At 38.5% G+C, this 71177-nt stretch overlaps 4 protein-coding genes across 4 annotated transcripts in view; 2 read left to right on the top strand and 2 right to left on the bottom strand.

The window, feature by feature from the left end:
- CWH43 (cell wall biogenesis 43 C-terminal homolog) overlaps positions 1-10318 on the top strand; it is a 24151-nt gene extending 13833 nt beyond the window's left edge. Inside the window, exons 9-16 of the mRNA XM_065737030.1 lie at positions 1-78; positions 1321-1426; positions 2455-2590; positions 3955-4104; positions 6194-6338; positions 6952-7013; positions 8058-8213; positions 9726-10318. The exon at positions 1-78 is cut by the window's left edge and continues 2 nt beyond it. Of these exons, the coding sequence (XP_065593102.1) occupies positions 1-78; positions 1321-1426; positions 2455-2590; positions 3955-4104; positions 6194-6338; positions 6952-7013; positions 8058-8213; positions 9726-9816 (924 nt within the window). The 3' untranslated portion in view covers positions 9817-10318. The remainder of the gene's footprint in view (positions 79-1320; positions 1427-2454; positions 2591-3954; positions 4105-6193; positions 6339-6951; positions 7014-8057; positions 8214-9725) is intronic.
- A 4953-nt stretch (positions 10319-15271) lies between these two features.
- On the top strand, positions 15272-47673 carry DCUN1D4 (defective in cullin neddylation 1 domain containing 4). Its single transcript, XM_065737041.1, is given in 13 exon segments — positions 15272-15353; positions 15356-15394; positions 23070-23140; positions 23967-24006; positions 29991-30020; positions 31317-31431; positions 38763-38854; positions 41035-41105; positions 42679-42770; positions 43676-43784; positions 45939-46043; positions 46486-46588; positions 46698-47673. Coding segments are annotated over 13 exon segments (1005 nt in total). The 3' UTR covers positions 46754-47673.
- An 8174-nt stretch (positions 47674-55847) lies between these two features.
- On the bottom strand, positions 55848-63167 carry LRRC66 (leucine rich repeat containing 66). Its single transcript, XM_065737029.1, has 4 exons — positions 62610-63167; positions 61267-61436; positions 60025-60340; positions 55848-58778 (listed from the first exon to the last, which is right to left on the bottom strand). Exons 1-4 carry the CDS (start codon positions 63103-63105, stop codon positions 56113-56115), a joined length of 3648 nt encoding a protein of 1215 aa, XP_065593101.1. The 5' UTR covers positions 63106-63167; the 3' UTR covers positions 55848-56112.
- Positions 63168-65011: 1844 nt separating this feature from the next.
- SGCB (sarcoglycan beta) lies at positions 65012-70539 on the bottom strand. Its single transcript, XM_065737028.1, has 6 exons — positions 70460-70539; positions 68634-68843; positions 67594-67779; positions 67303-67494; positions 66476-66607; positions 65012-65677 (listed from the first exon to the last, which is right to left on the bottom strand). Exons 1-6 carry the CDS (start codon positions 70481-70483, stop codon positions 65474-65476), a joined length of 948 nt encoding a protein of 315 aa, XP_065593100.1. The 5' UTR covers positions 70484-70539; the 3' UTR covers positions 65012-65473.
- Positions 70540-71177: the final 638 nt, after the last annotated feature.

Here is a 71177-nt window from a genome sequence, read left to right as displayed (position 1 = left end):
TTGTGGCTGTTTGTTGGTGTTGGTTTGTTAGGATTGAGTCTACGTTATAAAACTTATGAGAAGAAGTTGGGCCAAGGGGTGAGTAGTGTGTATATGAAAATGGTAATTTTCAAATATGCAGTGAAATGTGCCTCTGATAACTTAGGTTTCTTCATTAATACTTAAGAATTCTTTATATCAGTTTCTGAGTATTCAGCAACAATAATTCAGAAGTGAATACACAAAAAGTTCACTTTGTAAATTCATGCTGAATGTGGGAAATGTCTAGGTCTTTGGAGGTTCATTGTGCTGCTATGAGGGATATAAAAATACTGTGAAAAGCTGAAAGATTCTTTCCTCAGACATTCAATTTGAATGTTACTTTTATAAATGAATTTATTGGAATTAACATCTAAGCTGGACTGGACAATGCCATTAGCAGTCTGATCTTGCAGCAGCGAAGTTGGCCCAAGTAACTTTGTGAGGACTCTTCCAGCTGAAGTTATTCTGTATTTCCATGTGTGTAATATTGAATCAAACCTCTATCTGGTTGACTTAGATTAGACAAAGGCTAATTAAGGCATCTGGTTAAAAATTGGAAGATTCCAGTTTCCTGTCTGTCAAAAAGAACAAAACAAAAGAGTATTGCAAATATGCCTTATGCTCACATAGTCTAGTATTCAGATTACTAACAAGTTGTCTGAAAGTGTTGATGTATTTGGTAACTTCAACTCAAAATTATAGCTGTTTTGATCAGACATAAATCTTAATTGACTACTATTATAAAATTAAACTTCTGATGCAAGTGAACTGCAATTATGACTTAGGCTTGTTTTCATTTGATGATATCCTGATGTAGCCATTTGAAACTTGCTCTTGACATGTTTTCCTGTTGGTGAATTTTATCTTAGAACAATGATGGTGCAAATGCAGGAAAAGATGCAGAAAATATGAGACTGAGTAGGAAAAAACTGAGTAGAAAAGTACATTTGTGCATATGTGGTTCACTTTCTTTATAGAACTCATTGAAAGTTGTAATAGAAAAAATAGGCAGTTGCTCTTAGATAAAATATCCTTTATCTTTTTCATGTTTCTATTTACTATTACCGTTCAAATTCATTTTAACTACAGTGATGTTTTGCCTCCAGATAATTGTACAGATTCTTCTCAAAAATATCTAAGGAATTTGTAATTCTGACAGCTTTATTAGGAAAACATATTGGTTAAATTATCACCTCTGGGCATCTTTCACAGCACTGTGTATCTGATATTGTTGAATGAAAAGGTATAGTATGTGGGAGTCAAATTGAACATGACTTTTATTTCAATCTTGTTTTTGAGGTTCCAAAAAGAGATTTCTCTGCTATGATCTGGCCTTTTAGGTTTGCATATGACAATGAAGGGTGGTGTAATTTGGAAGGATCTGCTACTTTACTAAATCAGACAGGTAACTTTTTCCCCCACTTCATTTATATTTGAGAGGCTTCATATGAAGAAAGAGAGAAGCAGGAACATCTGCTAGCTAACCAAGTTTTTCTTGCATTAACACAAGATCTATTGTATTTCTCTGTATTTGTGAGCTGTTCCAGTGTAATCACTTCAGTTAAAAATCCATTTGCTGTGGTAGTAATTTTTCCTTAGATATTAAAGGCGGTTTTGGTTGGATAAAACACTCTTTTTGTGATCATCTGTATCATTTTTTTTCTCTTATATTGCTGATAAGTCACTTATCTATAGAAAAAAGGCTTTGCATAAATGAAATAATAACTTTCCTTTGAGCTTTCCTAGCTGCTACTTCCCTTAGGAACCAGGTATCTCTTCCTGTCTGTGGTATCCAAAACTGCAGGAGGACCTGTTATGTGACAAAATTACACCTCAACATACAAACAGAGCAGGCCCGTGGTGCCCTGGAAAGAGCAGGTTTCTGTGGATAGTCTACAGTCCATTGGGGCTGGGAACCCTTCTGTCACTTTGATTGTTGGCAGATGTAACATTGTTGTAGGCTAATGAATTATTTGAGCAGCAGCCTGCATCCTCTTGCATAATCCCTTTTGGAAAGGAATAGGATTTGGTAGATGAGGTAAGTGCAGATGTAGTGTGTAGCACGTGTTCACTGAGTTGAAAGCAGTAGACTTGATGTCGTGCTGTTAATCTATGTACACACTGACACACTGATTGCCTTATGCTTTTGAAATGCATCATTACGTATGTGCAGGCCTGCTGTACAGTGCAGTCCAATGTGAGTCTGCTAATGTGTCAGGGAGGAGCTACAGCGTCTGGCTGTGAGTATGCCTCCATCAGAGGCTTTGTAGCCTGTGGTGACTGAAAGCTTGAAACATCAGTTTGTTGCCAGTGTAGGACTCCTGCAGGACTTGTGTCCGCCCCTGTATGATAAAAAATAAAATAACTATGTTCTGTAGTTACATAAATAATGGTTACAGATCACTGTTACTAATTCTTTCTTTCTCATTTTAGGTGCAGATTTTATCACTATTCTGGAGAGTGATGCCTCTAAACCATTCATTGGGAACAATGATCCAACAATGTGGCTAGGTGAAAGACTAGGATTTTACACAGATTTTGGTCCAAGTACGAGAGATCACACTTGGGGGTGAGTCATCTTTATATGCATGGGGACACTAAATAAGTGGAAATACTTCACTAAAACGCAGACAAAGAATAATTGAAACAATTATTGCAACAGTCACTTGCTGGAGCTTGACTTCAAGAGGGTGTGCTGGTTCCCTAGCATTACAGTCAATGCAGATGAAATTCTCTGTGCTAACAGCAACCCATTCTTGATGTCTGTGCCTGCAAGTTACTTCAGTATTGGCGATGCAGAGATTGGCCTCCTGCCCCTTAGTGTACAGATTTGGAAGTATGACATTGCAAATAATAAATCTGATTGGCCTTTGAAATTTGAAGTCAATGAGAGACTTAAAAATTTGATGGTAGTTGGAAAATGTAACTTTAATTAGAAATGATGATTTTATTAAATTCAAGTTGGGCTGTATAGTGGGAAATGAGCACATTGAGCTTATTTGACCAGAACTTTTTTTGTGTCTATTTTTATGTTAATACTTGACCCTATACAGTTGGATATCTTTAAACATCTTTGTAGTGTCTTATGATGTGAGCTTTTTTGTTAGTTTTTTGTTTATATGAGATTTACAGATCTATATGGCAGATGGAACTTCTAGTGATATTGCAGTGGTTATTTAAATCTCCTGGTATGTGCGGGGAATTCAGTAACTTTTTTTCTCTCAAAGGTTGTATCTTTAAATGATGCAAAATGGGGCAGACAAGTAACTCTTGAAATTTTCATCACCTGTTTTGAAAAACCTGATACAAAATGGCTTTTAAGGTTGATTCCAAACGGGCTGAAAGAATGAGAAATCTCCTGCTTTAAAGACAAATATGTCTGTTTCTGCCTTTATTAAAATGCTTTTAAATTACTAGTAGTATAAAACTGTTTTGCCTAGGAATGTAAATTTTGAAGAGCTTTGATGAATAATTCATCTGTCTATGTTATAAATACACTTATTAGAAGACCACCATTCTTATGTAGATGGATGTGTGTCCCTGGGTTGTTGCCAGTCCGGGCTTGAATATGTGTACCTCTGTGATACCAGAGCAACATTCCTTTCATCTCCATTCACAATTCACCCATAAAGATGTCTGGACTTACATATATATATTTTCTTCTTCTTTCTGCATTATTTATGACCTGCTCATACACCTTTGTTACCAATTGGATTGAGAATGAATTTAGTAATGTGTTTTTAGACTTGTACTTAAGTATTTTTCCTTTAAAAAATTACTTAAGTTTGGAAATATCCACTAGAAGTGGTTTAAATTCTTATCTGATAGCTTGAGTTAAGGGACCATTAGACTTCTGGTCACATTTTTCTGCTTTTTTCATGTTAATGATGCTTGCAAACTGGAAAATTTAACTCTTTCCCTCTTTTCATGCAGGATTATGGCATTGTCAAGGTATCCAATTGTAAAATCTACCCATCACCTTCTCCCTTCCCCAGAGGGAGAGATTGCACCTGCCATCTCGATGACTGTCAACTTCACAGGGAGACTGGTTGATTTTGTTGTTGCTCACTTTGGAAATGAAGAGTGTGTATTCTATTATTTTTTATTGTGTATATTCTGCAAATTTTAAACATAACTGCCATCAGTGAAATTTGGGGGTTTCTTTTATACTCTTTAAAAATCTTCTGCTGTGATATCGGAAATAGTGAGCCGTAGCTAGTAGTTAAAAAATGTTGAAGCATTTTTTTTTTAGGCACAAATTTTGCATGCAGAAGTTGTCTGGGCCTGATACCTAAACTAGTAGATGTATGACAAAAATACTGCTCTGTAAACCAGAACAGGTATTAGGGCATTGCAGTGCAGGAGAACATCCTTCTGACTTTCTGCATGTGGAGCAGATCCATTATATACTGCAACGAGTGCAGATAGCTACAGACAGATAACATTAACAGACAACAGAGGTTTGTTAAAATAGTAACAGTTCTCTAAGAAATGATAGTGTCAAAACAGGAACAAATATCCATTTGATATCTTTCTATATGAAACCTGATCTTTGGATTCTGAAATAAAGAATTATGTATGATTATATGTGATAAAGAAGACTTCCAATTCATTAAAGCAATGTCTGAGTTATTGAATGTGATGAATATTCATGAAAGGATATTTTTGTGATGCTCTATGTAGTTGTTTTTTCTATTTATTACAACATCTAAGATTGTTTCTGTTATTTTTATAGTATTTGTTTTAATTTATGAAGGCATAAATTTATGAATAGGATGCAGACTAGATGTCACAAAAAAGCTGCAAAGAGAGCAGTAGGAACTCTTTGTCCCATTCTGAGCTTCCTCCTTCCTTTCCCCATTGTAGAAGCTGTGCTGCAAGCATGTTTACAGATTTCCTTTTTACAAAGCATATATGTCAGAAGCCTGTCCTGATCTGAAGTCTAAAAAATTCCATTCTGTGTCTCACACAGATGACTGCCTCTCTGAGAAACTGAAAGTAGAAGAAAATAGCTCTGCATCTCTTCCTCACAGAGAGCTAAGATAAAGATGAAAATAGGAGGAGACACATGGGAAACAAGTAAAAATTAGATTGTGTTTTGAGATCGGTGATAATTAATGGCAGGCACAACTGCTTGTTTTTCAACTATTATTGCTGATTAGGATGGCATAAGATACTGAACAACTGGGGATTTTTAAAGACCATTTCTATAATGGTGTCCTTTAAAAGAACCCATCTTCTTGAGAGGTGTATTTCTAGAAGGAGTTGTTGAGTGAGCTGGCAACTTTTTATATATCTAGGTCAGGCTTCTATTTAAGTGGTCTTCATCTTCTCTCTGTCTGCTAATGCGTTCTCCCTAATGCATTTGCTCCAGTCAGGATTACTACTATTCAGAAAGCACAGCAGCATTTCAATTCCTATCTTATTTTGAGATTACAAATTCAAAAGTTACATTCTAATATCAACAGTATGTAGCCCAGTCTGCTTTAACTGTTTAAAGTGATTAATATGAAGAAGCAGTGAAAGAGAAGTGCCTTTGATATTACGACAAGGACAAGGGCTGCTTTCCAATGCAGTGTTTTACCAGACTGTACTTACACTATACTTCTGCTCATGTTGGAGCTGTTGTGTAAATCTGTTAGAAAGGTGGAGAATACTGGGCAAATGTTCTAAGTGCTAATGGGATGACATAGGTCTTAAGTTACATTTCATAAGCCATGTGACCCAGACTTTAAGACTGCTTTTTACTATGATTTGTCCATCGTAAAAGTGAAAACGTTTTGTTGTCATGTGAACTCCCTATTATGCACCAGACAATCTGTGGTAGCACATTTAAATTTCTAGTGCAAGCAGAGACAAAGCCTCAGATAACTAAAAGCAATTACACTCACATTGCCTAGTAATGAGATAAGTATTAAAACCAAAACTTATGGTTTAGAAAGAAGTTGTGCATATAATGATTGGGAAGAGAACCGTGATTATATTTACCACAACATGTGGCTTTTATTCAACATAGTGATCATTCTGAATTGGCATGACATCTGTAAACTTTCATATCCTCCTATATTGAGGAATAAAAAAGGCATCAGCCTCATTTCTGTTTTGCTATGATATAGAAGAAAGAATCTGAGCTAAAATAAATGTATATTAAATTATTTTCTATTTCATTCAGAGAGGACTTGGATAGGAAACTTCAGGCTATAGCTGTTTCAAAGTTGTTGAAGACTAGCTCTAAGCAAGTTGTGTTTTTGGGATATATCACTTCTGCTCCTGGATCCAGAGATTATACTGAACTGATAGAAAATGGAAATGTCCAGGTAATGTAAAAACAGTGCTTCCTTTAACAGTTAGAGTTTATATATATTTGAAATGTTGAATTCAAGATTGTAAATGAGTACCTTAGAAATAGACATACGGAGAGAGACATACATTTTCAGACTCTTCAGCTACCTAATGAAATGTATAGAGAAGATGGAATGAGAAGACAAGAGGCAGTGTACATTAGTTGCCACAAGGAAAATGTGAAATAATTAGTAGAAGAACAAAATTTATTGAGAGTTTTCAAAACCAAGAAGAGGAGCCCAGATTATTTGTGAAACCTCCATCCCTATAGATAATAGAAACGTGACTTCCAAATCACTGCACAACCTGCTCACAGTTACTTTGTGCATAGGATTGGGAGTGGGTGAGCTCCAAACACCTTTTCCAATATTAAATTATGTGATTATTTTATATTTGAGTTCTGTGATTTGTTTGTCAAAAAGTCTGATTTGTCATAAATGTTTGTGTTTTTTTTTCCTTCCTATCTTGCTACCATGTTTTAGGCAAAACATTTTTCTGCAGCAGGCTTATACACTGGTTACGTTGATTTTGTTACTGATTTGGAAAGCTTGCCCTCTTTGATTTTTTTTTCTTTTCTCTTATTAATAGGATATTGACAGTACAGATCGTGACAGGTGGTGTAGCTATATTATGTATCGTGGATTAATAAGGTATGTGAAAGAAGAGGTATGTTAAATCCAACTTATGACAATAAATTTTACACTTACTCTGTAGCTGTGTGAAATTCTTACATTTGTTAACAGACTTTATGAGGAGTTAAGTATGTAATGAAGTAATGTGAAATATCAATCTCAGAAAGAATTGGTGTATTTCTAAATATAATTAGCAAAGGCAATGTTAAGAGTTTCATCTCTCTATGTTAGGAACCATCAGACCTAATCTATTTTGTTAATGTAAGAATACTTTTTTCTACAACCCAAGCTCTGACTTTGCAGCTTCATTCTAAAATGTGAAGGCTAAGCCCTAATTTGTATGTGACACACAAGACACAAATTTTGAACTATGATTGTAGGGTTCAAGCAAAATGGTGCTCTAATCCAACCAAGATTTATGCTGGCTTTACTGGAAATTTTAAATGTGTAAAGCCCATATTGAATTCTTTCCTCTGCTTGGGACATACACACTCCATATTTTGTAATATCAAATTTCTTATAAATCATCCTCTTGCTGATGTTTGTACCAGAATGAAATGCAGCTTATTCCAAAGTTGGAATTATTCTTCAGTGGTAAGTAGACTTATTCAATAAAGAATAAAAATAAGTAGACTTGCTCAATAAACTGCCTTAGTAACTGTACTGAGTAAAAATACCCCCCTTCCCCCCCCCCCCATCTACAATCTCATTTTTCTACTTACTCATGCCACTGGTACTTGAGTTCTGTTCTTGAACTTCAGAATCTCTTCAGTGACATTGTTGAGCTTATACCAGTATGCATATGAAACTCTAATTTTAAACCCAAATTAAGTTACTGCAGCTGTAATTTATTTTTATTGTTAATCACTGAAGCTTTCTCAGTTTGTCTGCTTGTGACATTGAGTGTGATGCTCATGTCACAGAGCACTTTTTTTGATGGTGACATTCATAGAAATGTAAAATTGTCTTCCTTGGAGGAAAAAAAAAAAAAGACATAAATTAAGACTGTGATGAAGCTGCCTTGTGTTACTTCTTCAAGCTAACTCTTTTTGTATCTGATAGGTTGGGCTATGCCCGCATATCTCATGCTGGTTTAAGTGATTCAGAAGTCCAAATGGCCAAATTTAGAATCCCAGATGACTTGGATAACTATGTTGACAATGACAGAATTGTCATTGATCCCAGCCAAGTTCCTGAGGGCATCCATTTCAATCCCAGGTCAGTATACTTCATTAAAAAATTAAGACAATGCACATGATGTTTAGGAACAAGCTAGTTCTAAATGTGGTTGGTACCAAATCAAACAGAAGATTAGGGGGCGTTACCTTATGAATTCTGATTCCATTTTTTTCACTGACTTGGCAAGTGCCTTGGGAAAATTAGCCTGCTGTGTTGCACCATAAATTGAAGGTAATAGTTATTTCACCCAGATGATTAACCTCTTGAGATTATTTGGTAGGGAAGTTTGCCAAGTAATGTGGCAACTCATTTTATAGATGACAAATCTCTCATGTTTCTCAGCTCTCTGAGGATCAGGATCTTAATACGCTATTATATAGAACACAAAATGCAATATCTGTGTTTAATGCTCTTTGTATAGGTATTTTAAAATACATTATGTAAGTCAAGCGAATGCCAAGGACGATGTCTGATGCAGTTTGTTACGTGTGTCAGGAGACAAAAAGAACAAGGCTTTAACATGAGAAGTTATATCTTGATAGCTGTTGTTTTTTTTTTTTTTCTTATGGCATTGTATAATCAAGGGAAATAGGGAGAATGGTGTTTATTTTAGATTGAATATCTGTGGAGAATCATGAGGTTTGAGAAACGTGTTGCTACAGAGGAACAATTTCCAGCAATACTGGACTTACTAAGTTAACTTATTCCTAATTTACACAGTACAGAATACATGTGAATATATAATCTTATATGCACCTAACTGTTAAAGTTATTTTTTTGCTTACCTCTCAATTGCTGGCTTCCTGTCTAAGCAGAGATTTGCCTACATGAATCTTGCCTGGAGTTAGAATTACAATTTCAGATTTTTTGAAGTTGACTTCAGCTGATACTTTTATTTTATCTTGTTCCTTTATGTCTGCCTATAAGCAGGAGAAAAACAAGCAAACAAACAAAAAGGTAGCCTTTAGGAATAGGTTTAACTTTTTCCCATTAACTGTAATTCTTTTGAAGTGCAATGCCACTATTTCTGGTATTTACCTGCTGGTATTTTGTATAGGTGCTATATTTTACTTCTGCAAATCCATCTGTCTCGTAGGCAATAATCAATATCTCAAGGCTTAAAGAGAGCATGAAACAGTTTTGGCACAAATTTTGGAAGAAGATCTACAGGATTAACAGTAGAGCTTAGTATTTGCATACAGAGGGAGGTGAAATAAAATCCCAACGGAAGTCAGTGGAAAAAACAGGGCATAGGATTTTAATGGTTGAAACTATTTCTCACCTTTTTCAGCTGGATTTCTGTTTATAGAGTGCCAGTGGCATTAATCCAATCAGTGTACTTAAATGTCTCCTTCCTCAAAGACCTCTAAGTAGGTAGCTGACTTATGTTATGACTTATATTTAAGTTGGATAGAGGCCTGTTTCTGAAATCAACATCTAGAACATTAAGAAGAAATATTAACTATACTATATACTATAGAAGTATATGATTTGGTTGCATTAGTTAAATTTTGTTGTAATGATTTTGCCTTGTGGAATATTTTTTTTTAGGTTTGGATCTTATAAAGATGGACATAATTATGATGAGAGTATTCATCACTTTCATATGAGCACCCCTAAATATTTTAAACAAAGAAGTTAGAGTAAGAAAAGAATGTATCATGGGGACCAACAAAAAAGGTTTGTGTTTGAAACTGAACTGACAGCCAACATGAATGCATTAAGGATGAGGAGTTCCCATGCTGTATAACACTGAATGTCTGTGTAATAGTTGGTGACTCTGAGTTATCGTTGCTGTGAGAGGGAAGTTGTATACATTCTGATAAACTGCAATCCACTTGAGCCAGGTATCTGTTTTGTATGCATGAAAGCAAGAGCGGGAACTTGCTTTGGCAATAATTTACTCAATTTTATTAAAGCTATCTTATGCTGTTTCAAAATTTGATGGATCTATCCTTCAGTGTTCAGATATGACTCTTCTCTTGGTGTAGCTTCTTGGAACTATTGTAAGCTAGGAGCTGCAGCAAGCTTTCATGCTTTTTTGGTGACAAAGCAAAATAACGTTGTAGTAAAGGTAATCTATTGATACATGCTGCATTTTGTAGTTCTGTTGCTTTTACATTAAAAAACTCGGCCTTACTTTCTATTTTTTTTTTCCAAAATAGAAATGACTATTTTCAGTTAGGAGATATGCAAAAACTGTGTTTGAATTTGTGCACGTTTTTTTACTTCAGTCTTCTGCTATTCCACATAATATTCTTAAAGAAATGCTGTTTTAAGACAATTTGCAAATGACTGATACGGTATTGGTGAGAAGTGTGACTCTTACAGACTTTAACAAGGTATTAGATGCTGCAGTGTTTTTATAAAGTGCATAAAGTACCTCTGAATAGCTATTGTTATATGACACTTGTGTGAACACAGCATAGAATTTATTTTTAAAAAATCATGCTTACCATAACAGTTTCTGTGAATGTAGAAAGGTTGATTGTACTTTTTATTCCCTGTGCTTTCAGTAGCATTCTTCTGCAAATGCCAGCAGCCCAACTCTCTTCTCACAGAGTACATCAGATGCTGACAATGGCACCAACATTGCACAGTGGTGCAGTGTGCTCACTTCTCTGCAGCGTGCTCTGATGCTAGCTCTGACTCGCATCTAGCCACAGGTTTGCCTTTCCACAGCCTGTACAAAACATAACATTAACGTGCCACATTACTTATTTTCCACAGTCTGACTCTACAGTACCTTGTAACATGAGCAGTTTATTCATGTCAGATGAAGGAAAATGTTCATAAACATAAAAGCTTGAAACTTTTTTTCCTTTTAAGAGTTGAAAACAGGGCATTTTTCATGAAGTCAGATTCCAAAGCATGACTTGTGGTAACAGATCAGACCCTGTAATATGTCATATTACGTATGTAATATGTCATCCCTGTAATATTCAAAGTCTGTGTACATACTTGAATGGCTTTTCACAGTATTTAGAAATGTTCTCTCCGGTAGAAATCTTCAGATAGACATTCATAAAATCTCAACTTTAAATGGTCTGTTCCTTTGAGTAGCTTATGTAATGTTAGGGCTTTGTACCTCATAATGTCTACATATCATGATGCATGCAAATGTAATGCCATATCAATTATACTTCAACATTTAGATTATCTTCTCAAGGTGACTAAGAAAGACAATGACCATGAGCTGTATAGTGGTTTTACTCTGTGGTTAGAATGAGGAAGCTAAAGCTACATTTGATTTGTCCTTGAAACTTTGTGTTGTTCTAATTCCCTACATCTGATTAGTTTAGAAAAATGTGGAACACATTTCTTAGTTGCAATCAATGCTTCAAACTATGAAAGAAATGTGCTAGAACAGGTCCTGCTGCAGGGGCATGTGACTGATCTTGCTGTTTTCTAATCTCACTTTTCATCTCAGCTTTCATAAGGTAGTATGTTATGAAATAGAAAGTGTGTGGGTGTCTTCAACTGTACCTTCAGACATAGCATAAAAAGATCAAACGTAAAGTAATCATTTTTTTTTCTAAATATTTGAATTCTCCTGTCAGTAAAGGTCTAGCTTATGACTCTGATTTATTTCCAAATACAGTATTCTGTTATACTTCTAATTCCATCCTCCCTGACATTCTGCGCAGGTTAGTGTTTCTAGGGATATACAAGAAGAGATATTTCATCAGGAGCCTAACAATCTGTACCTCAGAATAAGAAAGAAGGTCTCTGTAACGTGTGAGAGAGAAAATTCTGAGTGTAAGTGTACTGGATTCTTCAGCAGGGTGTAGCTTCAAGATTCCTCTTACGTACATTTCCTCTTTGGGCCCTTGACTTGGATATTACTGCCTGCAGAGTAGTCTCAGCTTCAGAAGCAAAGATCGTGACAGAGCATCCTGAAACCTGGGAGCTGCAGCTCAGACCTCATGGGCTAAGAAGGATCTGAAATTGTTATTTCCTATTTTCAAATAGGGTGTTGCAGCTACAAGCTTACTAAACAAGGTTGGATGCACCCTTCAGTTTTCAGCTGGAATTCATGTGACTAAAACGTTTAAAGGAGTTTTGTGGTGCTTAGGTGGGCAGAATACAGGGGAGGGACATTTGTGGCAGGTGCTGGTTGATTTGACGTACCTCCAGGGTTCAGGCAGAAATTCAGAGCAGTTCTCTGAATCTAGGCTGCTTAAACATTCCTAATTAATTAGTTAAGCAGATTGTTTTAAGAATCTCAAACTGAAGTAGAAGGAAACTAGAAATCCAATTTAAGGATTTAAATATAAGGTACTGACAGCCCTGAAGAAATGAATACTATGTTTATTTGCATGGTGTAACAGAAGGGCCCTTAGGGTCAAAGTCGTACAACTGCAAAGTAAGAGTAGCAGGGAACACAGTATGATTTCACGGGACATGGCAATTAACGTGAGCTGAGTTACTTATGAGGAGTGATTTGGAAGTAGTTATATAATCTGCAGCTACTGCTTTCTGCCACCTGAGGTCCTCTTTTATTCCTGATCAGTAGTGTACTTCTGACAGAGTACATTATGTACAAGAATAACACACTGTTGAAATGCTTCATTGCATTTCTGAAAGTGAAAATTCTTTTCAGAAACATTTCCAGTAAAGCTGTTTGCATTAAGTTAGGTGTCAGTTACTTTTTCATATCTGCGAATGATTTAGAACTGTATTAACTGATAGTTAGGTTTCTTGGTTGACAATTTGTCTCTTTTCTTACAGTGCCCTGTAATGTGCTTTGTTGATACTTTATTTGCTTTGTTAATGTTTAGCAAGTTCAGCTTTGTTAATGTCTCTATTTTCAATACAGTTCTCTTCCCCTCTCTGACTTGAAAGGCACATACTGATCTGTGATCGTGGTACCTGAAATGAACCTTCAAGTTTATTTCAAAGCAAGGCAAGATGAACACACAGATACTTGGGAGATACAGTGACTTGAGCGGTTTTCAGTTTTATAACCCTTGACAAAGAAGAAAACGGAGTGACTTTTTTCTCTCTGCACTTTCATTACCCAGTATTTTTCACAATCTGTGGTGTTTTTCATGTGGTTACAATTTAAAACTGTAAACAGAACAAAAACAATGCAAACATAGAAGGGTAAACAACTGTCTTCCTTGGGGAAAAAATGTGCCCTTTCTCCTTGTGAAGGCATTTGAAAATGAATGCAGTTTTAAATTTGACCTAGCAGCATGTAAATTAGTAGATGCATTTCCTGCCCTTCTCCAGTTCTTGGTTAAATATTTCTCTTTTGTTTGTTGATGAGAACATTTGCATGCATGTATGGTGAGCAGTATCAAGATACTGAAGATACTGATCTGGTTGTGAAATCAAACCAAAACAACGAAGCAACCTTTGTATTTATTTTTTAGTTTTATTTTTTGTGGGGCAGGGGCAGTCTTGCTCTTTGATCTACCAGTTGCATGCTAACTGTCAAAGTGGTTGTACTGACACAAAAGATGTTGAGAGGGCTGGAATTAAGAGGAACTCCTTAAACTGCCTCTGTCCTTGGGAGAATGCTGGATGAACCATGGCATAACTGGCATGCTTTATGTAAAGCTAAGTATTTCTGTTTTGTAAACTCAGACTTAAAGAAGTGAGAGGGACTTGGAAATATTTTTGGGCTTGCTGATGTAATATCTCCCTGCCTGGAGGCTTGTACACCCTGTGGCAACAAAGAAGAGATTTGTAGTGAAGGTTTGAGTTTGGAGTGAAGGTGCATGGTCTTAATGGACCTGGTTGTTGTAGGACGAACCTTTTCTGGCTGCGGTGTACATTCCATTGTTTGGCAGGCAGAAACAGAAAACAATGTCTCTTTTGTTTCCCTATGGGATTTATTTGCAGATCTAGTTTTATGGATCAGAGATTATACGTGGACATTCAACTGCTGAAAAATATTTTGAACTTTTGTTTGTCACATTTACAGTATTGTTGTATAGCTCTGAATAGCAGTAGTGATGGAAACTATAGTCTAAGTAAAGATTTGTAAAGCCAAATATTACCTTAAATTTTAGAATAATATATGTGGGGAAAAAAATCTTTCTTAGGTCAAAATATCTTCAGATAAAACTGGACAGTTTTGTCTTTCTGCGTGAGAGATGCTTTTCTTTGCTAATCGATCAGTTTACAGCTGCATAAGAATTTGAGAGATTTGTGTGTGTGGATGAGAAGTTGTTTTATTCTGAACCAGTGGTGTATGTACTTCAATGCGAGAAGCAGGCACCTCTGAAGGAATTATTCCTCAGATCGAAATTGGAACAGATCAGCTGAATTACAGCTTGGTGTCCCTACTGGGTAATAGTGCTTTGGGACGACATACACAGATGTGAATGTCTGGTATATGGGGAGTAAGAGCTTACCCAAAAAGTGAAGAGTGGGAACCCAACCAGAACCATCCGACCCGCGGCGGCGGCGCTTCTCAGGCCGCGCGCCCACCGGGCTGCCCCTCGCGGCAGAGGCCCCGCCCATTCACTCTACTGATCCAATCATATCGCGCCGTGGGCGCGGCCCTTCTGTTCCGCAGCCAATCGGAGGCACGGCAGACACAAAGTGGAGGTCGTTGCACGCGCTTTCGAGACCCGGAAAGACTGGCAACAATGACGCCCAATCATAGCTGAGGAGGGCGGGGTTGGCTCGGCCCAGTGCCCAATGGGAGGGCGAGAGCGCACCAGGGAGGCGGGGTGGGGCGGGTAGAAGGAGAGTGACAGGAGCTTAACGCAATAGGAGAGCGGAACCGCGAGCAGCCCGAGCCAATGGGTGCTGCCGGTGGGCGGGGCGGGGGGCGGCCGTGCCTGGGCTCTGTGATTGGGAGAGGGGCATTGGGAGCCGGGCCGGGCAGGGCCGTGTGTGCGCCGCTCGAAAATGCACTCGGATGCCGCCGCTGTCAGTGAGTAGCGGCGGGCCGCGCTGCTCTGCCCGCTCTGTTGCGGCTCTGGGTCCCGCAGCCAGCCCCGATCCTCCGCGCTTCGCTGGGGCGGCGCGGGCGGCGAGCAGGCCGGGGGCGGCGGGCTGGGGGGCAGCCCTCGGAGGGCTCCGGGCGGGCAAGGAGGGGCGTGCGGCGGTGCGTGCGGCAGGAGCGGCGCTTGAAGGCTATGACGCAGTTTCCCCGGCCCGGCTGGGAGCGCGGCGGGCCGGGGTCTGCACGGAGCCCGAGGGGAACGGCGGCGCGGAGGGGTGAGGAGTAGGGGAGGCGGCGCCGCCGCCCCGCGGGAGAGGTGCGCGCGCGGCGGGGGACGGTTGGTTGAACGGTTCCTCCGAAGGGGAGGGGGGCGGGGGGCGGTGGACTCCAACTCCCGGCAGCCCTCGCGGCGCACAGCGCCCCGCCCCCAGCGGGTGTGATCGCAGCCCCGGAGCCCGGCGGAGCCCCCCGGGCACGGGCACGGCGCTGGGCTGCGGGAGGGGGCAGCGTGGGGCGTCGGGAGGGCCTCGTCTGCGGGATGCCGCTCCTGAGGTGCTCCCGGTGCTGTGAAGCCTCCCCGGGGATGGGGGCGGGTGTTGGGAGTCACGGCCCTGGGGCGATCCCCGCTACGGGGCTCCGCGAGCCGCGGCCCTGCGCGCTGGGAGAGGGCCGCGCTCCTGGGCAGTGCCGAGGGTGCCGGTCGTGATGAGGGGCAGTGCATCAGCAGGCCTGGGCTGCCCGAGCCCTCCGTGCTCCTAGGAGTGAGAAACTGGGCAGGGAGGGGCTGGCAGAGCCCGCACGGTAACGTTATGTAATGTCTTTAGCAGCCCTGATTTATTCTACCTTTATGTTTAGGGGTCATTACGTGGTGGCGGTGAAGGCTCCTACTGATGCAGAAACAGCTGCCTCGGGTTGGAAATCGGAGGATTATTTTTCTAGAAGGTGCCTTTTGTTTGGTCCCTTTGCAGTATCCTCCGTTTAAAGCCCAAGAGGTGCAGATCTGTGTTACGCACTTGGGGGCTGCAGCTGCAGAAACTCCAGCCCTCCCTCGTGGAGGGGATCAGAGGTGGTGCAGTGATTTTTTTTTAATGCTAATTTCTCTGCACAGAGCACGTAGAGTACTGCTCCTCATCCTTCAGCTATTGCTGTCTTCTTCAAAATGTCTCTCGCAATGATTCCGTCTTCCACTACAGTATACATCAAGACCTTGAAGTGCCTATATGTGTATATGTGGTATTTTCAATAGGAATGTTTTCCTAAATTAACTTGCATCATTACCTGTAGATCCGTAGCCTTTGAGTTTTCTTTTTTCTTTTTCCCCTGTGGAAATGCTTGAAACAAGAGTTGACATTTCTTTTTGATCCTCTTTGTTCACTTAACACATTTTTGCTCATTTTTTCTAAGGATGATTTTTTTCCATGTTATATGAGAAACACAACTTTCCATTTCTCCTCTTTAAAAGTTTCTTGCACCTCCAATAGGTGTGATCAAAAATGTGTTCTATTTGCAAAGCAGTAAGCTGAATGAGGCAAGAAAAGAGTCTTCTCTCACTCTTTCTCTTTTTCTTTAGGCCCTGAGACTGCTGCAGCTCATGGCTGAGGCTTGCCACTTCCACGGCTCTGCTGGTGCAGGGCTTTATAGGAGCACTCTCTAATCCATCAGTCAAATGTATCTGGGTTAGCTCTTGCCAATTCCTTGAATTGGTTCAACTGACATGGTAGGTTTTTGCCTGCAGTGGATTAGGGAGTGTGCCCACGACCTGTGCTGCTGGCAGAGCTGGGGGAACTGTAGCTTTTGGCAGAGAGGAGGAAGCAAGCAGCTGGTGCAGCAGTGCTTGTGCCTGGTGTAGCTGTTTGTAGGCTGCTGCGGTTCCGTCATGATGTACTGATCCGTGTCATGCTGGACACCCTGGCAGTGCATGCCAGGGTTGCATTTCTGCTGAATTAGCTGGAGCACAAGGCGCAAAGTTTTTATTAGCTTTATACCCTTTGTAGGATAGCAAACGATACCTAATCTGGCATGAAGTTAGGAGCGGTGCTGGCAAATGGTGCTGTGGCCATAGCATCCGATGACACAAAGTTAACTCATTGATGTATTTTGGAATGAATTTGATGGTAGAGTAAGAGTGAATTTGTATAGGCTAGTTTTGTATTAAAGACCTTGTAGCTGCTTTTCCCCTGTTCCACTTGTGATGTCAGGAGCATGAGACTATCAAAATATTGTTTGATTTTATAACGATGCTGTAGAAATATGTTTAAAAAAGATGTAATTATCCACCACTTTATTCATTCTTTTCCATCTGCGCCTGGTCATTCTGGTTCTATGATATCCTGACAAGAATCTCCTCTAGGAATGCTTATCAGGCACATTTAATGGGCATACAAGCTGTGGTATTTGCAGCGACAGAAACAGATGTATCACACCATAAATGCACACAGTGTTAGGTCTTTGGCTAAAAACCAAAACAAAATATGAGCCAGCATGCAAGGTTTATTTTAAAGTGTATGTGATAGTGCAGCTCTGATTTGCTCCAGTTCAATTTAAGATAGATGGACATTTACACTAAAGGAACAGCTATGCAACATGTCTGCTGCTTAAATTGCTCTGAAATTCTCAATGAACTTTAAACCCCAGTAGCTCTTTCTGTAAACAAGCCTTCAGGTCAGGGTGCTTATTACATACCTGCGTAAAGGAAGGATTGGCTCCTGTGAAAGAAAGATTAGTGCTTTTCCCTTTTCCTATCTGCATAGTGCGCAGTCGTTTTAAAATACTTTGCTACAAGTCGTGTGAGTGACTGCTGATGTAATACCAAACGTTGTGGTGAAGGTTTGCATTAAAATGATATCCTTTTAACTTAAGCATACTTCAGTGTGGTGTCATTTCAGCCATTAAGGTTTTATGTTAATAACTTGAACCACTGTTTTGCTTCAGGATGTTTTAGGGTGTAGCATTTGGAAGATGCGTGCAAGCTTTCACACGTGTATTTGTGCTGTGCTGGCGTCAGCAGTGGCGCCGGATCAGGGCTGAGCTGTGCGTGTGCCCGCAGGGGGCACGTCCTGCGGTGTGCTGTCAGTAATGGCAGCTCCTGCTGCTCCTCCAGACACGAGGGCTCAGCCTGCTCCTTTTCCATTTCATTGGTTGCCCTGGCACCCCAGGCTGGGATTCACTTCTGCTCTCTTTGCTTTCTGAATCATGCTCTGTATTGAACTCTGTGAAATCGAGCAAGTCCCTGCGTGGGAATAAAGTGGAGTGTTTCTTCCTGGCTGAGACTTTGTGACCAGGCTGTAGGGATCTGTAACATTGCTAATTCTCTCTCTTTCTGATCGATTAAGAGCTGTGAAACAGAAGTGTAACAATCTTGCAAAGGTCTAAGAAGAAAAACTGTAGTGTAACACTCACATGAAAGTTGTAGAACAAACACCTGTTGTGCCCAAGCCCCGTGGAGGAGCCCGGAGTTGGTTGACACAGGTGCTGAAGGTGACTTCATTCTCCCTTGGACAGGAATGCCGTGTGAGCTCCTGGCTGCTCCATGTGCTTCCTGTACTTCACTTGGAGGTCTCTGTTCTTAGGTGTTTTGTTTTCCTGTAAATGAGGACAAAACTGATGCACATTTTTCGTTTGTTTTCTACGCTCAAATGTAGAAATTCTACTTTCTGAAGTACAGAAGGCTTCCACCAAGCATTGGCTTCAGATCTGAACATCTGAATTTATTGATCAGTATAAATTGTTGTGCCATTAGGATAATTCTGTAAACAAGCCAGGGGGAAACACGTCATGTAGTTCATAATGATAACATGATTCTTTTATTGGATAACTAAGGTTTTTTATAAAATCAGTTAGGGAGACGGTACTTTGGAGTAATATTTCTCCTATTGCTACAAGCTTTCTCCAGTTCTGTTGTTTGAAGCCAGGGACTGTATTAAATAAATGACTGAAACATTCTATTCTAATTTTCAGAGCACGAATCTGCCCGGTGTGTTTCTATCTAATTGTTTGCTGAGAAGCTTTTAGCAAATGCCATCATTTATACTGTTAGATAAATCTTAGCACTCATAAAAATTACTGACTCCTTCCAGACTTAAGTTCTTATTGCAGAGTTGCATTTGTAGCATTTGTGTCACGTCTGTGTAGTGTAATATTTTTAGATAAACTGTTACTGTTAGAATTTAGACCTACTGCTACTAGGGATTTTCTATTTGCTGAGATAATCTAGAAGCTTTTAATGGAAGCTCGGGTCTAATCTAGTGCTGGGGCAGGTTTGGTGGTAGGTGATAATGCACCCAATGGCTGTGGTTTGTCAGAGCTTTAACGTGAGCATTTTAATAGCAGGAAATAAGCTAGAGGTCTCAGGCAGGTATGTGCCATGTGTGGGCAGGCATATAGTTGGAAATAATCTTTTTTAGGTATTCATTTGTGGTCTGATTTGAATAGTTTGGCAGCACTATTGTTTCCTGTAATAAAAATTACAGTTGTCTTTCTTTTTTTTCTCAAAATGTGACTTAGCAGCTTTGAATTTGACATTTCAGATAGAAAGCGTTCAGCTTCTGTTCGCCTCTGTCATTTGATTATGTTTAAAATATGTATTGAGGGTTTTATTTTGGAGGAGTAGGGGGGAGGTGATATAAACCCTATTGGGTTTCATTGTATTTTGTAGCTTTGTCTCAGTGAAGGGTATTAGAACTACTTTTATCAGTGTCTTAAGAAAACAAGCCCAACCAGTTGCTCACTCCTTTGCCACTCCATAACTGTCAGGTCTGTGGTGTAAATATTAATACTAAAGTATTTTAAAGGTTGTTTTTAATCTTTTTGCTTTCTACTATTAGTTTGTATGTGACTGGGACTAATTAAGTAACCCAGACATTAACACTTGTTTTTGATGCTGAACTGTGAACGAGGGTGAAGTTCCATTTCATGAGGCTGGTTCTGGCATTTTGTTCCTTTCTGGCTGGATTTGCAAGTAGTTTACCCAGATTTTTTTTTCCTTAGCTTTGTGTTGTGGATTATTTCAAACTATTTAATAGCGTTTGGGATTTCCATTGCTAAAGATAGACTAGCATCTGCAAGAAAAACAGTTGTATATAATTGCGTTGGTTAATTTGTTTGCTGCATTCTCTTTACGGTTTGTAACATAGCATGCTTTTTCTTCAGTATTTCTGAAGCAAGCAGCTTTCTTCCTCTTGATCCCAGGTTAATATTTTTTCCTTTTCTGTGGTAATTAACCAGAATAGAGCCATAGAAGGTTGGAATTATTAAGATTGGAAAATAGCAGTAAGATCATCCAGTCCACCCCATGCCCACTAACCACATCCCTCAGCGCCGCATCCACGTGGTTCTTGAGTGCCTGTAGGCAGTGACTGCATCGTCTCCTTGGGCAGCAGCTTCCAATGCCTCATCACTCTTGCTGGAAAAAATGTTTCCTCATATCCAACCTGAACCTCTCCTGCCACAACTGAAGGCCATTCATTACATCTCCTCAGTTCCAGGCCGATTGATCTGCATTTCCTGTGTTCAGATGACAAATGGCTTCACCTAGGCTGCCTTCTTTCACTTGGAACCCACTCCTGCTGCTGTTGTGTGCAGAGCTCCTGGAGGTGCCCCAGGCTGGGGCATTGCAGTGGCTGGCAGTGACTGGCTCAGCAGTGATTGGTGTTGACTGCACCTTGACCTGCTGGTTTTCCAGCAGAAGTTTTACAAGAGAGTGGGAGAGAGTATATTTCAGGTTCTTTTGATTGAAAAAACATTTTAAAAGTATGTGTTTTCAGTGATGTGGAATACTTTGTGTGCATGTTGCTTATGGTGTGGATGCAGCAAACGCTGTGACCAAGTTTGAAAGGCAGCTTGAGCTGTAATTAAATGTTCCAGTTTTTTTGTCTGTCACTCATGTTTGCTTCGCTAACAGTAGCTGACAAATCAGCTTATTTTTGGTTTTGGATAACATCCCCACTTTGCAAGCATCTCCTCCACAGGTTTTATCTAGAAGCCTTAGTGTTCATATGAATATACCAGTCTGAGTGCAGTCAAGCTGTATGCATTGTTGGGTAAGAGCAGTAAAACCTACTGATGCAGTTTGTCCAAGTCAGTCATAATTATGTAAGGTTTTCTGAAGTAACAGCTTAAAGTTGTAAAGCTGTTACCAGTGGATGTGTGAAACATCCTGGTGTGAATGCTGTGTGTTGAAGTGCCTGGGAATGCTTTATTTCCAAGGCAATGCCTAGTTCTGGAATATATATTTTTTTCTATTGTTATTAAAAATACTATCTAAAGTTACTGCTTAATTTAGAAGAAAATATTTCCTTAGTGTTAGCCACTTAATATCTCCCGATATAACTGGTTTCTCTAAAGACCTTCGTTCTTTGTAGGTAGGCTGTGCAACAGGAGAAACTGTAATGTTTGTGCTCTGAAGAGCTCGGTGTGGGCTGGCAGTTAGCAAAGACACCTTTCATCATTTTATTCTTGCTCTTCTCGGAATAACTCTGCCCCTCTTTGCACCCTCACCTTGGTAGTAAGAAGCAACAGACTGTTTCTGTCTTGATATAGATAAATGTATCTGAAGTTTCAAATACCATCTCTGGGACATCTGACCTACAAAAAACATGTTGCTGTGATGGGGAATGGGGGAGAATAGATTAAGAAATACAGTTCTTAATGAAATGAGATTGTGCAGGTAAGGCAATAAATAAAACCTGTGATTCTTAAAGGTATCTCTTCAAATTTTTATAATTCACCATGTTGAGAGAATTATATACTGATGTGCACAACAAGCGTGCTGCTTCATTTTATAATTTTCTCTGTCCTGAGGATCTGATATTTAATGCAAATTGCTTGCCCTTAGATTCTGGGTCATCTTTGGTGTCTTTTGAGAGCGTTTTTCTGAAATGAAATGTGGGAATTACATTTTTGTCCTTATATTTTCTAGGAGTAAGTGGAGTGAGCCACATTTGCTGGCAGAAGTGCTTCAGCCATTATCCCATAGCAGTGACACCGGGCATGCAGAGTTGCATTCTACTTGTAGTGTTTTGCTCACCATATGGGATGTGTCTCTGTGTTGTCAGTGTGCTCTTCTGCCCAAGTTCCAGTGGGACTGCCAGTTTGCTTTTGGTTTAAATGGAAGTATTTTATAGTGGTTCAGTGTCTTTGTCTCTCATCTGAGCTAAGCCCATCTTCTCAGTTTCTTGCTGGATTGCATGCACTCTGACTGGATCAAAGTAGATCTTTTTTTTGTAAATTACTTCTCTAGTTTTGTTCAGGACTTGTTTCTAGCAAAAATAGGTGATTTAAAAGAACAGAGGAAAAACTAGCTTGTCTCTTTTTGTCAGCTGATGCAAACTCAAGTGTTTTATTTGTGAGGCATGGAAGCAAAGTCAGTATTTGTGTTAGGGCTTCTTTCATTAAGTGTCAGAGTTCTTCATTTTGGGTTCTGTTGGCTTTGATTGTTAACTGCTGTATGGTGACTTGGTTCATTACACAGAAGTCGTTTCAGCTGTGAGTGTTCCAGTAATTTAGTTTTGCCAGGAAACGAGTATAAAGACAAGTACTTTTGTATTATCTTCTAAAAAGCAGTGTTTTCAGTAGTCATTTTAGAAAGTTACATGATAATTAAATTGTTTTTGCAGTAGATGGAAGAAGAATTCTGAGCAACATGGAAACAATATAATATATATATATATATATAATATATTCCTCATCTTAAGGACAAAAGTTGTAAATGATTTAAGCTCGTCATATTTAATAGAATTTTGTATTTAGGTGTAGCTCCGTTTTGCTGGATATGATCTGTGCCTTAAGAACAACACATATGTAGGATTTCTTCTGCAGATTTGACTTAATATTTTCCATTATGTGTTGAAAATGTTGGTTCTGGAAAAGAGTTAAGTTGGCTTTTGTTTTATAGTCTTGTCGTGGTTTGATTGAATTACCAGAATTTACGAAGATCGTTTGCTACAGCTGGAAACCAAGCAGTTTAAAACTTTTTTTTTTTCCTCCCCCTCTAGATTTTCAACTGAATTCTCACCTATCAACACTGGCAAATATTCACAAGATTTACCACACCCTCAATAGGCTGGTAATGACTTGCCATTTTCTCTTGGTGAAATTGCTAGGGCGATAGGTCGCAATGCTTTTGTGGTTGAAATCCTTTAGTAATGACACTTCTAAGAACTATCACTGCCCATTTGGCTGAGATGCTGTGCTTTTTGAATCTGACAATTGCAATAAGCAGTATTAGTAAATGCAGCTGAAAGCTTATACACCAAGGTTCAGAGTGGAGTATTAGCCATGTTCAGTGCAACACTGGATTTGGAGTTTTTTCCCCAAGCAATATTTCCTAGATGATCAGATAATGGTAATCCTTATTACACTCATAGCTTCCATTTGTACAGTGCAAATTTGGTGGAAAAGACACTTCCTTTAAAAAAAATTAAAAAAAAAAAGGATAATTTGTTTCCAAGATTCCAGTTGTGTTTTAACTGGTTTTCTCAGGTTTAACTGGTTTTCTGTGTTTTTAGCCATAAACAAAGCCACTACTGTGGGTAAGGCTAAATTCAGTTTTTTCTAAATGTGGCATTTATTCATGGAGTTCTTTAAAAAAGCCATGCAAGATTGCCCATTCAGTGGATAGTACTCTTCAGGTGTTGTTTGTTTTTGAGTGCAAAAAAGTTTTTAAAAATATTTTTCAAATTACTTGCAGAGTATCCTTGAACTTTGTAGATATATTCGCAAGTGTAATTGTTTTGGTAAATACAAACCCAAAACAAAAAGCCACTGCAGTTTTAGCTAAATGCTCCTTAAATAATGAAGATTAATATTAATATTGAATAAAGGTTAAAAACATTACTGAACAGTGGAAATTATGATCTTATTTAACTGTGTTCATTCCTATTCTCTTGCAGAATCTGACAGAGGACGTTGGCCAGGACGATCACCAGACAGGTATTTAATAAGGATGCAGTAGAAATAGATCACAACAATTTAATCTTGCTTCGTGAAATAAGTCTAGCATTAGAGATTTTAGGATGCTGAGGGAGTTTTAGAAAGCAACTACAGGATTTTTTTTTTTTACTATAAGATTTCCTCAAAATAAGTGTTTGTGCTTTTAATCTCCCCAGTTGTGAACTGACATAGGTTTCAGCAGTATGCCATTTTACTGTTTCTTTGTGTAAGTTCTTTAAGAAGACCTTACTGCAAATTCCTCTCACTCCTTGGACTCAACCCATCAGGCTAGCAGAATATCCGTGTTCTTACAGTGTTTTGACTCTTGAAATCGCATTAGTGAGAACAGAGCAGAAGCAAGGCCTCTCATGGCTTTTGTGTTGCCTGTGACCGAGTTTAAATGCTGTGCTCCAAACAACCCAGTTCATTTTTATTTCTTTTTAGCAGTTTTGTTGGATGGAACTTGTTCCTATTTCTTGTGTAGATTTTCAGTAAATATCTAAGGTCTATTTAGTAGTTTCCAGTCTGTTTTCTGCTCTGTGAAATGTGTTTCTGGGGCCATCATCTCAGGTGCCTGGTACTAGCTTGCTGCCAATCCTTGATTCACTTGCATTTGTGCTTTGCGGCTTGATATCTTTTAACATGTGCTACTTCCTTTTGCCCTTGTTCCTTAAAGCTGACGTTTTGCTTGATTCCTTTTTCTTCATTCCTTTCTGTGTTTCAAGCATGATACTTAAGAAGAAAGGAAAGTAGCTTGTTGGCTTCAAGCCCTGATGTTCAGCAGAACCGTTTTTCAAAACTGGCCATGTCTGTCCTCCCATGTCTCAAAGTTGTTCTCTCTCCTGAGGTGCTAGCTATGTGTGCTGGTGTTACCCTGAGTGCTGAAGAAAGTGGGGAGAGATCCTCCTGGAGATCCACTCCTCCTAGAGATTTCTAGGACAGGCTAGTACAGCTATCACTGTCTTGACTTAGTGCAATGAGAAGAGATGAATAGGGCTGAATTGCCTGGGATCTGACATTGACTTGCATGCCCTCCTCTGTACTGGCTGTGTTTTGTAGTTGCACTGTCTTACCCTGCCAGAAGGCTTCTATCAAATGTTTTCTGTCAGTGTGCTTGGTGATTTCGTACCTGAAGTTAGCTCATCATGTAAAATCTCTTCAGAAAAGGTTGTCGGAAGCTGGTAGTTCTGACAGACCTGTTACTGTCCATTTGTAAGAACTCTTCTGTCTCCTAATGGAGACTTGGAATTTTCCCCTTTGTGATATAGGTTCTTGAACTAAACCTGGATACATCCTTATTTCTCACATGAAAATGCGTTCTATAGTCTTTTCTAACGTTTGATTGCAAAACTGTTCTGAAGCATGAAGTATTGGTTTTGAGGCAGTCAAGTTCTGTTACTAATCAATAAGAGTAAGTAGGTCTGCTTAAGGTATTTGGAATTTCTTCTGTCTTGCTTAGCACTACCATTGTAAAAGGTCAGTGTAAGAAGTAAGCCTTAGCACTCCTGTTATCACACTGGGAAGATGTTTGAATATGTTGTTGATTTTAATGAACTGCTTAAATCTGACACTTGTTGTTATTGCCTACTTTGTGTTTGTTTGAATTAAGCTATTTTAAAAGCTTAAGCATACTCACTGAATGAGTTTGGACACCAAATCCCAGTGAAGAATGTATTTTTTTTTAAATAGCTGTGAAAGATCCTTTCAAACCAGGAGAGAGTATGAAATAACTGAAATCAGAAGTTGCTACTTGCAAGTTCTTGTCTTCAGATTTCATTCTAGTGTTTTTTATGCTTCTGCCCTGTTTTATATCTCTTTGCAGGAAAAGATGAAGCCCCAATGTTTGCATAACTTGCAGCCTTGAGTTCAGTAGAAAAGTGTATGTGGCCTTTCACGTGTGAGGACAAGTAGATGTGCAGGGGGCTATTTTGGTTGTTGTGAATACGGTGCAGTGATGTCTCATGTGCCCGCTTTTTAGGGGACTTGACACTTGTGAAACATCTTACAGGAGAGTCTTATGTAAGTCTGGAAAAAAAAATAACAACCACCCAACTTTTCCAAATCATTTGCTTTTGTTGTACCTAAATTTTCATAATTCCTATTCTCCAGTGTTACTGACAGTGTAGTAAGAAGTGTCAGGACCTATTCATTTTGTTAGGCAGCTTATAGAACTTAGATCCTGTGGATGTGAGATTCTACATCTAGAATATATTTCCTGTGGATATGAGATTCTACATCTAGAACATATTTGACAATCTTGTTAATAAGTCTGTTGCAAAGGTTTCCTTGGGTGTTATCAGACCCATCTAGAGACTTTTTTTTTTTTTTTGAGATGTTTTTCACACTTTGAGCCTTCTGGAGAAAATCTTATACTTAGGGGTTACTGTTATTTTTCTGATGTGTATCCTGGTTTTGTTGTTACAGTGGAGTCATTTTGAGGGTGACTTGTAAATATATTTGAGCTAAACATATCAGCTAAATTGAGCTGAGATTTCTGAAAGCTGCTTAGAAAAATGGACTATTTCAATTTTAGGTTACCCTTTATTTATAATGAACTTTTAATGCTTAGTGTATTGTTTCAAAGCAAGTATTTCTGAGTTAACAATAAATTCACTGGACATCTAAATCATTTTAGACAAATTCTGTATTTTCTAAGTATTACTGTTTATTTTATGGAACCACAAATTAAATATCTAAGAGCTAGAATCTGGGTTTTTCAGATTTTCTTCGGTGATTTGGGAATTAGCATGGAAATTATTTCAAAATATATCGCATTATAATTACAGTCTCACGAAATGTGTTAGCATTCAGTGTGTTTGTATGTATCTGAAAAGTAAGGTAGTCAGTAAATGTGTCACAGGGCTTTAACTTATCATCTGTCTCTAAGGGTAAGAATCACAGACTGTCAGATTCATTAATCCATTTGTTCTTTTTTTTTCCCCTCCTTTGTGTATGCATTAGCTTGGAAACTTCCCTCCTGAATTTGATATGTCATTTTCCTCATGCCTGTAAATCTAGCAGCTTGTCAATAGCTTGCATCCTGCTTTGGTTATTAAATTGTGACCTCTTTACTTATCCAGACTAAAATGTCTGTACAAGTACGTATCTTCTTGTCTCCTGACTGTTTTAGCACAAGGAGGTAATGACTTCAGAAAAAAAAAAAAGAGGCTTCATTGCTTTTCTTGAAGCTTGGAAGGGGGTGGAGGGAAAATTATTTTGCTTCTACTCTTTTCTTGTTGTTTTAGAGAAGAAAAACTCTTGCAAGTCCAAAGCAGTTCTGTAGTGTGAAGTTCAACATAGAGGAGGTGATTTTTTTCCTATATACCTGGTTTTACAAGAAGATAGCAATTTGTTTGGTGTTTTGATGAGTACCTTAGTTTTTTTTCTCATTTCACATCTGAAAAAATAACTGTGTTTGTGATGGTCTTGTTGCATCATTAAGTGAGTCGCTTTATCTTTTCCAGTTACTTCATCATTCCCAGTTTGTAATTATTTTTCTTTTGAAACATCCATCTACTTAAACATCAGAAGAGCAGAAGTTGTTCACGGTTGTTACCTAGAGAGTAGGTGAAATGATGTGTCTGTAAATCTCTTCTGTGGGGACACAGCTTGCAGAATTCTTTTTAATTGACCACTGTTCTTTCCTTTTTGTTTGTTCTGTTTTTTTTTTTTCTGATGTTTTTCTGCTATTCTAGGAGTGTCTCCCCCTTGAGGTGCTTATCTTACATATTGTTTTGTATTTCTTGGGGTGAGTTTTAGCTCTTGAGTTGATACATCTCTGGTAACTTTGTCTCCTGCACATTTGGAAGTACCGAATAGAATGTTTGGCAAACAACATTTATACTCGGCAGGCTTTTGGCTGGTGGTGGCCTATTCAGCAGCCATTTGGAGGCTCTACCTTGCAAATGCTAGCTTCAAGTGTCAAAAAAACAGTGAGAACTAGGAGGGTTCTGCCAATCTTGAGTTGAGACCCAGGAGTAAGAAACTTTGAAGATAATCACATCAGAGAAACTGCACTTGGTAAGTAAAGTTCCTGTCAAACTTTGCATGAAGTCAGAGAGAGCTGCATGTGCGTTTGCAGATGATTGGACCTGTGAGAACTAAAATTAGTTGGAAAAACCTAGACATCAGTAAGGTCTGTGTGGAAAAGGTTAATATTAATGCTACTTAGTGAGCTACGCTCTAAGAAATATAAGAAATTGAAATAATTTAAATAAAGCAGTATTTGGATAGTTTTTAACTTTAGATGGATGTGATAGAAATATCCTACTTTTTTAACTTTAAGAAACTACAAGGAAGTTATAACTACCCTTCAAATTCAGTGTACTAATTCTCATGACAGAAGTAAATATTTTTTCAAGTATTGTTTTTTCAGTGTGTTTTTTGTAGTTTCTAGATCATTCAACAATTAAAACATAGGGAAGATTTAGTCCAAAACTAAGTTATTATGATGATAAATCTCTGAAAGCAAGTAGAATTTATTTGTCTACCTTGTGTCTTTGTGTGTGGGTTGAGCATATGCATTTAATAGCCATTTACCAGTTTCTGGGCTCTCTTCTCTTTCCTTTTCTGTCAGTTTGATAACTGCAACTAGATACATTCAAACCAAGAAAAGGGTGTAAGTTTTTTGTAAGCGTCATTGGAGAAATTGGGGTGTGATGAATTCTATTATCATTATAAGACTTCAAACAGGAATTCTTGGATTCAATTTTTTGGTTTGTCTGGGGTTGCAGAGCTGATAAAATGATTTTCCCATTCTATAACTTTTATTTATTTTCATCTTCTGCTATGCATCTCTCTTCACAGAAGCCTTGCATATTTCTTTTCCCAGTAAAATAGCAAGCATTAACAAGAGTAAACTGGGCAAATTCGAGGGGTTTTGGTTTGGTAGTTTTGGTTATGTTTTACAAGCATCCAATGTCTGTGGCATCATAAACAGATTTCTAAATAGGCATACCAAAAAAAAAAAAAAAAAAAGAAGAAAAAAGGAATGAAATAGTTCTCAAAGGAATGAGGTGACTGTGGGTTGTATTCTGGTGCTCAAGTACATACATATTTTCTAAAATAATCTATTTGTTAGCACAGGCTTTGATTTATTAGGTTTGTGTCTGACTTTGTTCATAGTTCTGGATGTGTTGGCTGTCTTTAGCCATCTATTAGGTTTTCTTGTCATCTTAAGTGTTCTTAGTTTGTGTAGGTTTTCAAATCCCAGAACACTCTTCAGAAACTTGATTTAAAAATCCATTAAGCATCATACTTAGAGTAATTTATGGAAATAAAATTTTGTGGTACCATTAAACTGCAGGTATAACAAGATGGAACTAATGCTCTCATAAGACAAGGTTCATTAGTTTCTTTAATCTGGATAGTAAAATGCTTTGGGTGTACTATGAAATTTTGGTGGTCTCTGGCTTATCTGTTTCAACTATACTTATTTTTGACAATATGATTATGATTATTGTTAATATCCTTTCATTATATATTCAGGATAATGCTTCTAGAAGTAGATTCTTCTGACACAGCTGTTACATTTTGATATGATAGAAATTTAAGTACAGTGGATTTCTTTTTAATAACTAGTTTAATTATATCATAAATGCATGGTACTCTTAAAGCTTTCTTTCTAAAAGATAGTGTAGGTATATCCATGCTTTCCTGAGAGGGGAGCTTTGCAGACAAAAGAGAAGGAAGGGGAAAAAAGTATAGGAAGAATATATAAAATGGAAAGAGTATTTCTTGAACTAGAGAGATAAATTTTCTTCTTAACAAAAATGAGTATAAAGGTAAGACCAAAGAAGGCATGCTAAGTTTGTTGGTTGAAACCAAATTTGTTATTGTTGATAACTGATATGACCATATTGCCTACTGTCAGAAAAATCCTTACTTTTGTATGTCTAATAGTTTCAGTGCATGTTTAAAATAAAGTTCATATAGCAAAGCCTATGAGGCTGTAAGGTTCCTTACATGTGTTTCTCCTATAACAGGAGAGAGGCTTTCAAAGATACGAAGAATAGGTAAGCATAAGATTGACATTAGTATTTGTTGGGAATTGGGCCTCTGATTTCAGTCTGGTGTCAAATGGTAGTGCAAATTTCATTGCTTACTTCTGTACTGTGACTTAAAGTAAAAGATTTTGTGAGTGAGATAAAGCAGAGCTAAACTTGGATGCTGTTGAAGCTAAGAGGAGGTAGCTTAGGCACGCTGTAATTCTTCATATTTTCTTGCAAGTTTCTTTGGCATAGCTTTCTGTCCAGATTTTTATACCTCACCTCTCCCTTCCTTTCCTTCTAAAATTTCTCTGCATAACATTTAAAGCTTTGATAGCTCTTTGAGCTGCTCCTACACATACCTTTTTCTGGTGTCCATGTGGTCTTCAGTATATGAAAGCAGGTCAGAATTTTGCCTGACTTGTAAGCCTATTGTTTTCATGAGAACAAAGATAATTAAACAACTTGCTGTGCTGACATGCAGAAAGGTTTGTGTGGGGATTGTTTTTTCTTTTTTCTTCTTCCCTCCATTTAATTACATGGCAAAAGGAATAAGTAGGAATACGCAGCCAGCAGCAGTTTTTTAAATTGTCCATTTCCTACTTGCAGAACTTCACTCTTTAATAACTGCCTGACCAAAATGATAGTAACTTATTTTTTTTCCCTAACGGTTGTTAAGCATTTCTTAAAAAAAAAAAAAAAGAAAAAAGAAAAAGAAAAAAAAAGCAACCTCTAGATAAACAACAACAACAAAACATCAAAAAAACAACCACTCAAACACCAGTCAACCAAACAATAACCTAAAAAAAAAAATTGCCCAAAATAATTCCCTCCCTCCCCTTCCCATAACAAATCAGAGTGGGAAAAAACCCTCCTTTCAGTATCACAACAGAAGTGTGATTTAAGAATAAAAAGGTTCTGTTTTCTAGACCTATGCTGCTCTAATCTTTGTGTTGCATCTGTATTTCAAAAAGTAATGAACAACTCTCAGAAGTTCTGATCTGAATTAATTACTATAAAAATCAGACTGAAGACTTAGATGCTTCTTCAGAATAGTCTTAGTTCTTGCCTTTTGTTAGACAGAGGTAGCACTGGTATAACTGTATATTTTGGCATAGTATTATTGACTTTAACTGAAATCTGGTCAGAGGAACACCATGGAAAACAGATTTTGCTCTGGAAAGGGGGCCTTTTCTTTTCTAATTATAAGTTCACTAACTTCCTCCCTTCCCTTTCCTTTGTAACATGCCTATTAGTGGACACAGTTTGACTGGTCTGCAATAGTTTCATCTCTTGTACTGGTGTTTTTAATTCCCTCTGTAGGAAGTCTCCGGTCTTGCAGTTCATCAGACTGCTTTAGTAAAGTGATGCCTCCAAGGAAAAAGAGGAGACCTGCAGCAGGAGATGATTTATCTGCTAAGAAAAGTAGACATGATGGGTATGTCATCTTACCATGAGCTAAGACTGATGGAATATCTAAAGATGAATAGCTGATTTGATCATGTTTTTAAATACTAATCAAAATTGTATTCAGATTTGATTGGTTTCTAGATGTGGAACCGTTGCCTGTAATTGACGTGAGCATGTAGTTTCAGTTTCCTTCTCACCTTTTCCTAGCCTTAAACCAGGCTTGTAGGGAACTTCTGTTCTTGTTTGCCAGATGTAAAAAATAGATGTACCTGCTTGTTCAGATACTTCTAAGAGATATAGTAATGTATCAAAAAAGTGAATGTAGTTGTAGGCTATTTGCAACCACAGTCTTACCTGAAATTCTGTTAATCTTTCCCTGTCATGTTGGTGGTTTTATGCTGAAAAAGTTGCATGTTGCTCAGGCAAGTTTATAGGTAGTGGTGGAGCACTGGCTGAGGCAGTGCTGCTCAGCTTCCCTCTGAGCAATGGAAGTGCAAGTGGGTTATAACAGTGTTGGAAGATCATTGTGCTTTTTTGGCACAGGTGCTGCATAGCTGACTGTTCTGGAAATGCTAGATTTTCTGTGTATGTTCAGTCAGCCTCAGTCCTTCAGCATCCTATGAGTGCGTTCATTATATGCAAAGTGGTCATTACTTAACGTGAAATAAAATCAACTTGTGGGAAACTGCATGGTACGTGCTACCACATGCTTGGAGGAAGGCTGTAGCATACTTATATGGTATCTTGAGGTTGGAAATTGATGTATACAAGCAGAAAATTTGGCTGCTTCTGCATCTGCTGGTAGAATGTGAGCTCTATTACATTAATGTATTACGAGTGACTCAGAAATCTCAAGCTTCTGTAACATGTATCTTCAGAAAGGTAAAAAGATGCATTTGTCCTGTCAGCCTGAAATGAGGCTGCATACTTTCCTTTTTATTCACTAGCATGACTAATAAAAATGCTAGCAGCCAAATTAAGACTCTAGTTATGCCTCTGTAACTCCATTGTGCTTAATAGGGTTGCACAACTGTAGCTGCCCTGGAATTTATTAAGTGATCTGCTGAGGCAGAAGAAAGGTCTAAATTCCCCTTCATTGCTTTCAGTATGTAAAACTAGCAAGAGCAAAAAAGCACTACATGTTCTTAATATTTTTTGTGATTTTTGAGAAATATTAAAGTGAAAATAGGATTAAATGTTCCTAGAATCTAAGTAGAGATGTTTACAAATTGTAAATCTACCTCTGTTTGGCAAGACCCTGACAGCAAGACAGTACAAGCCAAAACCCCTAGGAAGTAAGGTTGTCTGTAGCAGGAGATACTAATCTGTGTAGTTCATACAAGAAAATGATGAAAAGCTGATTTCTTACTCTGTTAGTAGTGGGTGTAATCACTAGGAACTTTTTGAAAGGATAGTTTGAATGCTTTTTCTATCTGCCTTTCAGTTTGTACCAAATGGATCTAGTCTTCGTTCTACTGCTGTCTAAAGTTTACTTCAGGGGAAAACCTCTGCCTGCTTTTAGAAGTGGGGGTGAAACCAGATCTGTCAGCTGTGGGCCAGAGGGGAATATCCTTCTCTGATGTGGTTCCAATTTTTGTTTTCCTTCTTCTAAGTTTTTAGGGCTTCCTCAGCTTCCCTTTGTTTCCTTATTTTTGCTTTGATCTTCAAGAAAATGGCATGTATTTCACCAGACCTGGTAATATGAATTCATTTGCTGAATATTCAGCTCTATTTTAGAGCTGTATTTTCTTTCGAGTATTTCTTGGAATGAGTTAGACAAAGAGCAAATCATCTCATACTTCTATCCAAAAAGCAGAGAGCTCCTGCTTTTTTTTTATTTTTTATTTTTCCCCAAGGTTAGACATTTCAGTGTGTTAGGCAGAAACCAATATGAAATTAGGAGTCTCTGCAGCAGTATGCTCTTGAAAGCCTAGTTGTCTCCAGAGCTATTGCTTCTGACATTGTATGAATGCTTTATACAATAAAAATGCTGCAGGTAGTTCAATGCCAGTATAAATAATAAGGGGCTTCTAGATCTACTTCTTTACTATTGCTCTCATTTTAGATGCAGATTTGCTTGAAACTTCATACTGGTAACTCAGGGGACATTAGCCTGTGTGGAATCTGTACTGTTAAGTAAAAAAGGGTAGTCAGAATTGTCTTGAACATCTACTTTTCATGAAAAACAAAATGTATTATCTCCAAGAAAGATGATATTTCCTACCAGAGAGAGGATTTGTCACTTTAAATGTTTTTGAAACGGTCTAAGTTTTGTATGTTGTAGGGGAATGTTAACAACTTCAGTAATTGTTCAGTGTGAAAATGTTGGAGTACCATAGGGACCACCGATGGAGTGTCGTTGCTAAGGGTGTCAGTGCAGCAGAAACCAAATGCTGATTACTTCTCCCGTTTTTTTTCTACACACACAAACACACAAATATAACCCTTGCATGGATAGTTTAGTTGGGTGATCTTTTCAGTCTTCACTTTTTGTGCTCCTATATTTTCTTCAGTTACAGAAATAGTAATACTTCTGAGATGCATGTTCTTTGCATGTTATTGCAGCAGGGCTCTGTACTGAAAAAAAAGATTTCAAAAGACACTCACCTTCATAAATCCTAAACAAATATGGTACCAGGAAACTTGTAATACCCTTTACCCTTGGTTTCAGGCTGTTATGAATGCAGTCTCATTTTGGGATAATTAGAAGGACGATGCTGCCTTTTGAAGAAAAGTATTTATAGGATCAAATCTAGATGTGATTGCAGTTATTTGGAGAACTGATCTCATATGGAGACTAACTATGGAAAACAAAGATTCTTGTTTTTTTTAGCATTCCATCCTTCTGCAATAAGAGCTTGAATTCTGTTAATTAGTATTCATAATTTCACCTTGAAACATGAATGGGATGTTTTAGTGGAAGGAGTTTTTTTTTACTGAAAGATGAACTGTGAAAATAATTCAGTGTGTTCATCTCTGGATCACAGTAAAATTTATCCCATCTTAGAGAATGGTGTTGGAAAGCGGTCAGTTCAGTGCACAGCTATCAGAACGTAGTGACTTGAAGATGTTTTATTTCCTTCTCTGTTTGGCAGACTTGACCATATTGTACTTGGAATACTCACACTCTAGGTTATTCTCAATTTGGATTTATAAGTATGTGTTCTGTATGCTGCTCTTCCACCCTAATGTTAAGGGTCTTAGGAAGGGTAAAGCAAGTTTCATGTGAAGACGGTTGCTAGGAAGGAGTAGAGTCCCTACTGTATATCTGTGTATCTGTTATGCAATCTCTAACCAAAGACTGTTCCTTAGGGAAAAACTTAGCTATGTAGCATAATGTCTTTTCTTCTGATAGACTCATTTAAAAAATATTTCTACTCTTCGCTCCAGTATCATGCTGAAGGAAAAACAAACAAACAAACAACACTGACTGTAAACGTATATTTGGACCTTAAAGTGTTGAAAACTGGGGAAATATATCTGTTCCCTGAATGGTATGTTAGATTAATAGATCTAATACACGGATGTATTTGTTGACTACAATAAGGAAATTACGATACGAAAAACAGATGTACTCTGAACTGCAAGCTCTATTCTCTGTAGTGAAAATAATATTTTAAAACACAGTCACTGCTGTACTACTAATGTGAGAAAGTAAGACAGGAGGGTTCTAACTCTGGAAGTTTTCAGAATCATTAGTATTGATAGGCTTCTTTGTTCTACTGTTATTTAGCAACTGGTTTGGTTCTACTGCAGACAGGCAGCCTGTGTTACCAATTGTCATAGGGAGGAATATGACACATTGATAGGAAAGAATGACCTGTCAAGTTAATTTGTCCTGACTGTTGCTCTAGGCAGTCTTTGTCATACTTTGTTAATAATATAACTTTTTTTTTTTTTACATATGAAGCAATTGCTAAAAATTTAAGCGTGAGTGAATATGTGTGTGTTCTTTCACTTCTGATGTGTGACTGAAATTTTATAGGTTGTGGTCTTAGGGACCATCAGTGCATTAGCAAATTGCTAGTCGTATTGTAGTTGGCATAGTTGTCATATCTATTTGAAGGTGCTGATACTTGGCATTGAGAAAGCTGTGAGCCATTGAGGACTTGACTAAACCTAAGATCCATTTGATAGATGTTTGGTTCTCAAAGAGTACTCAGATATCTAACCTGTACACTCTGGCAGTTTGTATTCATCTCCGTAGCAAAGGACAATAACCTTAGCACAAAGACAAAGCACATAATCTTATAGCATGTGCAGAGAAATTCTGAGGACAGGAGAAATGTACTGTGATGCAAAATCGGTGGCAGACTTTTCTGGTGATTTGTGGTTTTCCTCTCTGCATGTGATTCTTGGAGCAATCAAATCTGTATTGATGATAGAACACGCAGTCTCTGGAACCACCCTTGCCCAGTGCTTCCAGGTTAAGCTTGCAGTGACATTGAACAGAGCTGTCCTGGGCTTAGATCTCAGATGCTTACCCAGTTACTAGTTTGTAACTTGCTCTCATCTCACTTTCCAGTACACTCAAGGGATTAGGAGTCCCTAATAATTTATGAGTCTCTAATAGAAATAGCTGGTTTGTCTAGGTTGGGAGGGGATACTCATTTGCTATTTACAGTAGGTGGTGGTGTGAGGATGAGCTTCATCTCTGTAAATGAGAGATAACTAATACCAGGTTTGCTTTGGTATGCTTGCTTCTGTCATTTTCCTTCTCAGATGATCCTTGCCTTGCAAAATATGTGCTCTGCTGTTACTTCCTTTAATTTGAGAGAATTACACATGCAGTTCATCCAGCCATCTTTGTTGCATGGTTTTAGCGTAGAGCACAGATTAGGGTAACCAAGATGATATCTTATTTTTGAATTTTATGAGGTAGTTTATTAGCATCATAGCTTGAAAGATTTGTGATGAGTTCTGTTTTCTGATAAGTCAGACTCCACTGGTCAGATACTGAGTTACCTGGCCACATGTTGGGCATGTGAACAATTGTCATTCTTTCCTCCATTTCTTAAACAGTGACTTTAGTGTTAAGCACAGAAAACTCACATCAGTTCTATGAAAACTTGATATGCATAGATACAATGAATGGATAAAAAGGGGTTCTTTTTTTAATGTTCTAATTTTCTAATCCTCTTATGCATACTGTTCCTCTTACTCTGCCTGTCATCTCTGTTGTCTTGGTTCAGGTTTCAGCAGTTAATTCTGCCAATTGAAAGGGCAGGAATACTCTTTCTGTAGTACAGGAGCTCTGTTAGTGCGTACATTTCTTGAGGGTTCCCTCCCAATCCTGCTGTTCGTATACTGGCAGCCACTATGTAGACAACTTAAATGAGCAAGCAGGGGAGGCACTTTCTTATCAGCCTTAGTCCTGTGGTGTGTGTCATTCTGTCTTAGGGAGCTACACCAGCTTTCCATGTTCAAGCTCCTGCTACTATCAGTTTTCAAGTTTATATTTCAGTTGGAAAAAAAAAATATTTCAGAGGAAAAAAAAAGGGGGGGGTACAATATTGGATAATTAAACTTCTGTCAGTGTGGCAGAATGCCTTCCTTTGTCTCTGTGCTTTCTTTTTCTGCTTCCTCTTAATTCAGAATATCCTGAAATGTTGGGTGAGTCATTCCTAATCATAGTTAATTCTGCAGCTATGAGAATGCTTTTTTCAGAACACTTAAAAAAAAAAAAAAAGTAGGTGGGGAGAGTTCAAGGTAGGACATTGCTCCAGCTCTGTCTTTATGTCTTTCTCTAACTTAGTACCTTCTGGCTAGGGTTGATTCCTTATTGGGCAGCAAAGTCAGTCCGTTCCTTTGCAACTGCAATGAAACTTAGATAATTCAAATAGGAAAAGGTGTTTTAAAAATGAAGAGTAAACCGAGTCCTGAGTATATGAATATCTGTTTTTGAGACGTATGGCTCATTTGTCTGCTGAGTTTCTGTTTCTTGAAGGTCAGCATGTTTCAATACAATGTGATCTTTTCTTTCAATCTTGACATTTCTAAAGATCTTTTTATATTTGTCTTCCAATTAGCAGCTTATTTTCCTGTGACCATTATTACTTTTCTACTGGTTAGTTGCTTTAAAAAGATGATGACAGTTCTTTGTGATACTGGCAGTGCAATGTCTACCTTTTACTAGATAGCTACAAACTAGGTGCAAGATGTTGGTAACAGAAAGTGATTGTACTTCAGTCTTATAAGTAGAGAGATCTTTTACATGTCTAGCCAGAAGGACAAAATGGTGATGAAATCAACTCCCATTTTTTGAGTTGTTTCAGAATGATCATGGAATAAGCAACTTGGTTGTCTGCCCCCAGCAAGGTTTGACACTTTGAGAGGAAAGGCTGTATGCTTGGAACATTTGCAGAACTGTTCTTGGTTAGCTTCTCTCGTCTTTGCTCCTGAGCTCTTTTCCCTCTTTTAGCCAAAGCTATTGTAGAAATGGATGAGACTATGTGCAGCATTGAACAACTACTTGCACTGCTGAGTCTCTTCTCTTTAACAAGCTGCCACAAGCGGTGTTTTCTGATTCAGGAAAGTACAAAGAGGATGGAGTCACTTCTGTCACACATAGTATATTTTGTGTGTTTCAGTTGCTAAATTCAGGAGTCTGGTACTTCAGTGTTATTTCTTGAAAGCAGTTAAAATTCTTTAGGCTTGTCTGTCTGAGGAGAATTTTACTTTGCTGGTCATTTCTGTGAAGAAAGGAGTGCTATTGATTTAACTTTTCAGATAAATGTTGATATAACCTGTGATAAATGGGGTTCTTTGAACTATTGTCAATGAGGACCTATAACCTCCTCTCTCTTTTTTGTTTGTTTTATTCCTTTAGAATAATGTTAGAATGGATCATGCCTATTTTGCTCTTTATGCCTTTTATAGAATTATTGAAGAGGCAAAATGTACGTTCAATTCTCCTTAGTTAATAAATAATGCATGAAGTCTGCGTGTACCTACAAGTAGGACTAGTGCTGGTAATAACATGGAATTACTGTGGATTTAGACCCACAACCAAGTTGCAACTCATCAGTAGATTACAGTAGCTGGTAATATGCACAAGTCTTATTTGGACTTGCACAAGGGACTTTGGGGTTGAATCTGAACCAGGCTCTCTCTGTTGTTAAGATGGTTCATGCTTATGGATAAGGTATGGTGGATCAGTTAAACTGTGACAGACTGAGTAAACACAGTAGATTTAGTGATTCTTACTCTGCTAAGCAGTTTGCTAAATGACTCCATACAAGGTCAAAATGTTGAGTAAATTCATTAGTGAAAGTAAATATATTGCTGCTTACAGTGTTGACTAAAATGTTGCTTTAAAAAATTGATGTACTAATCGTTTGTTTTCTTTTTTTTTTTAAGTATGTATAGAAAATATGATTCGACTAGAATAAAAGCAGAAGAAGAAGTCTTTTCAAGTAAGAGATGCTTAGAGTGGTTCTATGAATATGCAGGTAAGTGTGAAATGTAAGTTTCTTCTCAATAACGATTTAGCCTATGTGTTAAGTGAGCTGAGTGAATGAACATACTTGACTGTTCTAATTTACTTTTAAAACTGTACTTCTGTCACAAAATGTTGCCTGTCTGATCCTGTAAGTTATGCCATCTGCCATGTTAGCACTGAGTAGTGCAGAACTGCTCCGATGGAACTATGTTTGTAACGTAAAAGTAACTAACTAAATAGAAAGGTAACGGAGGTAGTAAAATTAACTGCTGATGCTAAATCAAGTAGTTCTAGTCTCTAGCACAAAAACAAATAAACACAAGTGTCCCACAACAGTCTTGGCTTTGAATCGTTTTCCATTAGAAGGTACAAAGAGGGTCAACTGAGTTACTTGTTACTCCTTTAATGTATGAGAACTTCCTTCAGGTATTCCAGGATTATTGATTGTGATCAATGGTCACAACAGATCATCCATTAACAGTGAGTGAAGTTGTTGGCCATTGTTTGTTTTCACTTTTTTTTACACGTGCTTTTCTGAGGGGAGAACTTCAAGGGGAAAAAATCTTTTGGCTGCAAAGAGGACCGAAAGGAAATAAAATAGGTCTTTGACAAAGGAAACAAGGTCATCTTGCAGTCTTCTGATGTTTTGGATAAGATTGCTCATGGTTTGTTCTGTTTTGTCTATCCTTATGTGTAATGAAGAATGACTTAATTTGATGTAATAAAATATTTTTTTCTTCTATTAAAATTACATATGCTAAATTACGTAGTTTGAGATTTCACGTGTCTGTGGCACTGTGAAAGGAGACTCAGAAAAATTGAAGCCAAATGATACCTGTTAGATTCTGCGCTTTTCCAATCAGCTTGAATTATTTATTTTTTTACTCTAGCAACAGGGATAACTCATTTTTATCATGACTTTGGTGGAGAGAAGGGATGAAAGGAAGGATGTGTATGAAAGATCATTTGGTTTTCCATTGACTGCATACACCAACATATAACAGAAAAGTGGAGAGTATGATTTTTGTTTATTGTATTGAATAGCAATGTAAAAAATGAAACTTTTTTTGAATAATAATATCTTTTGTACTCTTGCTTTAAAGTCTTCTCCTTTATGTATGCAGACAGTTAGCACTGGATTTGTTATTCTTTTTTTTCCTAGTGTCTTCATTACAGAATTAAATTTATTTTAAAGGCTCTTGATTACAGTCGAAAGAATGAATGAGAGGATATCGTAGGAAGATGGGAAAATATTTAATTAAACCTTGTTATTTCTAGAATAGTAGGTTACCTAATAACAAAACTTAGGATTATTTTCCCTTTAATACCTCTTGCACTCTATATATAGAATAGAAATACGGATGTCAACCTCTAATGCTTTTTTCCCCCAAATCAGCCCTTCTTAATGTGAATGAAATAATTCTAAAAAAAAAAAATCCAAATACTTAGGCATTAATTGTACTGTGCTCTTTTTTTAGTACACTATAAATTTTTTCAACAACATAGCGTAGATGCTGCAAACATATTGATTGAACAGCATCCCAAAAGTAGAGTATTTTAATAATATCTGTTTTTGAACCTTTTTTCATTTTAAGTCAGCAAAGATACAGCTATGTGTAATTTGTATTTTCATTCCCCCTGCAGTTACTGAAATTCTCATAATGTGCAGCTGTGGAATTATTGCCATATGAATAAACAGAAACAAAATTCAGGGTCTTTTTTACTGTTAACATTTTGTAGAGTTAGCATATGAATGAAACAATAAAGAATAAGGTTTTGGGAATGAGAGTCTCTTGTATCATACACATCTAGACACCATGATTTTACATGCTACAATGTTATGATAACAGTAAAGGTTCAGTAAACAAAAACAGTAAAGCATATTATTAAAGATTTTGTTCATGTACTCTTCCAAGATTGTCTTGGTAACTGGGTGGAATAAAAGATGGCTCTTGATGGTAAGAGTGAAGATTTGTTCTCTAGTTTTTCTGTCCTTGTTTCCAAAGGTGAGATAAAGATACAAGTGTATCCACATCCGATTGTAAGCAGGGAGATATTTTTGCATGCCAAAGTAAACCAAACTAAAGTGTATGGAAGTTCAGATTGTACTCTGTGATTAAATTTCTCATATGCTCTAAAGATCAGTCTGTTGTGATTTTCAGAGATATGTGAAGTGCATTTTCTTTGCAGGCACTGACGACATTGTAGGTCCAGAAGGTATGGAGAAATTTTGTGAAGACATTGGAGTTGAACCAGAAAACGTAAGTTCGAGCTCTGTTCAGAAGGTGCCAAGTGTGTTATGATGTTGATGAACCTGTCTAACTTCTCCTAATTTTCCATGAAGAATTAAATCAAATAGAAACATTGGAAGAAAAAAGAATATAAACCAGAGAGATTTAAATTCGCATTTGGAACCAACTTGCCTTTGTTCTCAAACTAGAGCTGTTAACTTGAGTAAGAATTTAATTTGTCTTCACCATGCCTTCCCCTTCTTTTTTCCCCCCACTCCCTTCCTGACAAAGGAATGAAATAAAAAGTTGAGAAAGAGGTGATGACATCTTTTCTGAAACTGCACTGGGGATTTAACACAACTGCCAGCTAATGGGAGAAAGGGATTTCAAGTATTGTGAGCATTATTAGCATTCCCATTATGCTGTTTCAAAACTCAAGTAAAGTGAACTTATATTTTAATATTTATGTATTTATGTTTATATTTATATATATATGAAGGAGAGAGAAAATTTTAGGAAACAAATAACTATGCCTTTTACTACCTTTTTCCTGGTGACAATACATGCTAATACATTCTTTTAAAATGTACGTTCAAGTCCCATATTTGCAAGATTTGTAAATCATCATCTCTCACTGGTTAAAATGACAATTGTTTTTGAAAGATTTGCTGGTAATATAAGATGTGATTTGCTACCTTTGGAATTTATTGTTATAAGCCCTTGAGATAGAGACATTTTAGGTTTGTAAGTAGGTATTCTGATTTTGCATTAACAATATAGAGCAGCACTAATATTAACCACAGTTGCAAATTTAAATTGCTTGATGACTCTTTTTCCTTCTAGTCTGCAGAGGTGTTTGCCTGCCACTTTTTCCATGCATATGTCAGAATTAGTATCTTGAGTATCCTGAATATGATAGTAATCTTCTGATACCACTTTTCCAAATTCTTTATTGCTTCAGTGTTCCATGTGAGATATTAAAAGGAGTCTGTCTCCTTTGGGGCAAAATTGAAGCACTTACCAGTCCACAGGCTGATTCATATGTGCTAATGTTAGTTCACCCAGTGTACGTAGCACCTACTTGATTTATACCCTATGTTCAGACTTGCAGAATTAGATGGTGTTGACAGTACCTTGTGGTAGCTGGATTCTTTAGGGATCATTATCACATTTAGGACAATTGGATTGCATAACGGATTGCAGTGGATGCTCATCTGGATGAATTTAACATATGTAACTTGTCTCAAATTAGTGCTTAAATTTAATGATTTGGGAAAGCTTTTCTGTAGCCTGTGCTGGCTCATCTTCCTCATGGTTGCAGTATGCACCAGCTTAGTACTGTGACGCTGTGTTCTCCCTTGATGTAAGGTGGCTAACCTAACAGATACTGACTTTCTATCTTTGTGCTGCTATGTTATGGTTTGAGTTATGTGCAAGTCTGTTGTATTTAGATTTAATTTTTAAAGCAGCTGCTCAGTAGCAAAGTTCTGAATGTTTTGTTTATTTGAATAAAGTATTTGTAGCCTACTAAACAGCAACTGAAAAATATGCAGATGTTTTTGTTGCTTCTCTTCAGCCTTCACTTTTTTTTCCACTGAAACAGGTAGTAATGCTTGTATTAGCATGGAAGTTGGATGCACAAAACATGGGCTACTTTACATTACAAGAATGGTTAAAAGGAATGACATCACTACAGTAAGTGCTTTGAAAAAATTCTGAAGATTTTTTAATAAGTAAATGCAGGTTGTTGTTGAAAAAATGCACTTTTATGTTTTAAATCATAACTTAGAGTGCTCTAATGTAAAGCAGAAGCAATATGGTTTTTTTTTTTTTTGCTGCTTCTGGTGATACGATTCATTCAAAGCCAACTTGAAACTTGGCTGCTGCTTGTTGAATACTTCTAAAATGTCTGTAGTCTCAGGAAAACAAAAATGTAATGAGGCACATTGTTTCTGTCTACAAGGACATTTGTCTTCGTCACTGGGTAGGCCTTATTTATTTACCCTTCTGAGCTTTACTGTCATTGTATAAGTGTTAAATATTGGCATGTTGTTAAGCATTTTAAACTGAATATGCTCTAACAATCTGAACTTTTTTTGTGACTGCATTTTCATGTTCCTTCTAAGGGTTGCTTTCCCAGTTGAGCTCTTATCTTTATGGCGTAATTAACATAGAAGTAGTTGAATAACCACATGTCAGAGAGTTGGGGGGAAGAACTATGTTTTGTCTTTTCTTTATGAAGCAGGATCACCAGAACTTTAGGTAGTTCTATAGCTTTGCTGAAGCTATGCAAGTATTGTTTCCCTTCAGTGGTTTGTTGGTTGTTTTCCTTTTGTAGACAAATTTGTAGTTTAATCTCATGGGGAGTGCATTTTCTACAGCTTCAGACAATTTTTTTATCACAGTACAAGCATAAGGCTTTGCTATTTTATCTAAAAGTGTTTTGTTCTGTGGGTTAAATTGAGGCTTCTTACACGGGCAAACTTAAGCCTTTGTGTTTTGTACAGTGATGGGAATACAGTTAGACATTCTTTTTCTAAGAACACCAGACATCTGTATAAGAATGTAGACTATGAATTTGCTCTTTGCTTTTCTCATAGATGTGATACTACGGAAAAATTGAGAAATTCTCTGGATTGCTTGAGATCTTTATTAAATGAGCCTACCAATTTTAAACTAATTTATAGATATGCATTTGACTTCGCACGAGTGAGTACTGCAGAATGCCAACATATAAAACTAAACTTTACTTTCAGTGGTAATACTTAAGTATGTTTCACTTAAGATGTCACTCAAGATTCCTTCTAGCAAGCGTTCATGTTATTATCACTCCTATTTTTTTTTCTTACTGCTTGTGTTATATAAGCATAAACATATTTAAAACAGGAAAACATTTCAGCCTTTTCTGTGAGTGGTAAAAATCGTAAAATTGATAAGAGGTGATTATAATATAAATATTGATTTTAAAAAAGTCTTGAAAGATCATCAGTTATGTTTTCATTTATGAAACGATATGAAACAATATCCTGTTATCAGCAGAGGGAAGAGTAAAAGCAAGAGAGATGTGTGGATGGCCATAAATGTTCATTAAGCGAAGGAGTAGAAATAAAAGAAAAAGGAGAAAATAAGTGTTGCAAAGGCAATTGCTCACTGTCTTCCACAGGCAGACCTAGCCAGTTCTGGAGCAAAAGATAACTAACTTCCCTGAATCTGCTCTCTCCCTGTTGTTGCTGAGGATGATGCTGTATGGCATGGAGTGTCTTCTTGATTGGTTTGGGTCATCTGCTTGGTTGTGTCTGCCCTCCCAAACTCTGGCTCATCTTCTGTCTATTCACTGGGTGGGCAGAGAGAGAAACAGCAAGGGACTTTATTGTGCAAACACACTTTAGCAATGGCTAAAACGTTGCTGTATTACCAGCTTCGTTTTGGCCGAAGGTGTAGAACACTTCACCAGACAAGTTGCTGTGAAGAAAATAATTCTGTCCTAGCCAGACCTGAGTACGCTGTGTGAAGACTTGTTCCATTGCTGAAAATAAAATACAGAGGTTAGAAATACTTAACATTGCCAAAGAAGTTCAAGATACTGGTGAAATATTTTGAATTGATTAAAAAAATGTTTTACTAATTGCAAGTCCGTGCCAGCTGGTGGCCTACCAAAAATAAGTGATTGGCCATCAAATAAATAAGAGGTCAATGGGTGGAGTACTTTCAAGAGGTACAAATGGATCTGACCAACAGTGCTCTCAAGAAAGGGTTCTAATGCAAACAGTCAGATGTTCTGACATCTGTTGAAAGAAACAAGAAATCACAAAACTGTAGATTTGCAAGTTGATATGATTGCAACTTGCAAATCAAATCAACAGAATTGCTGATACTATATTATATTAATAGAATTATTGAACTTTTAATAGTATCATGCTAAAAGAGGTGTACTGGAAAGTGGCATCAATAACAATAGAAATAAATACTAATGAAGTGTCATATCTAATTATGCAGCAGGTGAATATGGTTTTTTTAATATCAGAATGATGTAAGTTATTGATAGAAAAAATTTAATGGGAGCAATTTTGTTTTGACCTGGAAATCTATTGATTTTCATTTTAAGGTGATGTTTTCAGGGAAGTACTCAATGGCAAAAATATTACATGTGTAGGTGTGTTACTTTTGGGATGTACTGAAGTCATATTAGCAAGTTCATTAAAACTTCCCTACTAATCAGATGGAATGAATCTGCTAGATGCAGGGTGATGATGCTTTTTCTTTAAAAGACAAGGTAACACAGGCAACAATATACAGCAAAAAATTACACGCAGGCTTGGAGGGCAGAGAATTAACTGATGCTAAGTTGACATAAAACTGGGGCACTTCTACGAGAAGTCTCCATTTGCTGTATGTTAGAGTGTCATGTAACCTGTACTTGTTTGATAATTCATTTCATCTGAATTTAATGTGATCAGTAGAATAACAGAACAAGGAATCTCCTCTGATCACTTTCATATAGTCATTGTTAAATGTCAGAAGATAACTAAGCAGCTATCAGTTCATGGGGTTGTAAGAAAACCTCAGGAAATACACGCAGTGATGCTACTTTAAGACATGGCCATGCAGATGCATGCATGCAAGCATGGGTACAGCTGTTGTTTTCTAAGGTTTGAAAGTCACAAACAGGAATACATACCAGCTCAGCTGTCAGACTTTCTCAGGTAACTGTCACTGCTATGGGAAGCATCCTCTAGAGCAAGACTTAGCTGCGAGGAAGGAACTTTTAGTAGCAGGTTGAGTTTTAACAAGAAGAGTTAGATCTTCCTGAAATTAACATTTTGTATGTTTTGTTCCCTTTTGACATTTTTCCATTTCATGCAGGAAAAGGACCAGCGCAGCCTGGACATAAATACTGCCAAGTGTATGTTGGGCCTTCTTTTAGGAAAGACATGGTCTCTTTTTCCAGTATTTCATCAGTTTCTAGAGGTAAGGAGGTTGAAATAGAATTACTTGGTCTCTGCTGTCTGACACTATTTTACTCAGATACAGAATTGAGAGATTTTTTTTCTGAAATAAATTATACTAACACCCCCAAAATAGCATTTATAACTGGTTATTATTCCTTTCTTGTTTCTCAGATCCCTATGCTGTTGATTTTTATTTGATGCAAGACAGAGTATAAGATGTCTTTGATTTACTTTTCCACTTCTGTTCTTATTGATGCATGTTTGTTCATGTAAAGATGGCTTAATGTGAAACATAAATTATTCAATACTAATTTGATTGTTTAGTGGCTTCTTTAAATTCTGTTTAGTTTTAGATTGGATGCAAATAATTATAATTCATTTCAAGGCTTAGATTTCTGCATGAATACCTGAATTTGAAGGAGAAGAATGTTTCAGTAACTTCTGTTTCTTGCCTTAAGCAGCAATCAAAATACAAAGTTATCAATAAGGACCAATGGTGTAATGTTCTTGAATTCAGCAGAACAATCAACCTTGACCTCAGTAATTATGATGAAGATGGAGCCTGTAAGTACTACCATATAATGGTGTTTTAAAATAATTTATTTCTCTGAGTGTAATCACTTGGTATCCTTTTATGAAATTTTGTAAAATACAGTATTTGATCTCTCTACAGGGCCAGTATTGTTGGATGAGTTTGTGGAATGGTATAAAGGAAAACAAATGACGTAGAAGTTCAACTATGCACAGCCACTCAAGAGTCACTGTTACCACAGTTATGTCAACCATTAGCCATAAACTGCTATTTGTATCAAAGTGCATGCTGCTTTTCTTGCACTGCATCCCTTTTGCAGGGAACTTTTGGTGTTTGCCATTTAACAAACTAGCTATGCTTGCTGTGTAGCACTGTTCTCTTTGAAGGCTGCTTTGCATTTTGTATTTACACTACAAATTGGTAAACTTGCCAGCGTCTTCACTGTGATTATGTGTATATTGCTGTTGAAATTTTGTATATGTGTATAAAAAAACAAAGCTTCAACTAGGGATTATTTCTGCAGAAATGTATTGTTAAAATAATTTTGTGGCTTATTTCTAGTCATCACTTACATGTTTGTTGAAACTTTAGCTAATTTGCTTTTCTTTTGGTCTCAAATGTAGCATTTCAGAAAATGAACAGACTGCTTGGACATAGTTATGGTGAAGAACTATTGTCAGTGTTAATGTTACTATTTGAGATGCCAATTTCTGAGGGGAGAGACGACATGTGGTGACTTTCTTAATGGGAATTCACCAAACTTGACCTATTGCTTAACAGAAGTGAAGCATTGATGTCTTAAAAACAGCAACAAAATCATATATAAATATTGAAACACTGTAGTAGTTGTACATGCTGCAGGTTATTTCCATTTGAAGAAAAAGTACTGACTTTTTAATGTTAAAACTGCAGTAGTCGTTACAGGTACAATTGAACAAATTAAAGTACCTTTTAAAAATGGGTTTTAGACTTTTGTAAATTGCCTTTGGCATACTCCTTTTAATTTTTGTTGGACCCGGGAGTGTTTGGATTTTGTTGCAATACGGTTAAACTTAAAGTTCTTGCTAAAAATAGTGGTCTGGGGAATAAAATCTACTCACCTCTAGCGCATAGGTAATAGAGATTTCCTTTTTTTTGTTTTGTGATGTCGGTCTTTCTCACGGTCTCTAGCTTTGTTTCTGAGTAATCAAACATATTGTCAGAATGTTGCTTTTTCTTTCATGCTGGGGATTGGAATTCCCTAGCAGAATGTCCATTGCAGGCAATGGGCATGTTAAAGACCAGTATTAAATGACAGTACTTTATATTAGGGACCGCTTCCTATTTCACTAATTTCTTTACCTGTGTAGCACAGTTCTAGTGATTACTTTGGGAAAAACAAGTGAGTGAGTGGGGTGATGCTTAATTTTTGTATTTTTGTTGCGTTGTCTTTGCCTTACTCTTCTTTATTAAAAAAAAAAATAAAATGTTAGCATTGACTTTTATGAATAGGTTCTTGAAGGATCCGGTGCTATTAAACTTCATTTCCTAAGGATTTAATAAAATGTTCCATGCTAATTCATGGAACATTTTAACAAAAAAAAAAAAAACAAAAAGGGCCAGCGGACATTTCAAAACAAAGAATAGCATTACTTTTCTGTAGAAGTATTTGATGAGGTATTGGCAGTTGAGATATGTTTCCAGAATGCAGTCCAGGGGATGTGAGGGGGAGGGTGCGTTTTAGGTTGAATGTGAAATTTTCAGCTTTCCCATTCTGATATCACTGAAGGCAGGAACAACTGTCACTAACTCGACTACTTTCAGGATTAAGCCTAGTTCTGCTGAAGCATATTGGTTCACTGCCCTGGACTGGGAGATTGTACCTGTTGGTATGGGTGGTCTAATTGTGTTCAAATCTGTGTTTTGTTGGTGGTTTCTGTTTGTCAGACTAAGCTGCCAAAGACAAAAATTGTGTTTGTGTATATTTGTATATACATAAATCTACAATATGTATGCATATACAAAACCCAGAATTTCATGAAGCTAAGAAGAAAGTGCTGCCGTTTCCCATGAAATAGTCACCTTTGGATTTCCATGACACTAAATAAATAAATAGCATTCTTTAAAGTTAGTAACGTTAAAACATACTTAGACATTGCTTATTAATGTCTTAATAATTCATATAACTTTAATTCCATGTTTGATGCCAGTTTGCACAAGAAATTAATTCAGTGAAGTGTGGTATTTAATGTTTACAATAAGCCTCTTACACGTTTTATTAAGACTTCTGATGTAAATGTGTATATTACCGTAGTATGACTATAAGTAAATATCAGTGGAACTGCTGATTTAGTTCTTAAAGAATGATCTTGGAAGCAATATAACTTGTAACATCAGGCTACATTGTGTTTGCTAAAATCTTAAGTGAAATACTGTAATTTTTTTAAATGTTAAGCTAGTTACTAATGCTAGAATTTAGCACTGCTAAATACAAGGCTTGCATTAGAAGTTTTGTATGTCACAAAAAATTGGCTTCCAATAATGGAAGCAGGAGCCAAAGACACTTTCAATCTATTACTGCTACAGGTGTAATTTTGACATGACAGGGTCAGCAGAAATCTATTCAGCTTAACTGGGTGCTCTTTTTCAAGGTTTTCCCAATGTTTTGCAGAATGTAATGTTTGTAAGCAGAGGAAAGAGAGAAAAAGAAACCCCAAAGTATTCATGCTTTGAGTAAACTTTTAATTTTCTTTTATTTGGATAAAAGGGATTGGGAATGATGGAAAGGAAGAATGTGTTTGCAAACAGATTAGATACTGCTCATTTTATCTTCCACTCATGACCTATCTGTGTTCTTTGACTGGTTTATAATGAGCATAAATAAGATAAACCACAAATGCAAACTGCAGTTAGTTGGCAACTTTACTGAAATGTACAGGAACAGATGTGAACTAAAAAAAAAACCCTTATGGCATAATAACCATTCCTATTATCCATCCTTCAATTTTTGCTGTATTTTCTGTCCCACAGAGAAGCCTAACACTGTGAGGCCTTGTATTTTGAAGGAGTTCCCTCTCATTTTTAAATAATTGTAGATCCTTAACTAAGTCTGTATGAACTTAACTAAGCTGCTCAATGTACCTTGTCTTTAGTACAAGTTTTGATGTTTGCTTTTTCTGTTCGTTATATATTATGTTATTGATGTACATCCTGCCTCCCTTCCCCCCACACACACACACTCACTTGAATAGTAGTATACAGAATATCCTGACTTCCTGAACACTGGGAGATGTTTCTGGAAGAAGTGTTTGCAGGTCTTGTGCTTATCCTTTTGATGTAAATATAACTGCACTTGTCGCAGAAACGTGATGATTTATGTGCAGTTTTTGCCTGGTATTTGGATAATGTAAAATGGAGAGACATCCAATTAAAGGAAACTAGAGACTAAGACAGTAGTTGATAGGGAACAAACATTTTAGAGCTCTTTACTATCCAAATAGCTGTAGAGAGTATTAGTAACAAATAGTTTACAGATTATATTTGTATATGTTTAATTGTACAGCAAAAATATTGTACCTTAAAATATTAATTTGAATCCTTATTGATCTTTTTGTTTTTGTTTTGAAGAATGACAAGTAGGAGAGGATGGAATTTCTCAGAATGGTTTATATATTTGAGCTTTCAGTTAAAACTTGTTAATGGCTGTCTTTAAGCTAAAACAAGTATTTGACTCTCCTTTATGTGGCCTTTTCTGACATATGTCCCATTTTATCACGATATAAATACACTTTATTTTAACACAAATAATGTTTGAACGATCAAAATTGAGTTTGTCTTATTGCTACTTGGTTAATATTCCTGAATTACCTTTTCTGGAGGGAAAAGTGATGGAGTTATTTGATTTCTGTTGACCCTTGGTCACAAGTCTAACGTTACAGTTGTTAAACACTCTTGAAATTCGTATAGACAGCTTTAAAGGTTACCATGTGCCCTGCTTTTTAATTAAAAGTGCTAAAATACCTCTTTATAAGCCTTATATTTTACCCTTTCTAATTGCTATGTAAGTGTAAAGAACCCATTCACCAACTAAATAGGTCATTGTAACTGAGACCAAAACGTGTTTTATTTTTTTCCCCGCTATATATACGTGTGTGTGTGTGTTTGTATGTGTGTTGTCACCAAGTAGCTCCTAATGAAGCTGCTGTTGGAACAGCGGTTAACCTGTAACTGTGAATGCTTTTTGTCTTAGTTATTTGGGTATTACATGCATAAGGTGTGCTAAACTCCTGTGACTTACAGCCTGGTGGAAATGCTATTATACCACCTAACATGAGTTCGTCTGGTTAATTTTTAGGTCTTTTGCTGGTGTTGATGTAAAATGGCATCCCACAAATAAAGAGTATTTGTGTTGGTTTCAGAAACTGACTTAAGATTTTTCTGTGGTTCATGCTTCAGAAATTCTCTATTTTGAGTATACTTGTCCTCTGCTGGCAACCTGTGTCATCTAGCAGAGAACTTCTTTGGGCTCCAAAAGTCTGTTGAAGGAGAGTATATACAACCTTCTGATTCTTATTCACAATGTTACAGCAAATTAATACTTAAAACATTTGGAAACAAGATACGTTTCAAATGGGGTGAGTGGATGTAAAACAGATGTTATGCATTTTTTTTTTTAAACAGGAAGCATTGCTGCTGAAATTGTCTTTTTATAGGATGAGATTTTAAAGAAGAAGCATCTTTGTTACCTGATTAACTTGGTGTAGGCTTTTGACGCTGTCTTCCCTTTAGATCCTGTTAGAGAAACTGACAAAATACTGTCTGGGTGCCCATGTGAGATGATGTGGTGGGTTAGAAACTAGCTGAAAGCTGCGCTAAGAGGATTGTGATCAGAGGCACAAAGTTGATTTAGAGGCCTGTAACTAGCACAGTACCCCAGGTCTGGGCTGGGATTCAGTCCTGTTGAGTATCCTCATTAGTGACCTGGATGATGGGAGACAGCATACACTCTGATACACCAGAGTCTTGTGCTGTCATCAGAAGGGACGTGGACAGGCTGGAGAAAAATGGGCTGGTGTAAAGTGCATTAAGTTCAATGAAGGGAGTTGCAAAGTCCCATGCCTGGGAGGAATAATCCCAAGTGCCATACAAGGACTGGGCTGGCTGGGAATCACCTCTGTGGAAAGGAATTCGAGAATCCTTGGGGGACAGCAGGTTGAACCATGTCAGCGATGTGTTGTTGTGGTAGAAAGTATATAGTGTTTGGGCTGCATCAGGAGGAATGTCATCACTGTCAGCACTGGTGAGGCCTCACCTGGAGTGCTGTGTCCATGTCTGGGCTCCTCAGTACCAGAGAGACACGGACATCCTAAACAGAGTCCAGTGGAGGATCATAAAGATGAGGAAAGGAAAGGAGTGCCTCTCATATGAGGAAAGGTTCTGAGAGCTGGGATTGTATAGCCTGGAAAGGAGAATATTCAGTGTGTGTAGAATCCCATCAGTGTGTACAAATATGTGAAAAGGTGCAAAAAAGAGGGAGCCAAGCTCCTCTGAGTGATGCCTAGTGCTAGGTCAAGAGGTCATGGGCAGAAACTGGGATACAGGACATTCTCTTTAAACACTGGGGTGCATTTCTGTGCTGTGAAGATGATGGACCACTGGAAGTGATTGCCCAGGGAGGCTGTGTAATCTCCTCTTAGGAGATCTTAAAAAGTCGCCTGGACACCCTGCTCTGCCTGAGTAGGAGCTGGACCAGTTGGCTTCCACAAGTCACTTCCAACCTCATCCATTCTGTGATGTGAAGGATATGCTAAAGAAAATTCCAGGTATTGTTCAAATGTAACATTGGAAGAGAAGACCAGTCTACTAGTATTTGAATGTAGTGATGTTTGTTTCTGGAAGTGTGTTTGTGATTTCAAATACATGTCTTTCTCTTATCTTTTAGAAGACTTTGTGTTGATTATTTGACTTATAATGGGCTGCTGAGTTGATCTTTTTAAAGCAGGAGGGATAATATCTGAGAGAGAAGTGGAAAAGCTGCTAGCAATAAGACATGAAAATTGCAGCCTTAATGTAAAACATTCTTTGCTTTAGTTTTTAAAGGAGTGATTAGTTGATCTTACTAGTTAGTATTTCTTTCAGAGATCCATATCTAATTTTGGATAGCAAACAGACTTTTAAAGCCTGAGAAAAAGAATAAAATATACATTTCGGACATGTTTCTCAAGATTTTGTTCTAAATTTTGTGCACTACTTAAGCTACCATTCTGAAGGTTTTTGACAATATTTAAATGTAAATATCTTTGAGTAATATTATTATGTGGAGACTGTTCCAGGGAAGCTGTTTGTCATGAAGTTCAAGTTGACGATCAAAGCTAAAATTGCCCTCTGTGCTTGTAAGAATTTTGCCTGCTCCTTTTATTTATTATGGGGTGAGTCACAGTCTTCTGTACTAGGAGAATTTCCATTTTTCTGCCCAGATAGTTTCTGATGTCAACTATGTGTAGATTAAATGTGAATATCTTTGTATTCAAAGTTTGTTTTCTAGCTGTGTAATTAATGTTCTCTGGAAAGACTGAAATGCTTTGTACCTGTGGCTAAAAACTTGGCAGCTATCACTATATTGTAAACAAGAAATTGAAAATCCAAGTTTCGTTTCATTCTGATTATTGCATCTGAATTTCTCCACCTACTCATAAGACTTAAGCTTTTTTTCCTGCACTCATTGACTCTGAGGGATACAGTGTCTTTTTTGACCCTTGAGTTGAGCACAGGTGAGAAAGGTGTGCCCAGACCATTACCAATGTACTGTCTGCTCTTCATTCTTTGTTTCAGAATCCATGCAGTGTATGTTCAGATTTTTTTTCAATTGGAGCCTATTTTGTAGCTCAGTCTGTTTACTCAGTGCCAGTTGTAACAGTAACTTAAACCTCATGTTCAATTTTTTTTTTATAACTTGAAGTTACTGATGAAGCTAATGAGTTTAAACATCTAGAGCAGTCGAGTTATACCTTTCAGCAAGCATGACTTCTAGGGAGGAAAAAACAGTAGATATTATAGAAAATATAATGAGTGAAAATGAGATGTAGTTGATTGAAAACAGATGAATTGTAAAGAAAAGTGAATGACAGTAGAATCTCAGAGAGACTCGGGGAACAGGGGGTCTGTAGCTTTGGGTATGGAAGGGCCTGTAGAAATAGGGTGAATGGAGAAGAGAACAGAAGAAGGCACAAAATATGAAAAGCATTGGCTGGAAGCCACAGAAAATGTAAAAGGTTTTGCATTATCTCTAAGAGCAGTTAGTGATGTGAGGAAGTATTAAAAAAGAAGCTGAGTATACTTGTATTTTAACAGTAGCAAAGCACGGGTGCAAGATTATGCAGAAGTCTGAAGGTAAGTTTCAGACAGTACATCAACAACATTGTGACAGTAGGATGAAATACTTCAGCACATTAAAAATTTCTTGATGAAGGAGCAAATGTATTTTCTCTGTGTATGTGATGAGAACAGCAAGTGATCTTCTGAAGCTTTATTGCACAAAGGGATTCTTAGAACACTTGCTGCTCCTCAGAAGTGACATATTGTACATAATGCTGCTGCAGCATTCTGGTGGATGGAGAAGATGAGAAACAGTTTTGCCAGTGTGTATTTTGAAAGCCTGTTGAACTATAGTAGCAGCAACTGACTGTGTTGCTGTGATGCCAACAGAGTCTCTCAGACACCTTTTTTCTTTTTGCCATGACCATGAAATTGGCTCACTTATGTGGTGAGATGTCTTTCTTAGCGTGTTAACAGCTGATACAACCCAGGGTTGGTAAAGTGCATGACACGAAGAGCAAGTCTACATTTTCTTGAAGTAATTCCCTTTTTGAAGTTGTTATGGCCACTGTTACCTTCTGTAGACAATGAGCTCTACTGAAAGTTGATTATGGATGCTAAGAAAAGCGGTGATGATGGTATCTGTTTTATCCTGCTGGTGATGATGTAGCTGTTCCTGTAATGTGTCAGTCTGCAACTCTCACCCAGTTCTTTTCTTCTAGGCAGCCTCCAAAAACATAATCTTCAATCAAAATCTTTGTTCTTTCCGAGTTTTCACTGAAAGATAGTTTTAAAAATGGACTGGCACTTCTCTGGTGGAGTTAAAGTATGTTCCTTCTGTTAGAGTTTCTAGTGAAATCATTGTGATTTTACATCTGCAAACTGCAGGTAATATTTTTAACTTAAGTTTTATATCAAAAGCTAGATCTGCGTAAGGGATTTTTTCAGTGAAGTTGGAATTCCCTTCTGTTTCACTATTCTTTGTCCTGCCAAGTTAAGGGGGAAAAAAAAAGGAAAAAAAGATGAGTTTTTCCAGTCCTTCAGGGTTCAACAGTGTTTCATAAATATTTTGGTTGGCTATTTCCTTTCCATGCAAAGTATGTGGTCTGGACCTGCTGTTTTGGGTACAGAAGTGTGCATATATCAGATTTGTCTCTGTTTTTATCATTGTTTTTACAGTACTATAAGTAGTTTGCTTTGCCTGAACTGTTACCCTTCTTTTTTTTTTTTTTTTTGCTAACAGTTTGAAGCTTTCCTTGAAGAAAGCAGCCAAGCAGTGCTTTCTTTTTACATAGAACGTTCATTTAATAATCCTCAGGAGTTACAAGCATTGGTAAAGTAGTCTTCATTATCTCTAATGAGGGCAGAGTATGCTTTGTACAGCTTTAAAATTGTCAAGAAAATAAGAGATGAAAAATTGAAAATTCATTTGCAGTTACATTTTTTGCTTACAGTTATTATTAATAAAACTTGACGGAAAAGTGAGGAGAAAATTCTGATTGTGGCTCTCACATTGCTCGTGTGCATTCAGGGTTCTGACAGCTGGCATCTGTTTATTGGCATGCTCTCATTTGGAGAGTTCCTATGTATTGTCAACTCTGCTCCTCTACCTATGTGTTCTGGTTCTGTTTTTGCAATGAATTCAAATACCAGAGTCTTCCAGGAGAAGAACATTTGAATACTGCTTAGATTTTTATGCAATTTTGCAAAGCTGGGGAAATTCAGAGACCTGTACTCCAGACATTTGGTTCACACAAGCAGAAGGCAGTAATATGTTCTATTTCACATGTAGGGTGATTCCTGTAGCAAATGTGCAATAATAGTAATGATGTAATAATAATTTGTTTCATTTATTTTTGACAAATAAAACAGCGTTAGAATTTGCAGTGGAAACTAATATCTCAGTACCAACAAGAAGCAAGTATGTTACTAGAACTCAGCAAAACCTTTGTTAGCAAATGTAACTACTGAGTATTTTACTCATTTCAGTATCCTAGAGTTCTAAGTACAAGTCTGTAGTATCTGTCTTGTATTGGGCACAAATGTCTGTGTCAGCAGGAGTTGCTCTTTGGAGTAAGTTTTTTTCTGAATTAGTTGTATCCACACTTTACGTGCCACATATCAGGTCTGGCTCCATAACCCGTGTTCCTGAAGTTGAAGGCAGATAGCTGTACTGAGCAAAGATAAGCAGAAAGACTGCCAACTTCGTTCTAAGCCGTAGTCATTTTGCATCTGTAAGAGGTTAGCAGTACCCTTCTGTGTCTCAACTATCAAAGTCTGTTCTCCTACTTTGCAAAATATTAGCAAATCCATCAAATGCTCTTTTCTTCCTAATGAAAAGCTGGCCCTGTCCCAAACTGGTTTGAGCTTTTTGACAGTGTTTTTCACTGGAATTGGAGAGGTTGGCAGCTGTTGTAGAACTGTTTCCTGGTGCTGTCAAGGAAGGGTCACCCTCCAGCTCACTGGGGTTGGTTGTCGGGCAGTTTTTGTTTCCTGTGGTCTTTTGTGGGAACAGATCTGAGCTGTGCTGAATGCTTCTGCTAAGGGAGCTGGGTGGGACTGCTGAGGAATACACATTTTCTTCACTTGGATCCAACTGGAAATAATTTTCTATGTTGAAGACTGACTGTGTTTTCCTAGGAGATTCAAGGTGCAGCAAATCTGTCGCAACACTGCATGATTGCATTTCATCAGAAGAGCTGCAGCTGCTGCTGCCCTGTAATTCCCTGCTTTGATCACATTCTTCATTGAAACCTTGCCTTTTATTTTCATGAGTTCTAGCTGAATTAATGTGCTCACCCTGTGGTAATGACTCTTTCTCCATAACAACCGTAGAAGGCTTTTCAGTTGTGTTTTCAGGTAGGGACTGATGAAGTGATTTGTTGCTGGCTGTGCTGGAATGCAGGAGAGGTGCTTTTGTAACAATTGCATTCAAACCAGTATCAAGAGGAGTACTAACAAAATGATTGTTCTCAGATGTATTCATGTTCCATAGAGCAGTGTCCCCTTCCCCATGCCCACTTTCAGAGGAGCTCTCATCTGTGAGCTGCTCTGCGTTTACCTCTGGTGTGTATTTTTTCTGTTCTGCAGGGCTGAGTCTGAGGAGGTGCTGTGGTTGAATGGGACAATGATGCATCTGCAGCTGAGCATCTTCAGGAGTATTTTCAGTATCTGTCACATATGTGGGAGAATGTTTTAATGAAAGTGATGTATTGCTGAAGTCCGTGTTGTGCTTGTAGGGAGAATCAGAAATAGAGTTTTGTCCTGTTGACTCTTTGGTAAAATAGTCAAACACATCAGGAACTTCTGGTCTTGAGCTAAATGAGTCTGAACCTGATATGCTTACCTGATCACTGCCTTTGGCAGCGAGAGGTGATGCTGCTTCAGGCGTGATAATGTCTGACCCATAATCAGTAGTGGTTCCAAAATATGCTTTGTGCTTGTCTCCATTTTTTCCAATATGCCGAAGTTCTGCAGCAATACTCAGGGACTCTTTTGGCACGGAGAAATTACCGATTCCATTCATGTCAGCTTTCTCCAGTGATGACAAAGGGCTTGGCAGATTGCTGCTAATGCTGGGTTGTTCCAGGTCAAAATTTTCTAAGGAGCTGCAGTCACTCATAGTGAATGGAGTCCCTTCATCTGAAGAACTGTCACCAAATAAATCTGCTAAATTACTTTGCTCATTTCTATATTCCCTTTTAGAGCTGTGCTCTGTATGTGGAGTATTCTCAGGTTTTTGGTAAATGTTTAATTTCTCAGTATTTGCATCTCTTTCAGAGCTACTGGGTAAAATAAGATCTGTCACACCACTGTTTGTATTTACATTGCCATTTAGAACAAATTCTCTATCATAGCTTTGCCTTGCAGGCATAAATTTTGTATTGCTTGTAGGTTCATGGTGTGAAATGTTCCCTTTGTATTCAGGTGCTGCCTCTGACTGCTGCTGACTAGAGCTATTGCCCACCTCCTTGTCCTTGGAATCTCGTGGACTGGTTTGGGGTTGTACTGAGGGAGATGGGAAGGAAGATACATCTGTGTCTGGACGGTCCATGTGAACTGAGTGAGAGCCAGTGTTGTGTCTGCTGGGCATGGGAGGGACTCTGCTCTGCTCTGAGTCTGTGCTGTTTGCGTTCTTTGGGTCTTCACATGGTGACAGGCTGTTCTCTGTTAATTTCCTTGGTGTTACTTCATTGTTGCTGTCATAATCCATCCTTGCAGAAAGCTGTCCAGTGTTTATATATGTGGCATTGCTGCTATTAGTTTTGGTGTTGGAAGACACCATCTTTTTCTTCACATTAATCTGATTATTGCTTTGTTTTGGGAACTCCGCAGTACTTGGTGTGTGTCCAGGGCCACCATTGACATCTTCGTACAACTGAGCAGTTCCTGTGGGAGAATCGTGTGCGTTTCTTGATGTATTCTCATAAAAAATGAACGTATTATGCTGTGTGTTCACTGGATTGCTTATGGAGTGCTCTCTACTCAGGGTTTCATCTGAAAAAGTGTGGTTAGTGTAGATATGTTCTGGAGCCGGGGCTTTGTTCCTGCGCATGTGCATCCACAAGCGTGTGAGGCAGGGCCTGGCCAGGGCACCCAGGCAGAAGGCACAGACAAATGTAATGAATACTGAGAGGCATATGGCCAGTGTCAGGTCCTGCTGTGTTCCTCCTGCTCTAACACCAGGGTTGGTGGCCCGGGTTTTTCTAACCAGAGATGTTTGAATCGATGTTCGAATCCTTTCTTTCACCTGTACGTTGTAGATGAGGTACTTCTTCCTTCTTTTATTAGAAGTACACATGTATAAGCCTTCATCAGTTTTCTTAGTGTTGTGTATCACTAAATTATTAATTTTATCCAGCGTCAGATGAGGAAGACTGCTTCCCTCTGAAATTCTGCCTTTAGGTGTCCACCAAGAGACTCCATTACCTGGAATGAAAGAAAATACAAATTGAAACTTTCTTAAAAGCAGAGTATACCTGGTTTGTGGAGTCAGGTTATCTCTACACAGGCACGCTCTGATCTATCTGTGATAATTTTTGTGTTATTCTTATGAAAATCAATTTTTTTTTTCCAATTCGTGGTCACTTGTCATCGTGCCAAGTATCTGTTAAATAGGCTTCTATTTTCTCTGCAATTAAAATACATCACATGTAGCGTGTTAATAGCAGGCTTTACAAGAAGAATGATGTGGATGAGGTAGGAGGACCCCAGGCTGATGGCTGGTCTTTGCCATGCTACAAACTGATGGGGTTCTGCCTGGTGCTTTTGGACTGCTTAGGCTTCCACTTGAGTTTAGGTGCCATCCAGTCTGTTGACTTGAACCCTGATAACATTTTCTGTGATTTACTTGGTAAGCAGCCAAAAGGATGGCACTTCTGATAGACCTTAATTATTTTCATCTGGGGATAAAATGTTTCAAAGGGAGAGCCTTACACCCTGTAATACTGTTAGTTCATTAAATTGTATTGCCTTTTGTTTTGGTGACAAATACCTCTTCTGCTTTGTCTCAGTGTTCCCTCTGGGAAGCCTGAGCTCTGCAGGTTTTTGTCCCCTGTACTGTGAGTGCTATGCCCATGTCTGCTGAACTCTGCACCAAGCAGGCTGTGTGCTGTGGTCTATGTAAGCTGCACTTCTGTAGGGGTGGGAGTCCTCTTCCTTTCAAACACTAACTTTCATTTTATTCTGCTGTGACCAAATACCAGAAACTTGCATCTTTCTTCTTTGTCTATGTTCGTCCAGAACTGCTAGCCTACAGCTGTTAACTACAATAAGAGAAAAAGCCCATTCTGTTCTTTGTTTACATTCAGTAATGAGCTTACACGTTTGCAACATATTGCTTACTAAAATCTGTATATGGTTGGACTTCAGCATCACTCGCTAGTTTAACATAGGAAAGGAGGTGAAGGCAAAGGGGTTGGAACTAGACAATTTTTGAGGTTCCTTCCAACCCAAGTTATTCTGTGATTCTTTTCTATGATTTCTATGATTTCATCTTCGGGAAATATAACTTCCAAATTTTCTGGTGTAATAATTATTAATCGGCACGTTAAATTGTCACTTTGAATATAAATTCAAAGCAGCACCTTCAGAAAACCACTTTTCAAAGCAGATTTCTGTGGTTGCTCTGCATGCAGTAGGATTTTAGCAGTGCATGGGGCACAGTTCCACGTACCCGGTGTGTTATCCACACTGCAGTGCAGCACTGATGTCTCCTTCAGTGGGACCACAGCTGTCCTGAACAAAATGCTGTCGCTGCAGTTCAGGTGGAAACTTGAAAGATACAGCAGGGGCTTGGGTGAGCTGTATGATGTAGTCAACGTTTTTGTCACAGAGGCAGAAAGAAAATGGGTTAAATGTTTGAAAGCACGAGGTCTGCAGTTATATATCCAGGAATTGTTGGACAAATCCACTTGGAGTTGAAAGATGTTCAAATTGATTAATAGGTGGGGTAGAATGGTTGTCAGAGTGTTTTCGCGGAGATCCACGACCTATGTGGAAGTAATTAATTCAGAATTGATTTCATAGCATTTTTAAGATTGGAAAATACATTTTAAGATTGCCATGTCTAACCACCAGCCAGTCACTCCGCACCCACTAACCACGTCCCTCACTGCCACGTCCACACAGCTCCTGAGTACCTGCAGGGATGGTGACTCCACCACCTCCCTGGGCAGCCTGTGCCAGTGCAGCACCGCTCTTTCTGAGAATTTTTCTAATAATTTGATAAGCCTCAGAATGGAATCTGAATTATAGCATTATCTCTAAAATTCATTTTACTAAAAGAGCATTTTTAAAGGAGTGGGAACAATATCTGTGTTCAAGATTCAAAAGTACTGCACTGAGGTTTTTGGTTTTAGGTCAGGGATTGTGTGTTTGGCAGCCTCTTACTGCAGGCTACTTCTGTGTGGCTGGGAATCTGCAGGGCTCTTGCCAGGAGATGCTGTTGATGCAAGGGGCTGTTCAATCTTTTTTTCTCCTCAGAAATAGCCTCTTCAGCCCCATTTCTTTTGCAACTCACGTACAATTCCTTCTTGGCTTGACTGTGCCAAAATTAATGGCTGTCACAGGCCCTTATTGAGTGTGTTTCTTTGAGGAGGAGAAAGCATATGTGTGTCTGAGCACACGTGGAAGGGATTGGTGAGGGAAGGCTGTCTTTAAGCTGGTCACGTACTGGCTTGTGGCATAGTTAACTGGGTAATTGTATGGTTATATTTTGTGTATTTACAATTGTATATTCCTACATATAAAAGTGGACGTGCTATATGCAGGTAATATGATTTGAATTATTTGCTTTAATTTTTATAATTGCGTACTAATAATCAGACCGATATAACCATTGCTGAATAGTTGGTTTCAGAGTCTTTAATGGTGATTAGCACATAACACTGAAACTGTTGCAATGCTGCTTTACAACCTGTAATTTGCTGAGATCCTTGAAGGCACGGGGATGAATGTTTGCTATCTTGTTGCTTTGCAGGTAGATATTTTTCAGCTGCCAACAGTTTCGAAAATCGTTCAGGTTGATCTGTAGTATGCCATTGAATGACAAATGGACAGTTTGTAAAGACTGCAGCAGTCCTAGCCCTAGGAAGAGCAGAGTTATTTCACATTTCATATTCTTGTTTTCCCAGTTGTGTCAGGTGGCATTTAAAACTTGTTTGTGACAAAATTCATTCCATTGCTGCCTATGGCAACCAGTGGCTGCAGGCTTTGATTTATTGTGCCTTTTCTACACAATGGGTAGGTCCCATCCTGAAAGCTGTATAATGTCAACAGCAGCATTGTGATATATTTACAATCAAAGGCTTTTTAGGGTGGTTTTTTTTTTTCAATCACATCTCCATAAAAGCAGTAACATTCCTTCATGCTGTGAAAATCATTCTGATCTCTGTACTTTTAGCATGCTTCTCTGGAGAATGAGCAAAGGAACAGTGTGAAGAGGTGCACTGTACTCTGTTAATCAAATCCAAATAGTAATTGCAAATAAACGATGAGGATGCAAAACGTGATGCAGTTAATCCTCTTCACTACACCACGCACATCTTTCAGCTGGGGAATTATTTGAACCTGTAACCATAGGACATACTTCTGACTGAAACCGAAAGCATGTTGTTGCTTTCTTACCCCTGTCTGCCCTTGAATTAAGTGTGACAATAGTTCAGCAAATGCTCTTTAGGACAGCATCTGCCCTGCATAAGTAGCTCTACAGAATTTTGAAGATGTCATGTTTTCTTACGCACTGTGCAGGGAGCCCCTGAAGTGCCCTCGTTTAGCAAAGCCTTAAATCCTTGTTAATAGAAGGTGTCAGTTTGGGTGCTAGATGGCAAATTTGTTTTGAGTGAACTAAATATATTTTCCTGTCTTTGTGAAATACTGAATTTGGGGCCAGTTTTATTGAGAAGAGTATTGACTTTATTCTAAAGTGTAGCATGAAATTCCTTTTGTAATTTTCTTAGATATTAATTTTCACAATTGAGATGTAGAGGCTGGTGGTTTTCCTTGCCTCTCAGAGGGTACATTTTAGTTATATTCAACCGACATTAAGCATTACAATCACAAAAACTGTATAAAACCAAGCAAATTGTGAACAACCCATTTACTTGAGTCTGTATTTGCACGCAGGTGAAACCTGGCCACACCTTACACATAACCAATGGAGAAAGTCACATTCTAAATCTAGTTAAGATGTACGAAAATTTTACCCCAAACCACTTTCCTCCTTGTGAGTGAGGTCCTTAAATAATTTGAAACGCTCACCTGTTGGAACTGCATGAAGGTTATTCCTTTCAGCTGACAGTACTTTTAAAGCAGGCAGGAAATGGTGGATTTCTCCAAATCTTATAGACCCGTGTGCAGGTGTTGGTAGGTCCAGTGTGAGAGTGTTGATGGAATTACCATTGAGGTTTAGAGTTTCCAAGAAAGGTAAATTTCTAAAAGCAGTTACAGAGATTTCAGAAATCAGGTTGTTGCTGAGATTCAGATGTTTCAGCATCCAGTCTTCATTTCTCCCAGCGGTGCGCAGGAAAGTTTTAATGTTATTGTAACTTAAATCAGCTGTTACTGCCATTGGTGATATATCTTCTGGTATAGCAGCTAGTCCCACGAAAGAGCAATTCACCAAGAACTTCCCATCCCACCAGCAGGCTGAAGGGTGATGCGTGTTAAGCAGCTGCTGTGACTTGGTTCCTGCTGATCCAGGATGATTAAAGTAAAGGAGCAGCACAGCTGTGACACTCAAGGGAAGGTTATCCATAACGTCTATGTGTGAGATGTAAAATCATGGTAAGTTCAGCATAACAAGAGACAAAATAGAAAGCGGAAATAATGGGACATTTAAATAAATCAACCCTAAACCTAACACCCAACCACTGCCAGTGCTCTGTCTTAAGCACACAGCTTTAGATGGTTAGGTATTTTTTTAAGAAGCACTTTCATCATCCGGGGAGCTACCCCCTCCCTCCCCCTCTCCCAAAGAGAATCCAAACCTTTTCTCTCTCTTCCAGCCCTTCAGTCCAGAAACGCAGCTTCTCAGGAACTAACTGCAGGGAGAGACTTTTGAACTGTAACTACAGGTGTATCATATACAGTTATCACTGATCAAAGTCCACCAAATATAACCTATGACAAATAGCTGTGGAATGATTTTCATGCCTACAGTTAACAAAATAATAGTTTCACCGTCAAGAATGCAGCAGTTTGTTTTTAATGAAAAAAACACATACAAATAACTCAAAACCACAGCTGAGTCTCAAAATTTATTGTTTCATTTAAAAACAAACATCAAAAAGGCAATTGTCTTTCAGCTGTTGAAGCAACCATCATGTTTACAGATACTGAGAATTCATCACATGTACATTGCTTTGGTGTACCCAGTTAGGTATTTTACACAGAGGCACATATAATGTACTTCAAACACAGCATTTCAAGTGCATCTATGCAATTGAAACAAACAGTGCCACACAGTGTTTTAAATAAGCACAGAAAAATGTCCTTCAGGCAGTTAGATGATAAACAACAAATAACTGCACAATACAGGGCACGTGATGCCAACATCTCTCAAAATGTGTAATGAAGGCAACAAAATACTTTACCAATGCATAAATAGTGGCCAGCAAGTCAATAATTTATATCATTTGGTATTTATATGACTGGTTTTGCTACATTTTGACTAAAAATCCACACTTCAAAATCAGTTCTCCAGACCATGATTTAAGAGTACCTTTGTGACACATCTCTCAGCTACGCTGTGTGTAGTATAAGAGTTCTTGATAATTACAGGTCTGGAATCCAGTCCTAGCCTGTAATCATGGTATCAAGCAGAGAAGAGCTATAAAATGCTCTTTATGTGTATTCTACTTGATTAAGAAAGAAAGTATCTGTCATTTAGCAAGATGTATTATTTCAGCTTTGAGGATACTGCTGCTTATATTTATATATAAATATATGCATTAGTATTAATGTTAGTTATGTGTGTCAGTATTTGCATGTATATGCATATATGTGTAATATATATGAATATAAGCAGCATTATAAAATGTACATATATTTGTATCTATATGTGTGTAAATAAAGTGACAAACTGTGCCATTATCAAGCGAGTGCAAGTTCTGAAAATGTATCAGTGTTATTTCCTCAGGTGAAACATCCCCATTGGGAACTGTTTAGTGCCACAAACGTGCATGTTTTCAGCATGATTAATACATATTAACTGTAGTAAAACTATGAAGTTCATGAAGGCAGTATGCAAAACACATTGAAGTGTGTTAGTACTTTCCCATAATCCAGTGGCAGCAGGAGCTGACTTGCCTTTTTTGGAGTTCAGTGTACTTTGAGAGCTATAAAACAAAGGTAGGTGATTTATATTCCCGCAACAAATGCTCAATTCTGAAGTTAACATTTAACTTCTGCACAACTTTTAGGAAGATAAGTGTGTGCTTATCTAAAAAAAACTTGTCAAAAAGTGACTTGCCAAGTCACTGTTGTGAGCTCCTCTATTAAGATTACTTGATGCTACTGTAAAACAAAACACACAGCAAACCTGTTTCAAACAGAAGTACATGGGGGAAGGATGAGGATAATGAGCTGATCTCTTCTTAGCATAGAACACTGTCCCTCAACAAAAGCAGTTCTAAGCTACAGAAGATAAATGTTTATAAGGCCTCAGCTCACCACAGACACAATTTCACTGCTGACAAATTCAGGTATACCTGTAGTTACTCGGCTGTCATGGGATTCAATACCATCACACAAAGAATTGCAGACTTCAGTTTAACTTCAGAACTGAATACTGACAATTCTGATATTCACAGGGGAAAAAAAAAAAGAGACCTGACCTTAGACACCGCTGCTTACAGTCCTGTTTCAGTTCTTCAAATGTATTCTACTGATCCCAGTTCAGGAAGGTATTTCAGTATGCGCATAAACTGAAAGCTTACAAAATCAGTGCCACTATTATGGCTAGCACGACGATGACATTAAACTGCTGAATGTAACAGCCTGTGCTTAAAAATATTATGAAATAATTGTTAGTATAAACTCTTGTAGAAACAGAAATCCTTGAAGGCATGCAGTTACTTCATACAAATACACGTAAGAGAACTGTTCTGGTAGTGCTCTGTGTTTTAGTGTGTGGCTCCACACGGGTTGACAGAGGTCTGGCAACCCATGTTATGACCTGTCACTTGCACCTTGAACAGCGTTCCATCTGCACACATACAGAGCTTGAATCGCAGCCAGTTGCCGTTGTTGAACTGCTCCCCATAGGAAGAGCTTGGCAGTCGTGATGGGCTGACCATCACAGTTCCATTCAGGATAATGCTGTTTTCCTTTTAAGAAGGAAGGAAAAAAAAAAAGACAGTTTTTAGGAAGGACAGCTAGTTTAACAATAAATTACCTTGTCAGGAAGGTTGTAGAAATCTGCAGATTATAAGATAACATTTAAGAAGGTTTCATTAATTGAGTCTGTAAATAACACCAATCAGTTTATGCCACTGTACTTTGCTATTCCAGTGGCAGATCAATATTGAGAAAGCAGTGGTAATACGGTGGACAGTTCTTCACTTCACAGACCTATTATTAAAAGCAGTGAATTTAAAAATAAGTGAAACTGTTAGAATTCATACATGAAATTGATTCACACTTAAAATAAAAGTGTATTTGCCCCCTCCTTTAACCTTTTCCAACATTCTATGTGCTCTGCAACCTTAACAATCTCCTAAAAGCTTAGATGGATGTGGTGAGCCTTGCTGTGACAGTGCAGGAAGGTAGCACTCCTAATTTTAGACTGCTCCTCTGTCACAGGTTGTCCACAATAAAGCCTCAGGAAGAGAATATGCATTCCCTTTGGTATTCATATCAGTGCAAAAAAACTACAGCTTACTTGAACTGCTTTATGGGATTTTAGTGTCTTGTAGTATTAAATCAGTGTTACCTGAACACCACTAAACCACAGATTAAAAGCAAAATAATAACTAACTTTAAAAAATCCAATTAGAAATATGCAACTAAACTTTTAAGAATGACTATTTTATATAAAATCTGAATCGGTACAAAGCTAAAAGAGTTTACTATCAGCTTGAGCTTGAAACAGAGACATTAAAAAAATGCTGTTGTGAAATACTTACTGCTTTAAGTTCCATGTTACCCCCCATTCGAAACTCAATGGTCTTGCCTGTGATGAAAACGCCTTCATTTCCACGGACAATAGCACGGCCATCAACCTTTATGTTTAGGTCACTGGTTGCATTGCTAGTAATCTAAAAAGGTGAACAAACATAAACGTTAGAGGTCAATGAAAATGTGCCACTTGTGTTCACCTGAGTAACTTTAGCGACCTTAAAAACATTGCTCAGTAATTTAATCAAAACCTTAAATGTGTTTTGTGCCCTTCTCCCATTATGGCTATGAAGACTTTGCCCATTTGTTATTTTCTACATTTACACTTACAAACATGGCTTACTTAATTTTGGAAGGTATGTGAAGTATTTTTATTGCAATACACAGACAAACTAATTCATGTAACAGTTTCATGAGATACAAAATCAACACTGTGAGCAAATTCAGCCCTCCTTATAAGGAGTGATTATGTAAAATTATTCCTCTGTTCTTATTTAACCTGCTCCTCCTACATTTTAATTTAAAATTCTACTTGTTATTTTTCTCTGTGCTGCATACTTTTTAATTGTTAGTCTTAATGTTGTTTTAATTGATAATGGAGGTGGTATTCCAGATGTTGCACTCACTTAATAATGTCGATTTTAATTTCTATTCTAATTTTTAGGGTGAGTTTGGTTTTCAGAGCTGCTATTTTTAGCCACATTTGGTCAAATTTCTAAACATGAAAGGCAAAAGATGAAGTTAGTAAACTTCCATATTCTCCAGCTATGGCAATTCTGTAATTAGATTTTACAAAGAGTAGTTAAAGAAGTTAATTTTTTAGAAGAAGACATACCCTCTCCGTAGAGGCCTTTTGTACATTTAAGATTTTAACTCCATTTGGCAGATGGAACTCATGAGTTTCATAGTCTGTGCTGAACAGGGTATTTTGTGTCCGTGGGTCAACAAACTCCATGCCAATATCACTGGTGATGGAAGTCTTGTCTTTTTCCACACTAAGCTTGGTTGATCCTTGCTGAAATACAATCTTCAGAAGCAAGAGTATTCAAGTTAATGACGACTCAAACATTACATTTATTAATAATGCGAGTGTAATTCCAAGCTTTCAATTCATGACACAACTTACAGGCTGATTATTTCCAGTGATCACCAAATCTTCATTCCGTCTGCCTCCTACAGTGCTTTTATACAGCGGGTGTATCACGCCCATGTCAGAAACTTGCTTAAACCGCAGTAAGCCACTCTCGTGGAACTCCATGCTGTCACAACCATTGGGACCGATTCGGATCACTGCCCAGATAACAAGTGTAATCTGAGGGAAACACACGTTGTCAGAGATGGCTTTGATCGTTTGGAGCGTCCCATAAAAAGTACAGCATGAATTAGGTGTTTTTCTGAAGTAATTATTAATGCTATTACTAATGCTTAAGGGAGCTTTCAGTGTGAACTTAATTTAGCGTGTGCAATTCCTATTGGAAGAAGAGCATTTTCCATGATTTTTAGACTCCTCTGAAATGGTAACTAAAATATTTATGAATATATACATATAAATATTTGAAATTTGAGAATCATTAAATATTTTTTCTTGATGGTAACCATGGTATCATAAGCTAAACAAAATTCTTAAACGAAGTATCTCAAATTAGGGCATGCTTTTCATTTGTAAGAAAGTGTGCACATCTCACTGTGAAAAACTAAACCACTGCTTTTCATCGATCAAGAAATAAAAAGGTGATGGTTACAACACTGAAAGTTTGAAGTGCAGCAGCTGATTGATTCTGAATTCTTGCCTGCTGCTGCAATATTACACATACAATGTTCCTAGCTTCACAGTGTATTCTGGATACATTTAAACTTCACTAATAACATTTTGTGTATTTTCTGTTGTGATCTTTGGGGAAGGCAGAGAGAGCATCTAGACTCCTGCTCCCGTGGGTTCATTGCTGGGACCATGACAGTGAAATAGTGATGACTGAACTGTTAGGATTTTCCTGTCTAATCCTGCTCAGAGTACAAAGGAGCGAAAAGGTGAGGAAAGAAATTAGAAGTCTCCTTCAGTACTTTTTAAGTCCTTCTAAGCCATACTGGAGTAAGTTTTCTTTCTCTAATAAACAGTCAAAACAAAATACATCCTAACACTGCTTACAGCCTAAGTATTATACTCACAATCAGATTGATGACAGCCAAAATAAAAAGAAGAACAATCACACAGATGGCCAAGTTGCCTTTCCTGCCACGTAAGCCTGTCTTATGGAGTCGGTCTTCATCAATTGGAATGTATCCAGCTTTAAAGTTACTGTTGTGCTCCTTATTGACATTCCTGCGCTCTACAGCCTTCTCACGCATAGATTTCTTCACTGGCCCATTGGAACTTTGCTATGATACAAAGCACAGGTTACCTATTGTGAGGTATGTATACATCCAACAAAGTGATACACATGTATGTATGCAAAAAAATGCACAATAGATCAGTGGAATATTTTACGTTCCACCCCGTATCATGTTATATTACAGTTTGCCACTCCGTACTTACAGTATACAGACACTGCCAGCTTCCTCTAGACTAGAATTAAAAAGCATGTGTTTTCAGACTGTTTATATACTGTTGTTATATCTCACTTTTATCGTTAGGAATTATGACCCTGCAGAAGTTAAAAAAGCGACAAACAACACAACAAAACAAAAAGATAACCACATAAAGAACCCACGAAGCTCTGTTATGCCTTAGGAAAGAGTCAATACAATCCTTCAGGCCACGTACAGAAGACTTTAGCTCCCTCCAGGCTAATGCAGAAGGGTATCTGTGGGTTTATCAGAAATGCAGGAAGGAGTGTGGTGGGCATAGCTTTTAAGTTACTTTGCTAGCACAAGGTTTGCATTCATCTTCCATTACTTGCATGGCGTAAATACTGCAATGCTTCCAACCTGTCAGGGGGAAGTGGCCTGGCTGGCTGGCTGCAACTTACTGGTTTGCAGTGACTGATCACAAGGTGTATCCCTGCAAACAGTCACATTCATGCATATCAATGCACTGTGTCCAGTTCTGGGCTCCCTGGTACAAAAAAGACAGGGATCTATCTCCTCGAAAGAGTCCAGTGGACTACAAAGATGATAAAGGATGTGGAACACCTCCCTTATGAGGAAAGGCTGAGAGACCTGGGTCTGTTCAGCCTTGAAAAAAGAAAACTCAGGGGGGATCTGATCCACATCTATAAATATCTAAGGCAGAGGGATGAGGCCGGACTCTTCTCAGCACTGTGTGGCAACAGGATGAGGGGAAATGGCCACAAACTGATACATAAGAAGTTCTGCACAATTGTGCATGGGAACTTATTCACAGCGAGGGTGACAGAAGACTGGCACAGGCTGCCCAGAGGGTTTTTTTTCCTTTAATAAGGAAAGAAAGCTAGATTTTCCCGGCTATTTTCACAGCTCTGCGCACTGCCTTGTTCTACCCCTCCTGAACGGAGCAGGTTGCAGTGTAGGGGTCCAACCCTTCAAAGGGGTTCGATCTTCTGACGGCGCTAGGCGTGTTCAGCTGAAGCCGTCCGCGCACAGCACACGGACCTACAGATGTAACGGGTGAACACGTCATCTGTGTTCCTCCGGTGCCCACGGTACCGAGAAGGCGCTGGACGCGAGCTGTGAGCCCGAGGCACCGAAAGCAGCCGAGCTGAGCGCCGTGACTCAGACACAGCTCTATTTATACCTCCCGGCTAACGGGGCTGCTCCCTCACCCAGCGGCTCCGTGCCAACGCGTCCGAACACCCAAAACGCACAACTCCCTACTCGCTTCCCCTTCCCCTCCATGCCCTCTCACGGGGCCACCGTCGAGACGGCGGCACACGGCCAGCCTCCCTCCGGCCACAGCTTCTCGGAGGGGGACGCGCTCCGCGAGCCCGTCCCGAGCTCAGCCCGACCCCACACCGCGACAGCGGCGCTCCCCCGCCCGTTCCCCGCGGCCGCACGGCCCCGCTCCCCGCGGCACAGACCTGCTCGGAGGCGGCCGCCGCCATCTTCCTCGGGTGCCTCCGAGGCTGCGGCAGCTCCGCGCTCCCCCTGCCGGAGCGAAGCGGCGGGGCTGCCCGAGAACGGCCCCCGCGAACAGCTCGCGGATTTCTGCGCGCTTAGCCAAAGGGATACATATATAGAGAGAGTTATTTATTTATTTATTTATGTGCACGCTTGGAAATGAAAACGAGGTCTTGGGCCTGGAAAGCACAGCGACACACGCACCCCTGCTCTGTCGGCACCTCCTCCTCTCGCTCCTCCTCCTCCTCCTCGACCCCGGACCCGCGGGGCGGCCGCTAGCAGCGTGCAGGCAGCAGCGAAGTGTTATGGCACCCCCTGGCGGTTGCGTCGTGTGCCCTTGCACTGCCCGCCCCGCTGGGCAGAGCCGGGCCGGGCCGGGCGGTCCCGGGGTGGGGTGGGGTGGGCGACGGGACCGCGGGGCGTTCGCTGCCGCGTTGCCATCAGCGGGGCGCGCCCTGCCTGCGTCGCCCTGGCACCGCCGCCACGTTATAATCGCGGCTATAAAGGCGGCGGGGGAAGCGGCACCGCCCACAGCCGGGAGCCTGGGCGGGTGACGCTGGTTCCTCCTGTGCGGAGGGCTCCCGGGGGGACGGGACGGGACAACGCGACCCGACCCGACCCGACCCGACCCGACCCGACCCGTGCAGCCTGTCTCAACCCGGGCCCCACCCGTGGGCG

This window comes from Cyrtonyx montezumae, unplaced genomic scaffold (assembly GCF_038088225.1).
Source record: "Cyrtonyx montezumae isolate F1298 unplaced genomic scaffold, pur_monq_1.0 scaffold_2, whole genome shotgun sequence".
In the NCBI taxonomy this organism is placed as follows: Eukaryota; Metazoa; Chordata; class Aves; order Galliformes; family Odontophoridae; genus Cyrtonyx; species Cyrtonyx montezumae.
Note: the sequence above shows the minus strand (reverse complement) of the source record. Positions and strands in the feature narration are given on the sequence as shown.

Bases quoted from the DNA above. Each gene is read 5' to 3' on its own strand.
- LRRC66 (XM_065737029.1), bottom strand. From the start codon at position 63,105: ATGGATAACCTTCCCTTGAGTGTCACAGCTGTGCTGCTCCTTTACTTT. The intron at 61,437-62,609 runs GTGAGCGTTTCA...TGCTCTTCCTAG, and splicing joins CCTTCATGCAGTTCCAACAG to GGCTAGGACTGCTGCAGTCT. The intron at 58,779-60,024 runs GTACGTGGAACT...CTTTCATTCCAG, and splicing joins CAGTGTGGATAACACACCGG to GTAATGGAGTCTCTTGGTGG.
- SGCB (XM_065737028.1), bottom strand. From the start codon at position 70,483: ATGGCGGCGGCCGCCTCCGAGCAG. The intron at 67,495-67,593 runs GTAAGTTGTGTC...TTGCTTCTGAAG, and splicing joins TCACTGGAAATAATCAGCCT to ATTGTATTTCAGCAAGGATC. The intron at 65,678-66,475 runs GTAAGTATTTCA...CCTTCTTAAAAG, and splicing joins GTAACATGGAACTTAAAGCA to GAAAACAGCATTATCCTGAA.